Source organism: Salvelinus namaycush, chromosome 4 (genome assembly GCF_016432855.1).
Source record: "Salvelinus namaycush isolate Seneca chromosome 4, SaNama_1.0, whole genome shotgun sequence".
Taxonomy (NCBI): Eukaryota; Metazoa; Chordata; class Actinopteri; order Salmoniformes; family Salmonidae; genus Salvelinus; species Salvelinus namaycush.
Window position 1 is genome coordinate 20,788,577 of NC_052310.1, and position 72,089 is coordinate 20,860,665.

General features: G+C 42.7%; 2 protein-coding genes across 3 annotated transcripts in view; both read left to right on the forward strand.

The window, feature by feature from the left end:
- Positions 1–18,245: 18,245 nt before the first annotated feature.
- Positions 18,246–55,260, forward strand: LOC120046299 (signal transducer and activator of transcription 5B-like). Its single transcript, XM_038991388.1, has 19 exons — positions 18,246–18,462; positions 20,338–20,479; positions 21,455–21,611; positions 22,685–22,774; positions 22,982–23,162; positions 23,644–23,774; positions 24,878–25,029; positions 25,294–25,449; positions 30,335–30,514; positions 38,539–38,626; positions 40,145–40,267; positions 40,687–40,779; positions 41,019–41,225; positions 41,815–41,909; positions 42,488–42,630; positions 44,843–44,998; positions 45,090–45,141; positions 45,441–45,548; positions 52,400–55,260. Exons 2-19 carry the CDS (start codon positions 20,352–20,354, stop codon positions 52,524–52,526), a joined length of 2,367 nt encoding a protein of 788 aa, XP_038847316.1. The 5' UTR covers positions 18,246–18,462; positions 20,338–20,351; the 3' UTR covers positions 52,527–55,260.
- A 10,281-nt stretch (positions 55,261–65,541) lies between these two features.
- The window catches only part of ghdc (GH3 domain containing), a 23,994-nt gene continuing 17,446 nt past the window's right edge, over positions 65,542–72,089 (forward strand). The window contains exons 1-2 of one of the 2 annotated variants that reach the window (XM_038991390.1): positions 65,542–65,621; positions 66,541–66,840. In XM_038991390.1, coding sequence (XP_038847318.1) covers positions 66,552–66,840 — 289 coding nt within the window. In that variant the 5' untranslated portion in view covers positions 65,542–65,621; positions 66,541–66,551. Of the gene's footprint in view, positions 65,622–65,963; positions 66,236–66,540; positions 66,841–72,089 lie in introns of those variants that run through there. The other variant, XM_038991389.1, reaches the window with a different exon arrangement.

Sequence of the window (72,089 nt, forward strand, 5' to 3'; positions counted from 1 at the left end):
AGACCTGCTCCCTGCCTGTTTCATTACAATATTAATTTGGGGACAGGTCGAAAAGCATTAAACATTTATAGCAATTTAGCAAGCTAGCTTGCAGTTGCTAGCTAATTTGTCCTATTTAGCTAGCTTGCTGTTGCTACAGTAGCTAATTTGTCCTGGGACATAAATGTTGAGGAGTTATTTTACCTGAAATGCACAAGGTCCTCTACTCCGGCAATTAATCCACACATAAAACGGTCAACCGAATCGTTTCTAGTCATCTCTCCTCTATTTCTTCTTTGGTCTTTATATGGCGATTGGCATCTAACTTTCATAGTATTACCACGACTGACCGACCTCAGTTCATCTTTCAATCACCCACGTGTGTATAATCAATGAGGAGATGGGAGAGGCAGGACTTGCAGCGATCTCAGCGTCATAAATAGAACCGACTTCTATTGTAGCGCTTGGCCACGCAGACGCTCGTTGGCGCACTCAATGATTGAATAACATGTATGTGTACATTTTGCAGCGCACGCGACGCAAGCGGTGTGGTCAGCATGTTGTTGACCTCCATACAAAAACTCCTCGCTTAGTGAGCAAAAATTTTTTATCCACCTGCTGGAGAAGACAAATTTCTTTCGCCTCATCCTCTCTGGTTTAGCCTACTTCGGAGACCAGAAGAGGAACCGATTTGAATGATGGCCAAAGATTATTATCAGGTTTCTGCTTTCATCTGTGTGACAGGTGAGTATGTAAGTACAAAAACTAAACTGTTTATCTTAATGGCATAGAAGACATCCCATTCAGAGACTGGTTTAACCACTGGAATTCCGTTGTTCAGCCTGAGAAAAGCTTTGCAGGTTTGTTACTTCACTTGTGTCTGTGCTCAACTGCCACAGCTGTAAAAACTATATATTTACAACGTTTTTTGTGTGTTTTTTTTAATATAAATTCACTTCTGGATTACAATATGAATATTGGATTAGCTAGCTACTAGTCAGACCACATTAGTCAGTGGGCAGAACAAACAAGGAGGGTAGAGCCAAGCACGAGCTAGCGAGATCCTATTGGAGCGTTCTAGCGTGCATCTGCATATTTCTGTTGGGGAACTCCTCTTCTGTAAAGTGTGCATGTGCAGTAACTCAACTCGCCTTTGCACTCCTAAACAACGCGATTTAAAAAAAACTTTTGCAATGGGTAAAGTCTACAAAACTTAATCCATTCTGTTCATAACACATTCTAGTTTTGGGAAAATAGCTGTATTGAGATCAAATGTTTCATTGATGAGAACATTTGCAGAATGTTGGCCAAAATACATTCGTTCCATCTTCTCCCACTGCCGGCCAGTGGGTTTCCTCTCACTAACATGTTTGGCAGTGACTGGAAACGCCAAGTGGATGCTTCACATTGATACATCCGGTGAAATATCTGTCTCATTGTTCTATCGGTGACGATGAGATGGGTCCAATTTATGTCTGACGAAAACCCAACACTGCTTTCCACAGTAAGAACCTCATACCAACGGTCAAGCATGGTGGTGGTAGTGGGGTGGTTTGGGGATGCTTTACTGCCTCAGGACCTAGACGTCTTGCCTTAATAGAAGGAACCATTAATTCTGCTAAAATAGAGAACATCAGAAAGGAGGCAAATACTTTTTCACAGCACTGTATGTTACCCCTTGGCAGCGTTATCAGAAAGCCCAGCATTGATTTTCACGGGCAATAAAGATAACACGAGGTAAAAAAATCGAGGTGTTATTTTAGATTCTGAACTCAATTTCGAAGTACACGTTAGGAGTGTGACCAAAATAGCTTTTTAGCACCTGAGGAACGTTGCCACGGTGTGTCCGTTTCTCTCTTAGGCTGATCCAGAGAGACTCATCCAAGCAGGCTTGACTACTGTAATGCTCTCCTATCTGGTCTACCAAAGACATCCATTTGTCAACTGCAAAACATACATATACAGCAGCACGGGTACTGACCAAGACCATGCAGAGAGCACACATTACACCGGTTTTAAGGTCTCTGCACTGGCTGCCTGTGAGTTTTAGAATACATTTCAAGATTATTCTTTTATTTTATTTTTTCAATCCACGATTGTGCACCCCAATACATGTCAGATGTGCTTTTAAGTTATGTACCAAGTAGAATCCTCAGGTGCTCTGGCACAGGGTGCCTTTTATTCATTTAGTTATGGCATGTAGAGGCAGCCTTTAGTTATTATGCCCACAGCCTCTGGAATAGCCTGCCAGAGATCCTGAGGGGGGATGAAACTGTAGACATACTTAAAAGAGATATTAAAACACACCTTTTTTAGCTTTGCTTTTCCTTAGGGTGCCTTTTATTCATTTAGTTATTCTTTTTTTTTTTTATCCCTGTGTTTTTTGTGTAGTAAATATTTAAGTTGTTATGAATTTTTTTCGGTGAAGGACATTGCGTTGCATTCTGAAATGTGACTGAAATGTGCTGTATAAATAAAGCTTCATTTGAACTATCTAGCTAGGCGAGGGCGACGCCGTAGGCCTGGGAAATATGGCCAAATATCGCACATCTGAGCTATCTTTGTTGCAGGTGCATGGTAACAGTTGAGTAAGATGAGAAAGAATAAGAAACCTGCACACTGCTCTTTATTAAGCTTTTACGTATCGGCCTCAAAAGCTCTGATGAAGGCCTTGAGGCCGATATGTAAAAGCTTAGTAAAGAGCAGTGTGCGAGTTCCTTATATTTTCTCATGTTTTTGAATAATAAAAGTTCTAAACTTACTTTGAGTAGTGCGTGACCCAAGGGTGGCAACACATACAGTGGCAAGAAAAAGTATGTGAACCCTTTGTAATTACCTGGATTTCTGTATAAATTTGTCAGCAAATTTGAGTCACAACAATAGACAAACATAGTGTGCTTGAACTAATAACACACAAATTGTATTTTTCTTGTCTATATTGAATACATAATTTAACCATTCACAGTGTAGGTTGAAAAAAGTATGTGAACCCCTAGGCTAATGACTTCTCCAAAAGCTAATTGGAGTCAGGAGTCAGCTAACCTAGAGTCCAATCAATAAGATGAGATTGGAGATGTTGGTTAGAGCTGCCTTGCCCTATAAAAAACACTCACAAAATTTGAGTTTGCTTTTCACAAGAAGCATTGCCTGATGTGAACCATGCCTCGAACAAAAGAGATCACAGAAGACCTAAGATTAAGAATTGTTGACTTGCATAAAGCTGGAAAAGGTTACAAAAGTATCTCTAAAAGCCTTGATGATCATTCGTCCATGGTAAGACAAATTGTCTATAAATGGAGAAAGTTCAGCACTGTTGCTACTCTCCCTAGGAGTGGCCATCCTGCAAAGATGACTGCCAGAGCACTACGCAGAATGCTCAATGATGTTTAGAAGAATCCTAGAGTGTCAGCTAAAGACTTACAGAAATCTCTGGAACATGCTAACATCTCTGATGACGAGTCTACGATACATAAAACACTAAACAATAATGGTGTTCATGGGAGGACACCATGGATGAAGCCACTGCTGTCCAAAAAAGCATTGCTGCACGTCTGAAGTTTACAAAAGTGTACCTGGATGTTCCACAGCGCTACTGGCAAAATATTTTGTGGACAGATGAAACTACAGTTGAGTTGTTTGGAAGGAACACACACCACTATGTGTGGAGAGAAAAAAGGCTCAGCACACCAACATCAAAACCTCATCCCAACTGTAAAGTATGGTGGAGGGAACATCATGGTTTGGGGCTACTTTGCTGTCTCAGGGCCTGCACAGCTTGCTATCATCGACAGAAAAATTATTTCCCAGGATTATCAAGACATTTTGCAGGAGAATGTTAGGCTATCTGTCCTCAAATTGAAGCTCAACAGAAGTTGGTTGATGCAACAGGACAACGACCCAAAACACCGAAGTAAATCAACAACAGAATGGTTTCAACAGAAGAAAATACACCTTCTGGAGTGGCCCAGTCAGAGTCCTGACCTCAACCTGATTTTGAGATGCTGTGGCATGACCTTAAGAGAGGAGTTCACACCAGACATCCCAAGAATATTGCTGAACTGAAACAATTTTGTAAAGAGGAATGGTCCAAAATTCCTCCTGACTGTTGTGCAGGTCTGATCTGCAACTACAGAAAACGTTTGGTTGAGGTTATTGCTCCCAAAGGAGGGTCAACCAGTTATTAAATCCAAGAGGTCAACATACTTTTTCTTGCCACTGTATATTCTAAGTGATTTCAATGGGTCTTTCTCCATTCTAATTGTTTTATACTGTTTTATTCAACAACAACAAAAAAATGTCCTGTGCTCATTTGAGGTCATTTCCACACTGTCACGTAGGGCTGCACAATATGGGCAAACAATCTAGGCCTAATCTTATTGTTGTGATTTAGAGCAAAACACTTGGGTGAACTGCTGGAAATAGAATGATTATTCTAATTCTATAGTATATAATAGGGGGCACTTTGAATCGTGTTTGACATGACAATAAATGAAGATGCCAGGGAGGAGTTATTGTGACAGTTGTGTTTCCTAGGGGACCCTGTAATCTTATGCTACATTCAATGTTTTCTTTTAGCTACTTCATGTAGCTAACATTCTTGCTTTGTGTATTCCTCTTTGATTTAGAAGATACTGTAGCACAAATAACATGCAGATGTAGGTTTACACCATCACTGGTATTATCAGGCTGTATAGCTAGTTACGTTTGCTCAGACTCAGTACATTTATTAGCTAGATAACGATTAGAAGCTAAAAATATTTAGGCCCAACTTACTAAAAAAAAGACGAACTATTTGAAGATGTAAAACACAAACTAATCATGAAATTATAGAACGCTATTGGATTTATATTAATTAAGAAGCAAAGTGAAAACAGCATCTTGTCGTCAACATTGTTGCATGTGCTGCATTGACCATGCAGACACTCAACGCAAGTGACGGGGGCGGGGCTAGGTCTGTGTGGAAAGCAGCATGGAGAGAGATGACTCAAGTAGCGAAGTAAACTATAAAAATAGACATTCTACACCTCTACATGCTCTACATGCTTTGTAAGTAGGAAAACCTGCAAAATCGGCAGTGTATCAAATACTTGTTCTCCCCACTGTAGATCATCTAATGTCCAGATTCGATCAGCACGAAAAACTGGAAATCGGCCGGTAGGAATTATTTTATTTATTCAGTACAATTTATTTATTCAGTTTGATAGTTATTTGACCAAGATCGTTAGCTAGCTGGCTATCTTAAATGTATTATTTATTCACCTAACTAGTTTGTTAGCTACTTAGCGTCTCATCTGTATTGCCTTGTTTCCCAGACACATTTCTGTGATATTGCATTGACTGAATGGCATTTCATACCCGGAACATGTTATGATTTTCATAATATACATGTATAATAAATGTATGACATAATGTAGGGTATCTGACATATCTAACTCATTTTATTTAGACCCTGAGAGACTACCAACGAGCTGAAATAGATGTGCCTGTACCAGTTTTGGATGAGTTGGTTGTGCCTGTATCAGCGTCAGCAGTTGAGGATGAGTTGGTTGCAAGTTCATCACCACCATCAACAACGCTGAAGAACCGTGGAACACAGTGTAAATGGAACCTACACCGCTCAAAAGGTAGGCTATTTCATAATGTGATTATGGTCAATACAGTATTGTATCTCTGTTTATTATGGCAAGACATGGAATGTAAAGGAACATTAATATTCACATCGCAACTTGCTTATGAACATGGACTTGGGGTGGTCCATGTTCCTGCCAGTAGCGCATGCATGCTATTGCCAGCACAATATGAGTATTGTGAATGAACCGTTGCACCAAGCACGCAGGTTACTCATTATTCTGTCCTAGATGTGTCACAGTTTTTGTTTCTTCATTGATACTCACTTTTCCATCCTTCTCTCTAGCCCCCCATCAGCTGCACTGTGAGCAGAAGGGGAGCGCTAATATGAAGCAGGAGGACCCAGAGCCCACACCGTTTAAAGAGGAACAGGTCTCTGAAACCTCAGTGTTCTTGTTCACGCCTCCCAGCGTGAAAAGTGAATCTGATAATGATCAGGACCCATCTTAGGCTTCACATCTTTACCAAACCCAAAGTGAAGAAAACCGAGAGAGTGACTGTCTACCCAACAACACAAGTGCAGAGATCAAAACAGAAGTTGATGGAGAGGACTACGGAGTATAGGAACCAACCAGTGACTCTCAGCCCCTCTGCAGTAAACCCAAACTGTTCTGCAGTAAAGAGTGAAAACGGGGATTGTGTTGATGGGGTGGCAAGTGGAGGACTTATCTCAAAACTGAAGCCACTTGAATCAAAGCTTCTAAATGTATACCAATGGCAGGAAAACCAGTGAGCTGAAAGTGCCATTAGGACCTAACACACGGGAGAGACCATACGTGTTATGTTTGCCAAAAAGGCTTTTGGACAGCATACACTTTACAAGCAAATGGAATTATTCACACAGAGGAGAAATCGTTTCAATGCGAAGACTGTGGGAAATGTTTCAGCAGTAAGGGAAAACTGAAGAAACATGTTAAGATTCACACTGGGGAGGTGAGATACAAATCAGAGAGAAAATATACCTGTCCTGTATGCAGAAAAGGCATAAGCACAGCATTCGGGTTTAAAAATACATCAGAGAATTCACACAAGGGAGAAATAATTTCAGTGCCTTCTGTGTGGAAGTGTTACCCATCAGCAAATTATCTTAAAAAAAACACCAGCGCACTCAAACGTTGAGAGAAGACATTTCGGTGCAATGATTGCGGCAAGCACTACTGCTGCAAAAGCGCCCTGAACATGCATTTAAGGATACACACAGGGGACAAATTATGTTATTGCGCAGAATGTGGCAAATAAAGTGCATTCAAAAAGTATTCAGACCCTTTGACTTTTTCCACATTTTGTTACATTACAGCCTTATTCTAAAAATGTATAGTTTATTTTCTTAATCAATCTACACACAATAACCCACAATGACAAAGCAATAACTGTTTTTTGTTTTTTTTGCAATATAGTTTAATCAGATTATTGAAATTTTTTCAGGAGTTTTGCCGTGTTCCGTTCTCTGAGTTTGTTGACGATGGAGAGATTCGCGCCACTTGACAAGTGTGCTTGCTAAATCGAGAGGGAAAAAGGCCGTTCTAAATCCAAACAACGATTGTTCCCGACAAAGGACCCCTTGTACAACATTCTGATGAAAGATCAGCAAAAGTAGGACCCATTTTATGATGCTATTTCATATATCTGTCGAACATGTTGTACTAGTCGTTTGCGCCCAGCTTTTGGGTACTCTCTCGCTATACCTAAGCTGGATGTCGTAATGAAGTTATTTTTAGAATTCTAACACGGCGATTGCATTAAGAACTAGTGTATCTATCATTTCCTATACAACATGTATTTTTTAGTTATGTTTATGAATAGCTATTTGGTCAGAATATGTGTGTCAGAAAAAGTGTCAGAAAAATATCCGGACGTTGTGGGAAAAAGATGCTACGTTAGCACAATGTATAACCACTGATTTCAGCTCTAAATATGCACATTTTCGAACAAAACATAAGTGTATGTATAACCTGATGTTATAGGACTGTCATCTGATGAAGCTTATCAAGGTTAGTCAAAAATGATATATCTTGCTGGTTTATTCACTATCGCTAACGTGCCTATTGCTATCGCTAACGTGCCTTGATGAATGAATGCGGTAGTGTGGTAGGCTATTGTAGTAAGCTAATATAATGCTATATTGTGTTTTCGCTGTAAAAAAATCGGAAATATTGGCTGGATTCACAAGATGTTTGTCTTTAATTTGCTGTACACCATCGATTTTTCAGAAATGTTTTATGATGAGTATTTAGGTATTTGACGTTGGTGTCTGTAATTATTCTGGCTGCTTTCGGTGCAATTTCTGATTGTAGTTGCAATGTAAACTATGATTTATACCTGAAATATGCACATTTTTCGAACAAAACATAGATTTATTGAATAACATGTTATAAGACTGTCATCTGATGAAGTTGTTTGTTGGTTAGTTTGGTTGGTTCTTGGTTAGTTAGGTTGGCTTTGTGCATGCTACCTGTGCTGTGAAAAATGTCTGTCCTTTTTTGTATTTGGTGGTGAGCTAACATAAATATATGTGGTGTTTTCGCTGTAAAACATTTAAAAAATCGGACATGTTGACTGGATTCACAAGATGTGTATCTTTCATTTGCTGTATTGGACTTGTTAATGTGTGAAAGTTAAATATTTCTAAAAAATATCTTTTTAATTTCGCGCTCTGCCTTTTCAGTGGAATGTGGGAGGAGTTCCGCTGGCGGAACGCCAGAGCCAGACAGGTTTTAAGGTTATATTCAGCACGGTCACTATTCAACACTATTACAAAACGCGCTTCTCCGTACTTCCGCTCGGGCTGCAGCTGCAATGAACGAGTAGCCAAGTATCGATAGCCCTGCTTTTTATTGTTATTAGCAGCTCGTCGTGTCGATTTTAATATGAAGGAATATTTAACTTTCTCTGGTCATTGGAACAACATTAAGTTGTGCACGAGGCAAATGCGGTGCGACTCGAGTTTCGCCATCAGGTGGAAGACGGTGTCCCCTCTCTCTGGTCAGTCTCCCCGGAGGAAAGGAAGGAGAGAGCAGGGACCGTGAGAGGCGGTTGGGAAAAATCGTTTTGAACGGTCATCCAACTCGGAATTCCAAGTCGGAAACTCAGGCATCTTTCTATAGCTCCGACTTTTCGACCTGAAGATCACTGACGTCGTGATTTGACCTCGTTGACCATCAGATGCAGGTACCATCAGTCCAGTAAAATAAAAAAGCAAATAATTTCAATTCCTGCTCCACAGTCCCTCACAAGTGCTAAACCAACGGATTTATTTTTTATCAAAGCTAGAGTTTTGAAATATAATATGGTCTGATTAACAATATTGGCAGGCCAATCATATAGCCAATATGCTGTGATAATGTATTAGGCCACCTGCCCAAACCTCATTCCTACAAAACTGTTTGTGTGAAGTTAATGTAAGCAGTAGTTCTCAGCTTGCTTTTTGACTGCGAAAGTGATCTTGACTCAGAAAAGGTTGGTGATCACTGATGTAGAAGATGTAACATGCGTTTACCAAAAAACAAAACACGCAGAGATAAATTCGCTAAATTCATCGTTGAGGCTTGTGTCGATACTGATATGATAGAAAGAAAGGCAGCGCAGCAGTCTGATCTGCTTCCTCCATTCAAACTTAACATTAGAGTTATTCCACAATACTGACGACGGATCAGCTCCTAGAGAGAGATTTTAATGCTTACCCTATAATAATGCACTAAATCAAGATTTGGCACATAATTGCGCACGTTAGGCTAAACATCAGGAAATATATTGAGGCAAAACATTTCACAGTAGCCAAATGGCAAAATAAAACAACTGAATGAACATGAAATTGATTAACATATTATCGAACTATATAGGCCTATACCGTAGGTAGGCTATTTATCTTTTAATGCAGTCATCTCGGTTTTCATTTGAAGCGTGTTTTTATCCTTTGCTTGTTTGTAACAATTGAAAAGACACTGGCAACTTTTGTTGTAGTCAACTTCGTTGTGAAGTAATCACTGGTCATGGATAGAAGGATAAACACTGTGATTCTATGTTTAGCGGAGATCTTCTGTGTATAAAGTGACGTGGCCGGGCAAAAAAAATCATCTAACGACGCACTCCTTTGCCTTATATAATTTAGACCATCTCATATAACCCTCAGGATTTCATCCAGCTTCAACCGCCACACTTTGTGCTCCTGAAGCTACCATGCTAACTACTAGCCTATCAGCTAGTGATTTACTAATAGACAGTGATTTCACATTCACGTGTGTGTTTACTCACATTCTAATAACTTTTCTGGTGGGCTCAGCAGAACTATTTTAAAAATAATTAAGAATATCTATGCTATAATAATGTCATACCAAATATACTATTGCTTGCAATAGATGTTGTTCTATGACGAGGGAAAAAAGTGTTGTTTCATGTTCTTTGAGCAAATTTTTGTCAAATTTCCCAGATATCTTGTCCATTTCCTACTTGCATACATCCTGTAGTTAATCTTTCAGTTCAGACTGATTTCTTTACATGCTCAAAGGAGATGTGTGGATAGACAGTGATGCTGGGTAAAGCCTCAGATCCATGAGACACACAGAGAGACTGGAAACTCTACAGAGAGGGAAACGGGTAGAAGGTATTGAAAGACAAACGTTACTTTAAGTTTACGCACATTTCACTGGGAAAGAAGTCTATAGATTGCGATTTTAAGGTACATCTAAGTTAGTGATGTCACCTGGAGAAAAATGGATGTCATTCCCTGTGTGTGAGAACTGCTTCAGCTCAGCATCTCTCCTCCTCAACTCAACAACCTTCTGCTCCAGGAGTCCTTATGCCTGACTGGCTCTGATCAGCTCCTTCAACTCAATGCCTTCTCTCGACAGAGCGTATCAGCTCAGGAAAGATCCACTCTTCTCTACTGCTGGCTGTGCAGAGGTGGGGGGTCCATTTCAACCAGCCTATATTAATATAAATACATTCCCAAATATGTGAACACTTGTTTGTCGAACATCTCTTTCCAAAATCATGGGCATTAACATGGAGTTTGCCCCCCCCCCCCCCCCCCCCCCCCTTGCTGCTGTAACAGCCTCCACTCTTCTGGGAAGGCTTTCCAGTAGATGTCGGAACATTGCTGCAGGGACGTGCTTCCATTCAGCCACGAGCATCAGTGAGGTCGGGCACTGATGTTGGGCTGTTAGGCCTGGCTCGCAGTCGGCGTTCCAATTCATCCCAAAGGTGTTAGTGGGGTTGAGTTCAGTGCTCTGTGCAGGCCAGTCAAGTTCTTTCACACCGATCAACAAACCATTTCAGTGTGGACCTCGCTTTATGCACGGGGGCATTGTCATGCTGAAACCGGAAAGGGCCTTCCCCAAACTTTTGCCACAAAGTTGGAAGCACAGAATCGTCTAGAATGTAATTGTATGCTGTATCGTTAAGATTTCGCTCCACTGGAACGAAAGGGTCTAGCCCGAACCATGAAAAACAGCCCCAGACCATTTTTTTCTCCTCCACCAAACTTTACAGTTGGCACTATGCATTGGGGCAGGTAGCGTTACCCTGGCATTGGCCAAACCCAGATTTGTCCATCGGACTGCCAGATGGTGTAGCGTGATTCACCACTCTAGAGAACGCATTTCCACTGCTCCAGAGTCCAATGGCGCCGAGCTTTACACCACTCCAGCCAAAGCTTGGCATTGCGCATGGTAATCTTAGGCTTCTGTGCGGCTAGTCGACCATGGAAATCCATTTCATAAAGCTCCCGACGAACAGTTCTTGTGCTGACGTCGCTTCCAGAGGCAGTTTGGAACTCGGTAGCAACCGAGGACAGACTATTTTTACGTGCTTCACTCGGCGGTTCCGTTCTGTGAGATTATGTGGCCAACCACTTTGCGGCTGAGCCGTTGTTGCTCCTAGACCTTTCCACTTTACAATAACAGCACTTACATTTGACCGGGGCAGCTCTAGCAGGGCAGAACTTTGACTAATTGACTTTTTGGAAAGGTGGCATCCTATGATGGTGCCACATTGAAAGTCACTGAGCTGTTCAGGAAGGACATTCTACTGCCAATGTTTGTCTACGGAGATTGCATGGCGGTGTGCTCGATTTTATACACCTGTCAGCAATGGGTGTGGCTGAAAAAGCCGAATCCACTAATTTGAAGCGGTGTCCACATACTTTTGTATATACAGTGTATGTATGCTTATTTAATGTAAATATATACTGAACATAAATATAAACGCAACAATTTCAAAGATTTTACTGAGTTACAGTTCATATAAAGAAATCAGTCAATTGAAATAAATACATTTGGCCCTAATCTATGTATTTCACATGACAGGGCTGGGCTGCAGCCATGGGTGGGCCAGGGAGGGCATAGGCCCACCCATTTGGCAGCTAGGCCCAGCAACTGGGGAGCCAGGCCTCGCCAATCAGAATTCGTTTTTCTCCACAAAAGGGCTTTATTACAGACAGAAATACTCCTCAGCACCACCCCCCCCTCAGACGATCCCACAGGTGAAGAAGACGGATGTGGAGGTGCTGGGCTGGCATGGTTACACGCAGTGGTGTAAAGTATTTAAGTAAAAATACTGAACGTTATACTTTAGTAGTTTTTGGGGGTTACTATTTATATTTTTGACAAATTTCACTTCACTTCTTTTCTAAAGAAAATTATGTACTTTTTACTTACATTTTTCCTGACACCCAAAAGTATTCGTTACATTTTGAATGCTTAGCAGGACAGGGAAATGGTGTAATTCACACACTTATCAAAAGGACATTCCTGGTCAGCCCTACTTTCTCTGATCTGGCAGACTCACAAAACACATGCTTAATTTGTAAATTATATGTGAGTGTTGGAGTGTGCCCCTGGCTATCCATAAATTTAAAAAACAAAAAAATAGTGTCGTCTGGTTTTGCTTAATATAAGGAATTTATATTTCAGCAATTACATTTACTTTTAATACTTAACTATATTTTAAACCAAATACTTTTAGACTTTTACTCAAGTAGGATTTTACTGGGTGACTTTCACTTTTACTTGAGTCATTTTCTATTAAGGTATCTTTACTTTTACTCAAGTATGACAATTGGGTACTTTTTCCACCACTGGTTACACATGGTCTGCGGCTGTGAGGCCGGTTGGACGTACTGCCAAATTCTCTAAAACGACGTTGAAGGTAGCTTAAGGTAGAGAAATTAACATTCAATTCTCTGCCAACAGCTCTGGTGGACATTCTTGCAGGCAGCATGCCAATTGCACACTCCCTCAAAACTTGAGACATCTGTGGCATTGTGTTGTGTGACAAACTGCTCATTTTAAAGTGGCCTTTTATTCTCCCCAGCACAAGGTGGACCTGTGTAATGGTCATGCTGTTTAAGCAGCTTCTTGATAAGCCACACCTGTCAGTTGTGAATGGATTATCTATGCAAAGGAGAAATGGTCAAAAAACGTGTGCACAAAATTTGAGATTACATTTTATTTCAGAAACATGGGACCAACACTTTACATGTTGCATTTATATTTTTGTTCAGTATCCTATGAGGTTGGAATAATCCTGTGAAATTGTGAAACATTATGATAATCCCCTTTGGGGGTAAGAGCTGTTTGTTTTGGTGGGAGGGAGTTTTGGCCTGCCACCTAGGCCCACCCATGGTGTTTTTTTTATTTTACCATTTTAGTTGAAAACAGTCATAGTAAGTTAATTTATACCTTAAGTGGTCCTAAAATTTAAAATCAAAACAGCTAAATTATCCTTGGTATGACATCTTTAAACAATTCCATATGTTAGCTTAGTAGAAACCCCAAGAGATTTAAATAAAGAGGCCATACACACCAGTCAGGGTTTGGTAGGAGGAGCAGCTTGGAGTCCTCTCTTCTTCAGTTTCTCCACCAATTAAACAAAGTTAATGCTCCTGTTAAGAACAAGCCTTGGTATGAAAGTCTGTCTGCACTGGGGGTAGCTGTAGACTCCCCTGTCATCTTAAGGGCGTTGAGCCAGTAACCGAAAATTCACTGGTTCGAATCCCAGAGCCAGCAAGGTGGAAAATCTGCCGTTATGTCCTTGAGTAAGGCAGTTAAGCCCCAACCGCAACTGTTCCCCGGGCGCCAATGACGTGGACATTAAGGCAGCCCCCCCCCCACCCCTCGGTTTCAGCGAGGTTGGGTTAAATGTGGAAAGACACATTTCAGTTGAATGCATTCAGTTGCGCAACTGACTATTTCCCTTCCTGATCCAAGCAGCCCTGAATACAGCCCAGTAGATGTGTCCACAGGGAATTGTCACTAGATCCTTCAGTAGATCCAGACAGATCGAACAACTGATCAAATCCATGGCCTCTGCCATTTTGATGCACACACTAACAAATGTAGCTTGAGAACCAGAGATACAGCAAATGTCGTTTTCCGAGGAGCTTGTATCCTGTCGACGGTGGATTCCTGGCTCAGATGTCAGATACACTCTAAAAAGAGAAGGTTCCTGGAGTATCCTTTAGGGGTTATTCCAATTGAAAGTGTGGGGTAACCCCTATAATGGATCCTCGAAGAACCTTTTGAATAACGTTCTTAGAAGAACCCTTGTTGAACCCCTAATTTTTAGAGTGTGGCAGGTCTGTCCAGCAGAGGGCATGAGTGGTCTGTCACTGCCAGAGAGAGTGAACATTCTCACAGTGGTCTATGATGTTCAAGATCAATAGCTCTGGATCATCATTTCTCCCTATTCCGTAACAGCCAGTGAATGCAGAGAGAGAATACAGGTGAAACAAATAGAGCCCTCCCAACCTTCACTATAACTTTCTCTGTTTAATGGGACCGTGGCAGGGCCTTCGATGGGTTACAACGAGGTAAGAGGGAGGTCCAGAAAAAAACATCATCATGAACCATCATCATCAACAACTTTAGTTACACTGTCTAAAAACTTATGGAGGACTCTGTCCATAACCTACACAGCCACTTTACTGCTGATGGGGGTGTGGTTTATACACACCTCCCCTCACGTTACAGGCTCACTGAAGAGATTCAATTAAGCTGCCCGGGTTTTTAAAATTTAACTAGGCAAGTCAGTTAAGAACAAATTCTTATTTACAATGACGGCCTACCCTGGCCAAACCTGGACAACGCTGGGCCAATTGTGCGCCGCCCTATGGGACACCCAATCACAGCCAGATGTGATGCAGCCTGGGTTTGAACCAGGGACTACAGTAACGCCTCTTGTACTGACATGCAGTGCTGTAGACAACTGCGCCGCTCGGGTGAAAAGGGATTGCAGTGGGAAAGTTAATTTAGCATGGCCTGGTGTCCTCGGATTGGGGGAGTTTGTACATTTTAGTCCATTCCGTTGGTCATTAAGTGAAATCTCCACCCACTCACGGCACCGGACCATGCAAAACGAACTTGCCCATTCATTTTTATGCTGTATTCATAGCCAAGTGTTTCAAGCTGACCACCATTGTCCCAGTTTCCCAAGAACTCCAAGGTAACCTGCCTAAATGATTATCACCCTGTAGCACTCATATGTAATTATGAAGTGCTTTGAAAGGCTGGTCATGACACACATCATCATCCCAGACACCCTGGACCCACTTCAATTCGCATACCACTGCAACAGATCCAACAGATACTGCCCTCTCCCACCTGGACAAGAGGGGAAATAACTATGTGAGAATGCTGTTCATAGACTTCAGCTCAGCGTTCAACATCATAGTCCCCTCCAAGTTCATCACCAAGCTCGGGACCCTGAGACTGAACACCTCCCTCTGCAACTGGATCCTAGACTTTCTGACGGGCTAGCCCCAAGTGGGGAGGGTAGGCAACATCAACTCTGCCACACTGACTCTCAACACGAGGGCCCTTCAGGGGTGCGTGTTTTGTCCCCTCCTATACTCCCTGTTCACCCACGACTGCGTGGCCACACACGACTCCAACACCATCATAAAGTTTGCTGATGGGACAATGGTGGTAGGCCTGATCACCGATGGCGAGGTCAGAGGCTTGGCAGTGTGGTGCCTGGACAACAACCTCAACGTCAATAAGACCAAGGAGCTGATCATGAACTACAGAAGAAAGAGGGGAGAGCACGCCTCATTTACATCGACAGGGCTGTAGTGGAGCAGGTTGAGCTTCAAGTTCCTTGGCATCCACATCACTAAGGACCTAACATGGTCCACACACACCTGCACAGTCGTGAAGAGGGCATGACCTCGCCTCTTCCCCCTCAGGAGGCTGAAAAGATTTGGTATGGGCCCTCAGATCCTCAAAATGTTCCACAGCTGCACCATCGAGAGCATCTTGACTGGCTGCATTATCACTTCGTATGGCAAATGCGCCGTTCCGGACCGCAAAGCACTACAGAGGATGGTGCGGACGGCCCAGTACATCACAGGGGCTGAGCTCCCTGCAGGACTTCTATTTCAGGCGGTATCAGAGGAAGTCCCGAATAATTTACAAAGACCTCAGCCACCCAAGACATAGATGTCCGGCAAACGGTACCCGAGCAACAGCTCTCGGACCAACAGGCTCCGAGGCAGCTTCTACCCCCAAGCCATAAAACTGCTAAATAGCCATAAGACTGCTAAATAGATAAATGGTTACACAGATTATCTGCATTGACCCTAAATTGCACTGACTATGCATACTCAGAAGGCTATATGCACACACTATACACACACTCACATACACTGCATATGCACATACAAACACACACACACACACACACGCACACACACACACACACACACACACACACACACACACACACACACACACACACACAGTACCCTGCCCTGAACCTTAGTCCCTATTCTAGCCGGCACTTTAGACTGCTACACCGCCACTGCTAAATCGTGGACGCCAAAAAACATATATATATATATTGTTTATGATGTATAGATGTATGCTCCAAGAAGACCCCATTTGCTGTCCCCCTGGCGGAAGACCCCACCCCCTCTGCAAGAATACCTCATCTCCCGTTAACTCCCCCGCTGCTGAAAAAGAAACAAGGAAGGAAACACTGCCTCTATGATGGAGAATAAATAGTGCTTGTGAAATACCAACTTTGGCCTTATGGTTAGAGGAGGTGTCCCATTCATAGGGCCCATTCAATCTGGCCCGCAAGGTGGTGTATGTGCGGCCCTCTGGACCTCGGTGAAGACCGAATGCAGCCTGCGGGGGAAAATGAGTTTGACTCCCCTGGGTTAGTGTCTGCCCTGAGATTGGAAGGTTGAGTTCGATCCCCGGCTGAGTCATACCAAAGTCTGTAGAAATGGGACCCAATGCGTCTCAGCTTGGTACTCAGCATTAAGGAGATAGATTGGGGGTAAGGCCCTATGGGTTGTACACAGCTACTTCTTATAGTGAATAGAACCACAACACCTTCAGTGGCTTAATGCTTCTCTCCATGCAGTGGTGGAAAAAGTATGCAATTGCCATACTTGAGTAAAAGTAAAGATACCTTAATAGAAAATGACTCAAGTAAAAGTTAGTCACCCAGTAAAATACTACTTGAGTAAAAGTCTAAAAGTATTTGGTTTTAATGAAACATAAGTATCAAAAGTAAATGTAATTGCTAAAATATACTTAAGCATCAAAAGTATAAATAATTTCAAATTCCTTATATTAAGCAAAGCAGATGGCACAATTTTCTTTTTCTTTATTTATGGCTAACCAACACACAATATTTGACAAACCAAGCATTTGTGTTTAGTGAGTTTGCCAGATCAGAGGCAGTAGGGATGACAAGGGACGTTCTCTTGTTAAGTGTCTGATTTTCCTGTCCTGATAAGCATTCAAAATGTAACAAGTACTTTTGGGTGTCAGGGAAAATCTATGGGGTAAAAGGTGCATTATTTTCTTTAGAAATGTAGTAAATAGTAAAGTACAGATACCCCAAAAAACGACTGAAGTAGAATTTTAAAGTATTTTAACTTAAGTATTTTAAAGTTTACACCACTGTCCCCATGTGAGGGGGAACTGTAACGAAGTCAAGTGAAGAGTCTGGAGGCTATTCTAGTACGTATCGGTGTGCCGGCTCATTTGGCTACCAAACGGCTCTTCGTTCAAAATGCTTAAAAATCGACCTAGAACCATGAAAAAAATGCGAAACTACGTTTTTTTCGCGCACTGCAAACATCCGCGTGGACCAGATTGATGCGCTCTCCCCACTATTTATTGCTTCTGTAGTGAGGATTCATCCTCTGTAGATAATTATTATGTAACTTATCTGCAGAAAAACTTTGCTTTGAGCTCAAAAAGGAGTAGTAGCTGGATGCAAATCAGGGAGCCAACTGAATGGCTTTCACCGATGCGATTCGCTTCCCGACGTTCACCAAAAAGATCAGTTCATTCGCGAACGACTCATAATTTCCACGTAGGAGAAACCAGAGCTGCGTCTATAGGATCTGCTTCTGATGAAGCTGGACCAAGAATAAAAACAGATAACTCAACAAAGAATTGTCTAAGTTTTATTGGACTAGAGCGGATATACATTACAATATGTCCCCACCCTTACCCATGTATTTAGGGTCTACATTGTAGTTGGTATTAACTAGCTTATAAATGACGTTAGCATATTTTACCTAGCTATAAGACGGAGGTAGCGCTGCTATAACCAAAACGAGCATTCTCCCCGGAAGTGGGTGGTGCATGCCAATAGTTTTATGCTAACGTTAGTTACTTAGCTATATAGTAGCAGCAACAGCTGGTTGCTAGTTGATTTTCTTGCCAAGCAAATTGAAAACTGGCCATTACGATACCGGTAATGGTTCGATATGACAAACCGCAACATTCTGGGTAACATTAGCTAGCTAGGTAACGTTAAACACAAAACGTTTGAAGGGCTTAGTTTTGGTGTTTCCTGTGCCCTATGATCTAAATCAGATTTGCTGTCTGGAAATAGGTAAGCGACTGATTGCACTCATGTTTTTCTTTACATTTCGAAATATTTGTAAACTAACTTGACTAACGTTAGCTAGCCTGCAACCTAATGCACGATTTGCATTTTATTTCTAAGGTCCTAACTAACTATCTAGTTGGTTATATGTGTCGTCCAACTAACGTAATCAGATAGTTAGCTACAGTAGCTGCTATCAACATGCATGTTTGCACTGGCAAACAGGCTAGGTAACGTTAGCTAGTTTATGTACTTTAACAATACTCACTTAGCTAAATAGTTAGCTGGCTAACTGAGCTAGTTAGCTACCTAGCTTCGAATCAAATAAAAATATCACACATGCGCCGGATACAACGCGTGTAGACTTAACCGTGAAACGCTTGCCTTGAGCGCTTCCTAACGGTTCTAGCAGTAAAGTTAGTTAAAGCAAAGACACTAGTTACAGTAGGCAACTAAGTTAGTTGGCCAGATCACAAACTATCTTGTGCGTAGTTATAGCTAACTAAACTGTTTATCACAACAAAAGTAGAACTGTCAATCAGCTGGCTAAACCCGAAAGCGAAATCAAATGCTCGCAAAATGGACATTCCATGATGTGGTGCTATGAAGCTACATGTCCAACGCTGTCTCTCACACATTCGTATTATATTATACATCAGTGTCAGTACACTGTATAAATTGTAAACATGGCAAACACGCCATTCATACAGCTACCTATCAATACAAGTAATGTTTTATACATGCTAGTTACTGCTAGTTATTATACATGGAACGGTTTTTAGACTGGCCAAAAACCATTACTTGTGTTGATGGCTAGCTGCGTGTTAAAATAAAATTGTATTGATCACATGCAGATGTTATTGCGGGTGTAGCGAAATGCTTGTGCATGAATGTGCTGTTTGATTTTTATGAGACAACATGCGAACAATATTTTTCTGCTAAAGGGTTTGAAGGCTTCTTGTTGGGCTTAATGCATACTACCAACTAGTCTCAAGCTTTTGCATTCATGTCAGCAGTTTGTACGGCAACATACTGGACCGAGAATAGTGTTCCTTGACCATACATTTGAGTATGCAAATATGGTTTTGCAAACTTCGAGGAATGGCAGCATCCATATCCCATTTGACACTGCAAACCTGGAAAAAGATGTGTATCTTCTATCCATGCAAAAGCCTGGGCTGCATCGCTAGAGCCTACTCTGGCCTAAGACTACTAGCTATGTTGTCATTCCACTCCTAACCCAGTGCTGGCACCAAATTTGGAAAGGCGTGTTAGGAGTGGATTTAGGCTTAGTCAATGGCACAATTCCCATCACCTGTTAAACCAGTGCTTTGGCAATGGCTTGGCTGGAGTAAGGTTTTGCATGTCCTGATTTAATGAGGTTGTTGGTCAACAACATCCTGAGAGTCTAGTCTGGCAGCTGCTGGCCCTTCTCATTCTGCCGGTGACAGCCCGGGGCATAGAGTTTCTCCAGGATAGGACATAGCCTATTTATTTTATTGTCACCCCACACACACAATTTTAACTTTTCCCGTCTGTCTCCCCGTTACTCGTTACTTTTCCTTCACGCATCTCGGGACACTACCCTTTCCTCTACTCTCCCTCCCTCCTCACCTGTTTCCTCTGCTCTCCCTCTCATTTCTTTGTCCCATCTTTTCTTCTCTACCCACGCTCACCCTCCTTCCTCCTCTCCCCTTTCCTTCACTCACCCTATCTCCTCTGCTCTCCCTCTCCTCCACCCACTCTCCTCTGCTCTCCTCTACCAACTCTAACATTCTCTCATCCCTCTGCCTCTCCCCCCCCCACTCTCCCTCTTCTCTCCACTTCTCTGCATCTACCCCTCGCTCACCTCCTTCCTGTGTCTTTGTGTCCTCGGGGAAGGGGGCTGAAGGAGGATGGCGGTGTGGATCCAGGCCCAGCAGTTGCAGGGGGATGCGCTGCACCAGATGCAGTCTCTCTACGGACAGCACTTCCCCATAGAGGTGCGCCACTACCTGGCCCAGTGGATCGAGGGGCAGCTTTGGTGAGTTTACACCACTTTTCTCATGACTTTTATCCCATTTCCCCTCTTTTATTTATCCAGGTTAGTCTTATTGATCATATTGATGGCTGCAGTCCTAATGCTTGTCTTAATATAGGCTTCATTTTTTTTTTTATACAAATTGTGGACAAATCATGCACACACTCAAATGGGTGCTTAAATGTCCCACACACAGGTATTTTGCTTGTGCTTGTGCTTGAGACTCGAATTTGCATTGGCCTTGCATAACAAGGGCATGATATGCACTGCTCATGCAGAGTATCATTTTTCATTTGACATTGGATAAGCTTCAGCTGAATGACGCTTTGACTTAGCCACAAAACAGTTGTTGCAAAGTGCACTGACTGAGAAAAGGGTGAAACATGTATTGCATGCGGGTGTGTGCACAAGAGAGGTAGCAATGGCATTTGTTCGTTATTTTTTTGCTTATTCGTCCACTTGTTCTCTGTAGTCTTGAGTGGGTCTTGACAGTTTTAGTTCACTTCCGAACAGTGGAGAATTTAAGGTTAAACATTAGTGTGTGTGTGTGACTGTACAAGAAAAGGAGTCTGTCTTGTATGCACATTTGATTGTTGATGTTACATTATTTTAAAAAAAATGGTCTCTTTGGGACCTGGAAACCCAGAGAGAGAATATTAGGCTAAATGTGTGTGCGTGTTTCTAAGGAATTTAGTCTATTTGACAGGGACAGTAGCACATTTATCATTTTAAGTTTTCACATCAATGTGTATGTGCTGGAATTAGCTATGGAGCTAATTTACATCTGTAGTACTCGTGTGCATGTGAGAAAACAATGTTGTCGAAATGCACAGCAGGTTACACAGGAAAAAGAGAACCTGTGTGTGTTACATTGAGAGAGCTGGAGATAAAGGCATGGATAATGAGCATATAAACCCATGTCCCACAACTTAGTACTTCTGATGTTGTCTGTTTGACCCCCTGACCCGGGCAACCCAGGGATTCTGTGGAGCTGGAGAACCCCCAGGATGAGCTGAAGGCCAAGCGTCTGCTGGACAGCCTGGTGCAGGAGCTGCAGAGGAAGGCCGAGCACCAAGTGGGGGAGGACGGCTTCCTGCTCAAGATCAAACTGGGACACTACGCCAGCCAGCTCAAGGTAAGAAACCAACGGGGCCAGAGTGTACACCCCAAGTAGTAGTGGAACTCTGGTGTAACGCAGCTTGAATTACATGTCTTCTGGTTCTCCAGCACAGGAGAGAAGACTGGATGCCTAATCCCCTCACCCCCACCAAAAAAACGGACCTAGAAATATCTTGTAGCATCTCGAAGCGAACCTAACATCTCTGTTTTAGGTTGATGCGCCATTGAGCAGGTTCCATAGAAATGCCTGTCTGTAGTTATAACACTCTACCTCTATGGGAGAGACACCTACACTAGTTCGTGTTCATTAAGGGACGCAACATTTCGGCAATGAAAGATGAAAACAAGCTTCTCTAAATGGGCAGGTCTGGGTTTTCTTCCGTTTGGTGCCTAATTAAGCCCCAGCACTGTTACAGCGGGAGGTGGCTAATCCGGCATTGGCTCACACTGAATTTTTGGCACCTTGAAATGAAGCAGAAGATTAGGAAAATTCCAAAGGCGTTTCTCTGTAGCACTCTTTTAACTTCACAACGTGGTACAAAATGGTCACTGCTTCGAGGGTCAAGTGGCAGTGTTACAAACGCCTGACGCCAACACTGATGTTAGCCCACAAAACCCATTTCAGTTGATTGATCTGATTGAGTTAGCCTTGTTAGAGGATGTATGCAGTATGTTCTCACTCCCCTGGTGGTGCAGGGCTCCGTATTGGAACAGCAGCCAATGCTACTGGAGTGGCGTCGTGACGACAGTGGCCGTGTCCACTTCGTCATAGTGCAGCTGTTTCTTCATGTGTGTGTGTGTGTGGGAGATTCACAATTAGACAAAAGTCTGTCCTCTTTGATTCCTCCGTCCTCCTCTCCTCTGGAAACCGATAAGTGGTCGAGAAGGGTGTCAATTCGGTAGTAGGCGAACGGAGGAGTTTGCTCCCCTTCTCAATTACCTCCTTTAGCCAAGGATACTGAGGCGTATCCTCTGCGGAAGAGTATTGAAATCTTAAGCGTGTGCCCCTTTTTGTTTGTGTCTGCAGCTGTTTCTGTGTGCACACTTGCGTGTGTGTTTGTATGACAAATGCATCCTTTCCTTCCTCAGAGCACATATGACCGCTGTCCTCTTGAGCTGGTGCGCTGCATCAAGCACATCCTTCACTCGGAGCAGAGGCTGGTGCAGGAGGCCACCAACGTGAGACTTACGCACACACAGAGTTTATAGAGCTGAAATGACTCCTATTTTACAAGACAGCAAATCATATCAGTTGTACAAAATGCTTTGTTCTATGATGTCGCTCTCTGTTGAACGGGCCTCTGGCAGCCTTGACTATACTTCATCCTGCCGGAGCTCTGTCATCCAATTGGACGGCTCTCTCACGGCCTCTCTCCCCATTGGCAGGCCGTCGGGAGCGGCGGTGGGGGCGGGACCATGGACAGCCTGTCCCAGAGGCACCAGCAGATCAACCAGACGTTCGAGGAGCTGCGCGTGTCCACGCAGGAGACTGAGAACGAGCTGCGCAAGCTGCAGCACAACCAGGAGTATTTCATCATCCAGTACCAGGAGAACCTCCGCATCCAGGGTGAGACGCTGACTGCCTATATTACAGCAGCGCTTCTCAATGCATTCCTGGAGGGATTAACCCACTTGGGCACACTAGCAAAACGTTTCGCAACCAAAACAAGCATTTCTTGTTGGACAAGTTCAGGTAGTTCCTCCCCATTTCACTCCATTTTCTTCCATGTTGTGCCTAATGAATACGACCCAGATTCAACTAATCGACCGCGCCTCAGGGCCTTGATGAGCTGAATCATGTTAGAGTGGATCAGCCCTGTTAGTGGTTAGACTAAAAGCCTGCATACACCGTATAGTAGCTCTCCAGGTGGGTGTCTGTAACGGGGAAATTAGATGTATTTACCCATGCCACCACCTCCACTTCTCCCTCTCCTTTACTCCCTCTTCCTTCAACCTCTCTCCACTCCTCTACTCTTCTTCCTCCATTCATCCATCACCCCCCCCCCCCCACTTCAATCCTCCTCCTTCCCCCTTTCCCTCCTCTGTAGCCCAGTTGAGCAGTCTGTCGGCCGTGCCGGCAGAAGAGCGAACCCAGAGGGAGACCACCCTGCAGGCCAAGAGAGCCACCGTGGAGGCTTGGCTCACCAGGGAGGCCAACACACTGCAGAAATACAGACTGGTACGCTACTGAACATACATACACACACACACTGCAGAAACAGACTGGCAGATATACAGTGCATACACAAGCAACACATTCAATACTACTAGGTTGGGGCCAGAAGCATAAACATTTATTGCAATTAAGGGAGTTGGGGAATTAACGGATTTGTAAATTTGATGTTGTTTTGATTTCGTTACTACAAATAAGCTGACCTGGTTTAGATGTTAGTAAACCATGCCATTTTATTAGGCTACAGATGAAATAAGTTCTGATGGGGCCTCCCGAGTTGCACAGTGCTAAAGGCGTCACTACAGACCTGGGTTCGATCCCGGGCTGTATCACAACCGGCCGTGATCGGGAGTACCATAGGGCGGCGCACAATTTGGCCCAGCGTCGTCCGGGTTAAGGGAGGGTTTGGCCGGGGGGGGGGGGGCTTTACTTGGCTCATCGCGCTCTAGCGACTCCTTGTGGTGGGCCGGACGCCTGCAGGCTGACCTCTGTGTTTCCTCCGACAGATTGGTGCGGCTGGCTTCCAGGTTAAGCAGGCGATTGTTATGAAGCGCGGTTTGGTGGGTCATGTTTCGGAGGACGCATTGATCAAAATTGGGGAGATAAGGGTGGTAAAATACGAAACATATATAAAAATAAGTTCTAATGAACTACACAGGGTGGTGGAAGTGCATGGTTATGAGCTTGATGCTCCTTTCCAATAAATATTGAGGGTCTTATTCTGGTGACATGATCGATGCTTGGCTGCCGTTAGACAAACTCTTCTTGCTCTTATCCATAATAATCTCATGTAGACTAGCCTACCCACACTGTATCTGCCAGCTGTTGGCTAGAGTGAACGTACCAAGACCAGAGTACGCACATTTTTCTATTTAACGCAACAGTTTTTGTGACAAAACTATCGGTAGAGTTGGAAATGCGACGGAACATCACATTTTTATTCGGTACATGAAAACTTAAGCGATAAAGTACATTTTGTGTGCACTTGGTCATCTCGAGCTGACTGTTTTTTAATCCACAAAAAAACATACCTCTGGTGGGAACATGCACATATTTTCTTTATGCAGATTCTAGAATATTCGCATTGAAAATCTTTTTTGTGTGTATAGGACCTGGCGGAGAAGCACCAGAAGACTCTGGGCCAGCTGAGGAAGCAGCAGACGCTGATCCTGGATGAGGAGCTGATCCAGTGGAAGAGACGTCAGCAGCTGGCCGGCAACGGGGGACCCACCGAGGGGGGACTGGATGTCTTGCAGTCCTGGTGAGTCCCACCACACACACTCCTAGCTGTCCATTGTAGTCGATGCTGGCGACGCTCCTCTTGGTTTGCGGGGTAGGGGTGCTTTAGTGCTCCTGGCGCTGGTGTGCCACTTAGTCTCTCTCTCGCCACTCTCCTTTACAAATTGAACACATAAACAGCTTTCCCGTCCCTCACTCTGATTCTGTTTTTGTGTGTGTGTCTGCTCATCGCTGCTTATGTGTGTGTGTGTGTTCTTGGGGGGCTTGTTCTTTTTTCCCTTTCCAGGTGTGAAAAGCTAGCGGACCTGATCTGGCAGAACCGGCAGCAGATCCGGCGGGCCGAACACCTGACCCAGCAGCTACCGCTGCCTGGCCCAATGGAGGAGCTGCTCACCAAGCTCAACTCTGACATCACCGACATCATCTCCGCTCTCGTCACCAGGTAGGGGTGGGTGGGTGTCTGGGGGGGGTTTTTGTTTATTTAAGAAAATACAAAGTGTTGGTCCAGATTCTATATATACTGAACAAAAATATAAATGCAACAATTTTCAGAGATTTTACTGAGTTACATTCCATATAAGGAAATCAGTCAATTTAAATAAATGTATTTGTCCCTAATCTATGGATTTCACATGACAGGGAATATAGATATGGATTTGTTGGTCACATATACCTTAAATAAAGGTATGGACGTGGATAGGGTTGCAAAGGGTCAGAAACTTTCCATGGGAAGTTGAGCCCTGGAATTTGGGGAATTTTGCTTTAAAATGTTAAGTGAACCTTTTTTGGTGGGATACAAATTAGGCAATTTGAGGTCTTGTGGCATATTTTTGTTAAACTATCCCCAATTCAATGGAATTGCAACCTTCTGCATGCACAGTGCATTCTTCCATCACATGTACAGCTGATTCTCAAGTTCTTGCACAATAATGAGATGCTATTGAGCCCACACTACTACACTGTCTGAGCCAAGGACTACATGCTTTGATTACAATACTGGGTGGGGTGAATATATTTTATGACATATACATTATTATTTTGTTAACTAGTAAATAGTAGCCTACAGCAAAGTGTTTAAAGTAATTTCTAACTTGTTAACAATTTCTGCTAGTTAGTTTTTGCTACCATGTGGGTTTTATCTTGCTTGTGCCTGCTAACTGAGGGGTGTTAATTCACCTGTTTCCATACATGTTTAATTTTAAAACATTTATCTTACAAAGGAGTTGTTTAATCTAACATGTATTATTTTTTTATATTTTTTTTTACAAATGTTTTTCTAATCTTTACAGGATAATGCCACAGGCTCTATCTGATGGGTGGAGTCATTTCACTGTAACTAATGTAGAAGGAAAAGTTGTGTACATTTGCAAATACTGTGCCAAATCATATGTGAAGAATGCAACAAAGATGCAGAATCATCTGGCCAAGTGCATAATGTTCCCTCAGCGCTCACAACAAGCAAACTCTGACAAAAGTCCCTCTACTTCTATTCGAGGTGAAAATTATGAACCAGACACCTTATCGATAGCAACAGCTCATGGTCCTCCTGGAATCAGAAGTTTTTTTGACTCAATGGAGGAACGTAGTCAGATGCATACACAGCTCGAGCAAGACATTCAACTGGTTCACCGCTGCTCACAGGCAATGTGTATTGGAAGAGATTAATGAATGTTCTTCACCCAGCATACACCCCTCCAACCAGAAATGCTTTATCTACTCATTTGCTGGATGCGGAGTTCAAGTGAAGGTCAAGCAAATCATAGAGAAAGCAATCATCTCTGATGGGTGGTCAAATGTTCGTGGGCAAGGAATAATTAACTACACCTCCACCCCTCAACCAGTATTCTACAAGAGCACAGACACAAGGGACAACAGACACCGGTCTCTACATTGCAGATGAGCTGAAGGCAGTCATCAATGACCTTGGACCACAGAAGGTATTTGCACTGGTGACAGACAATGCTGCTAACATGAAGGCTGCTTGGTCTAAATTGGAGGAGTCCTACCCTCACATCACGCCCATTGGCTGTGCTGCTCATGCATTGAATCTGCTCCTCAAGGACATCATGGCACTGAAAACAATGGAGAGCCAAGGAAATGGTTAGGTATGTGAAGGGTCTTCAAGTTATAGCAGTAATCTACCTAACCAAGCAAAGTGAGAAGAATAAGAGCACCGCATTGAAGCTGCCCAGCAACACTCATTGGGGTGGTGTTGTCATCATGTTTGACAGTCTCCTGGAGGGGAAGGAGTCTCCAAGAAATAGCCAAATCACAGTCTGCCGATATGGACAGCCGCATCAAGAGGATCCTCCTGGATGATGTATTTTGGGAGAGAGTGGTAAGCAGCCTGATATTCCTGAAACCTATAGCAGTAGCCATTGCATAGATTGAGGGAGACAATGCCATTCTGTCTGATGTTCAGACTCTGCTTGCAGATGGAAGAGAAGAAATCTGTACTGCCCTGCCCACTTCACTGTTGCTCCAAGCAGAAGAAACTGCAGTTCTGAAATACATCAAAAAGCGTGAAGACTTCTGCCTGCAGCCCATACACGCCGCAGCGTACATGTTGGACCCCAAGTATGCTGGCAAGAGCATCCTGTCTGGTGCAGAGATCAACAAGGCCTATAGTGTCATCACTACCGTATCTCACCACCTTGGCCTGGATGAGGGCAAGGTTCTTGGCAGTCTGGCGAAGTACGCTTCCAAGCAAGGGCTTTGGGATGGAGATGCAATATAGCAGTTGTGCCAACATATCTCATCAGACACCTGGTGGAAGGGACTTTGTGGATCTGAGGCTCTTTCCCCTTTTGCCTCCATCTTCCAAATCCCACCAACATCAGCCGCCTCAGAGGGCAACTGGTCCTTGTTTGGGAACACACACCAAAGCACACAACTGGCTGACCAATACAAGAGTTGAAAAATTGGTGGCCATCTGGGCAAATTTGAGGTTTTTTGAGCCTGACAACGAGCCATCCACAACAAGGTTGGAAAGTGACAGTGAAGATGAGGCCTCAGAGTCTGATGTTAAAGAATTGGACATTAAGGAGGTCCAGGGAGAAGACATGAAGCGTGAGAGGAAGACAACCAAAGCATTAGTTTCTAGACTATCATTTTACAGATGTATGTTAAACATTTTTGGTAGATGCGATGGGTCATTCAATATTCCCTTTTGTTCAAAGAAATCATCCCATGTGAAGAGTCAACTAATTTAAAGTAAAATTCGTAACTAAATGTTTTTATTTCTATTGGAAGAATTTAATCATTTCCAATTATGTCTACTTATGATAAGGTAAAATATTTATGTTTCTGTATGGTAAATATATCCAGTGCAAAAAACATCTACATTTAAATGGTATTAATATTAATTTGCTTATATTCCCACGGAAAATTTCCACCTCACAATTCCACCTCACACCCCAAAATGTGCAACCCTAGACGTGGATCAGAAAACCAGTCAGTATCTGGTGTAACCACCATTTGCCTCGCACTTCTCCTTCGTAATGAGTTGATTTTGGACTGTGGAATGTTGTCCCACTCCTCTTCAATGGCTGTGCGAAGTTGCTGGATATTGGCGGAAACTGGAACATGCTGTCTTACTGAGCATCCCAAACATGCTCAATGGGTGACATGTCTGAGTATGCAGGCCACTGGGACATTTTCATCTATCAGGAATTGTGTACAGGTCCTTTCAACAGGTTTCATCTGCCCGGTACAGTTGAAACCGGGATGGATTCTCCAGTGTGTTAGTTGCCATCGAAGTTGAGCATTTGCCCATTGAAGTTGGCTATGATGCCGAACTGCAGTCAGGTCAAGACCATGGTGAGGATGACGAGCACGGAGATGAGCTTCCCCGAGACAGTTTCTGACTGTGTGCAGAAATTATTTGGTTGTGCAAACCCAGTTTCCTTAGCTGTGTCTGGCTGGTGTCAGACGATCCCGCAGTGGAAGAAGCCGGAGGTGGAGTTCCTGGGCTGGTATGGTTACACGTGTTGTGAGGCTGGTTGGACGTACAGCCAAATTCTCTGGTACAGAAAGGAACATTCAGTTCTCTGGCAACCGCTCTGGTGGACATTCCTGCAGTCAGCGTGCCAATTGCACGCTCCCTAAACTTGAGACGTCTGTGGCATTGTGTTGTGTGACAAACTGCTCATTTTTAAAGTGGCCTGTGTAATGATCATGTGTGTGATGATCATGCTGTTTAATTAGCTTATTGATAAGCCACACCTGTCAGGTGGATGGATTATCTTGGCAAAGGAGAAATGCTCACTAACAGGGATGTAAACACATTTCTGGGGCCTTTTTATTTCAGCTCATGAAACATGGGACCAACACTTTACATGTTTTATATCTTTGTTCAGTATATCATCATGAGTCATATAATGCCTGATAAGAGCACAATCAGGAAAACCAACACTTTGTATTTTCTTAAATTAAAACAAAAATAAAGTGCAATTATGGGTTTGAAATCAATATGTAAACATGGCTGACATTGCATAGGCCTATGCTATAAGGTTCTCTTACAAAGAGAGAAATATGCACTTGTGTGACTCATAAAGGGGGCGTGTCTGTAGCACATACTTCTCATTTCACCCTCTGGGGTAATGTGATGGGCTGTCACTGTTAAGAAACCCTGGAGGTCCATCCACCTGTAATTAGCACAACACCTGGTGTGTTGGCCAATTCATTGACAACTTCTGCTTTAGCTTGCTTATAGAGCGGGTACTGCTTGTTTGCTGAAGTCGGTGTGAGAGAGCGAAGTTCGTAACGTGGCACGAGCACTTTCACAAGGTGCTGAAACCCCCTATTCTTCTCAAGCACCGAGAATGGGCGCATATCCGCGGCTATAAACTTACCCATCGCTCTCGTAATTTTCTTAGGCCCGATCAGAATCGGCTGCGAAGGGCTGCTTGATTGCAGAGGGGAGGCGTAGTTATTTTTTGCTCTGGTGCAAGGAATACTGGGGTGATAGGCTCTAGTTGTTTTAGGTGAATAGCCAGAAGAGAGATTCTGCTCCGATTTTCCTTGAGGCATACAACAGTGTAGGCAGCCTATAGGCCTAGTGTGTTACATCTATTATGTATTCATTCAGGTTCACAGTGCGGCCCAAACTGAGATCCCAAAACGGTTTGGTATGAATACGTGTACTGTTACACCCCTACAATCTGTAGATCATGTCATTTTATCTTCTTTGTATGCAGCCTCTAATCTTTTAAATACGGTATTTACCCACTTTCTCTCACTCTCTTTTTCTACCCAACCATCTTTCCTCCCTTGCTACATCCATCCCTCACCCCCCCTCCTCCCTCAATCCCTCCCTCACCTATCAGTACGTTTATCATCGAGAAGCAGCCGCCCCAGGTGCTGAAGACCCAGACTAAGTTTGCGGCTACTGTGCGCCTACTGGTGGGCGGGAAGCTCAACGTGCACATGAACCCCCCGCAGGTCAAGGCAGTCATCGTCAGCGAGCAGCAGGCCAAGGCCCTTCTCAAGAATGAGAGCACCCGCAAGTGAGACGCCACACACACCCTCTGCCAGGCATACACACTTACAGACACACACAGGGCCATAGCCAGGGTCTGAGTTTTGGTGAGGTCCGGATGGGGGTGGGGAGAAATATTTGCATTTTTTTAAAGCTTATTTCCTGCAATTTTACACTTTGCCATGACTTATGCCATGTTAATATATCTGAGAGTGACAAGAAGTTGTGCTCTGCATGCCCGGTCTATAATTCAGCCATGATTACTACAAGTGTAGATAGCTGGCTAGCTAGACGACCTAGACTAATTTACCAATTACATTTTTTAAAGTGATTTGTTTAGAATCGCGCTGCAATGGATAGCTGCCGTTTTACGGTCTCCTGACCAATTCTGCTTTCTTTTTTTTTTTGCACTGATCTTAACTTTTTTTGTACATAATGTTTCCGCCATTGTTTCCTATGACCGAAAAGACCTGGACATCAGAACATTGATCGTTAACCTCGATTTGCATCACAGGAGGTTGGATTATTAGGAACACCTGCTTTTTCCTGTACACACTGACTAGGTGAATCCAGGTGAAAGCTGTCATACCTTTATGGATGTCGCCTCTTAAAAACCACTTCAGTCAGTGTAGACCAGTTAAAGAAGGATTTTTAAGCCTTGAGACATCGTTCATTTATGTGCCAATCAGAGGGTGAATGGGCAAGACAAAATATTTAAGTGCCTTTGAACGGGGTATGGTAGTAGGTGCCAGGTGCACCGTTTTGAGTGGTTAAGAACTCCAACGCTGCTGGGCTTTTCACACTCAATGAACCTGATTGTGTAAAATGTATGCTCAGTTTGTTGTGCACGGTATTGCGGTACCGCAAGCAACATTTTAGCAACAGACTTATGTGCTAGCTGTCTAGTCTGTTTTTTATAAATGTGCAATGAGCATAAAATAGATGCGTAAGGAATTGGCAAATCGTTCTCATTCTGAGAAATTGCATCTTATCCAGTTGGCCATTTGATTTCAACATCTAAACAAAGTGAACTATCTATCGTTCAAACAGTTGGAGACGGACAGGAGGGTGTATTCATAACAGTTCAACTGTTCTACCTTGTTAGCAAAGCAAATAGATCCAAGTTGGCTACACTTTAAATATAAAGATTAGCTGGCTACTCACTGGCACTGGGCTTGTGCTTGAGAGATTGTTTGAGACCTGTGTTAACTTTCTATAATGCCTGCTACCAGAGTTGGTCATTATTGTTAGATGTGCATTGTACATGGATGGTTCTGGTTAGATTTTTAACAAAAAGGGCATATTCATAGACATGAAAGCCAGATCAGTGAATATTGCAAAAAAGCAGGTTAAACTATTTTGATTAAATTAACTTATTTGTGGGTCTTATGGTTGAAGGATTATACACTGCTCAAAAAAATAAAGGGAACACTTAAACAACACAATGTAACTCCAAGTCAATCACACTTCTGTGAAATCAAACTGTCCACTTAGGAAGCAACACTGATTGACAATAAATTTCACATGCTGTTGTGCAAATGGAATAGACAAAAGGTGGAAATTATAGGCAATTAGCAAGACACCCCCAAAAAAGGAGTGATTCTGCAGGTGGTGACCACAGACCACTTCTCACTTCCTATGCTTCCTGGCTGATGTTTTGGTCACTTTTGAATGCTGGCGGTGCTCTCACTCTAGTGGTAGCATGAGACGGAGTCTACAACCCACACAAGTGGCTCAGGTAGTGCAGTTCATCCAGGATGGCACATCAATGCGAGCTGTGGCAAAAAGGTTTGCTGTGTCTGTCAGCGTAGTGTCCAGAGCATGGAGGCGCTACCAGGAGACAGGCCAGTACATCAGGAGACGTGGAGGAGGCCGTAGGAGGGCAACAACCCAGCAGCAGGACCGCTATCTCCGCCTTTGTGCAAGGAGGTGCACTGCCAGCGCCCTGCAAAATGACCTCCAGCAGGCCACAAATGTGCATGTGTCTGCTCAAACGGTCAGAAACAGACTCCGTGAGGGTGGTATGAGGGCCCGACGTCCACAGGTGGGGGTTGTGCTTACAGCCCAACACCGTGCAGGACGTTTGGCATTTGCCAGAGAACACCAAGATTGGCAAATTCGCCACTGGCGCCCTGTGCTCTTCACAGATGAAAGCAGGTTCACACTGAGCACATGAGCACATGTGACAGACGTAACAGAGTCTGGAGACGCTGTGGAGAACGTTCTGCTGCCTGCAACATCCTCCAGCATGACCGGTTTGGCGATGGGTCAGTCATGGTGTGGGGTGGCATTTCTTTGTGGGGCCGCACAGCCCTCCATGTGCTCGCCAGAGGTAGCCTGACTGCCATTAGGTACCCAGATGAGATCCTCAGACCCCTTGTGAGACCATATGCTGACACATGCACATTTGTGGCCTGCTGGAAGTCATTTTGCAGGGCTCTGGCAGTGCACCTCCTTGCACAAAGGCGGAGGTAGCGGTCCTGCTGCTGGGTTGTTGCCATCCTACGGCCTCCTCCACGTCTCCTGATGTACTGGCCTGTCTCCTGGTAGCGCCTCCATGCTCTGGACACTACGCTGACAGACACAGCAAACCTTTTTGCCACAGCTCGCATTGATGTGCCATCCTGGATGAACTGCACTACCTGAGCCACTTGTGTGGGTTGTAGACTCCGTCTCATGCTACCACTAGAGTGAGAGCACCGCCAGCATTCAAAAGTGACCAAAACATCAGCCAGGAAGCATAGGAAGTGAGAAGTGGTCTGTGGTCACCACCTGCAGAATCACTCCTTTTTTGGGGGTGTCTTGCTAATTGCCTATAATTTCCACCTTTTGTCTATTCCATTTGCACAACAGCATGTGAAATTTATTGTCAATCAGTGTTGCTTCCTAAGTGGACAGTTTGATTTCACAGAAGTGTGATTGACTTGGAGTTACATTGTGTTGTTTAAGTGTTCCCTTTATTTTTTTGAGCAGTGTATTTACTCTAGGTATAATTTTACAAGCCCTGAATTCATGAATCATTCCTGCATGTTTGAAATGCAGTGTATTGACCTTTTTTAAATTGTCCAACAAAAACAGCTGGTGTCTATTTACCACCACTAACCGATGCTGGCACTAAGACCACACTCAACGAGCTGTATAGGGCCAGAAGCAAACAGGAAAATGCTCATCCAGACGCGGCGCTCCTTTCTTCTAGCATGTCACCTGTGCAACTAGAGGATACAAAAGTCCATCGCCTTTACTCATTAGTCAGTGTGGAGCTGCTGGACGAATGACAAGTCAGTTTGTTTGTCTTGTGTGGGTAGTTAGCTAGCTGGCTATGCGATCATTTGAATGATACATAATACAGCACCCCCCCACCTGCCCTGGTTGGATGAACAATGTGGACTGCGGTGTGAGGGGTTGAGAGATGCCCGCCTCATAGGGGACTATTTCTGACTACTGCTGAGGTATGGTGGTCTTTCTGGCGCTTATAGCTACCAAAGCATCACCTAGATGGGTGCTACACTTAGGTAGTGGACTATCCAGCCTACCTACAGAGGAGGAGGAGGAGTCAACAAACAAGGTGCTTGATGAAGAGCTACAACCCTGTCTAAGTAACTGAATGATGCTGCTCCCTTGCTGTGCCATCGAAGCTCCTTCCGCTTAAGCTACTGCCAAGCCTTTCTGAATTGCCTTGCTGAACAACTTATCAGAAGTTGTGGAAGACCATCGCTCAAGACCTGCCAGATCTCTACATTTTGTTTTGTTTGTTTTTACAACGTCTTTGAGATTCTCTCTTGTAATGAAAAGCACTATATAAAATAACTGTATTATTACTCCACACACAGAATCGGATACAAAGTTCTCCCTCACCCTCCATTTGGCAAATCTGACCATAACTCTATCCTCCCGATTTCATGCTTACAAGCAAAAACTCACAGGAAGTACCAGTGACAAGCTCAATACGGAGGTTGTCCGATTTAAGCAGATGCTAAGCTACAGGACTGTTTTGCTAGCACAGACTTTAACATGTTCTGGGATTCAGCCAATGGAATTGGCATCATTAAGTAAGTGCATCGACGCCGTCGTCCCCACAGTGACCTTACGCACATATCTCAACCAGAAGCCAGGGATTACAGGCAACAGCCGCACTGAGCTAAAGGCTAGAGCTGCTGCTTTCAAGGAGCGGGATACTAATCCGGACACTTATAAGAAATCCCGCTACAACCTCCAAGCCATCAAACAGGCAAAGCATCACAACAGGACTAAGATCAAACCCTACTACGCCGGCTCTGATGCTCGTTGGATGTAGCAGTGCTTGCAAACTATCATGGATTACAAAGGGAAACACAGCCACGAGCTGCCCTGTGATGCGAGCCTACCAGACGAGCTAAATGCTTTCAAAGCTCGCTTCGAGGCAAGCGACACTGAATCATGCATGAGAGAGCCAGCTGTTCCAAATGACTGTGATCACGCTCTCCGTAGCATATGTAAGACTTTTAAACAGGTTAACATTTACAAGGTCGCAGGGCCAGGCGGAATATCAGGATGCGTACTCAGAGCATGCTCTGGAAAGTGTCTTCACTGACATTTACAACCTTTCTCTGACCCAGTCTGTAATACCTACATGTTTCAAGCAGACCACCCTATGCCCAACAACGCCAAGGTAACCTGCCTACATGACTATCGCCCCGTAGCACTCACATCTGTAGCCATGAAATGCTTTGAAGGCTGGTCATGGCTCACATCAAGGCCATCATCCCAGACACCCTGGACCCACTCCAATTCGCATACTTCCTCCACAGATGACACAATCTCTATTGCACTCCACACTGCCCACTCCCATCCTGACGAGCTCAGTGTTCAACATCTTAGTGCTCTCAACTCATCACTAAGCAAAGGACCCTGGGACTGAACACCTGACGGGCTGCCCCCGGGTGGTGAGGGTAGGCAACAACACATCCGACATGCTGACCCTCTAACACGGGGTGCATCAGGGGTGCGTGCTTAGTCCCCTCTTGCATCAGGGGTGCCAGGACAACTACCTCTCCCTCAATGTGAGCAAGACAAAGGAGCTGATCGTGGACTACAGGAAACGGAGGGCCGAGCACACCCCCGTTCACATCGACAGGGCTGTAGTGGAGTGGGTTGAGAGCTTCATGTTCCTCGGTGTCCACATCACTAAGGATCTATCATGGTCCACACACACCAAGACAGCCGTGAAGAAGGCACGACAACGCCTCTTACCCCTCAGGAGGCTGAAAAGATTTGGCATGGGCCCTCCAAAAGTTCTACAGCTGCACCATTGAGAGCATCTTGACTGGCTTCATCACCGCTTGGTATGGCAAATGCTTGGCATCCGACCGTAAGATGCTACAGACGGTACTCCAGGTGGTGTCAGAGGAAGGCCCTAGAAATTGTCAGACTCCAGCCACCCAAGTCAGACTGTTCTCACAGCAAGCGGTACCAATGCACCAAGTCTGGAACCAACAGAACCCTGAACAGTTTCTATCCAAAAGCCGTAAGACTACTAAATAGTTAGTCCGGGTAGTTATTTGCTTAGTTAAATGGTTATCTGCATTGACCATTTTGGAGGGACATTTTTTGACTCAAAACCGTAGCAGCAGCAGATGTGATATCTATCAAATCCAATTTTTTGTCACGTGCTGAATACTACAGGTGTAGAACTTACCGTAAAATGCTTACTTACAAGCCCTTAACCACTGTATTTGTAGTAATATGTACATGCAGTTGAAGTCGGAAGTTTACATACACCTTAGCCAAATACTACATTTAAACTCAGTTTTTCACAATTCCTGACATTTAATTCTAGTAAAAATTCCCTGTCTTAGGTCAGTTAGGTTCACCACTTTATTTTAAGACTGTGAAATGTCAGAATAATAGTGGATAGAATGATTTATTTCGGCTTTTATTTCTTTCATCACATTACCAGTGGGTCAGAAGTTTACATACACTCAATTAGTATTTGGTAGCATTGCCTCTTAAATTGTTTAACTTGGGTCAAACGTTTTGGGTAGCCTTCCACCAGCTTCCCACAATAAGTTGGGTGAATTTTGGCCCATTCCTCCTGACAGAGCTGGTGTATCTGAGTTAGGTTTGTAGGCGTCCTTGCTCGCACACGCTTTTTCAGTTCTTCCCACAAATGTTCTATAGGATTGAGGTCAGGGTTTTGTGATGGCCACTCCAATACCTTGACTTTGTTGTCCTTAAGCCATTTTGCCACAACTTTGGAAGTATGCTTAGGGTCATTGTCTATTTGGAAGACCCATTTGCGACCAAGCTTTAACTTCCCGACTGATGTCTTGCGATGTTGCTTCAATATATCCACATAATTTCCCTTCCTCATGATGCCATCTATTTTGTGAAGTTTCCAGTCCCTTCTGCAGCAAAGCACCCCCACAACATGATGCTGCCACCCCCGTGCTTCACGGTGTTCATGGTGTTCATGGTGTTCTTTGGTTTGCAAGCCTCACCCTTTTTCCTCCAAACATAACGATGGTAAATATGGCCAAACAGTTATATTTTTGTTTCATCAGACCAGAGGACATTTCTCCAGAAAGTACGATCTTTGTCCCCATGTGCAGTTGCAAATCGTAGCCTGGCTTTTTTATGGCGGTTTTGGAGCAGTGGCTGCTTCCTTGCTGAGCGGCCTTTCAGGTTATGTCGATATAGGACTCGTTTTACTGTGGATATAGATACTTTTGTACCGGTTTCCTCCAGCATCTTTACAAGGTCCTTTGCTATTGATTTGCACTTCTCACACCAAAGTATGTTCATCTCTAGGAGACAGAACGCGTCTCCTTCCTGAGCGGTATGATGGCTGCGTGGTCCCATGGTGTTTATACTTGCATACTATTGTTTGTACAGATGAACGTGGTACCTTCAGGCGTTTGGAAATTGCTCCCAAGGATGAACCAGACTTGTGGAGGCCTACAATTTATTTTCTGAGGTCTTGGCTGATTTTTTTCTTTCTTTCCATGATGTCAAGCAAAGAGATACTGAGTTTGAAGGTAGGCCTTAAAATACATCCACAGGTACACCTCCAATTGACTGAAATGATGTCAATTAGCCTATCCGAAGCTTCTAAAGCTGTGACATAATTTTCTGGAATTTTCCAAGCTGTTTAAAAGGCACAGTCAATGTATGTAAACTTCTGTATGTAAACGACCCATTGGAATTGTGATACAGTAAATTATAAGTGAAATAATCTGTCTGTAAACAATTGTTGAAAAAATTACTTGTCATGCACAAAGTTGATGTCCTAACCGACTTGCCAAAACTATAGTTTGTAAACAAGACATTTGTAGAGTGGTTGAAAAACGAGTTTTAATGACTCCAACCTAAGTGGATGTAAACTTCTGACTTCAACTGTATCTACCTGAGTTACCTTGTACCCCTGCACATCGACTCGATACTGGTACCCGTGTGTATATAGCCAAGTTATACTTAGTCACTGTGTATTAATTAATACTTTTTTTTATTGTGTTATTACTTTACTATTATTTCTATATTTTCTTTCTTTCTGCATTATCAGGAAGGGCTTGGAGGAAACGGGTACAAAAGTATCTATAAGCATTTCACTGTTAGTCTGCACCTGTTTACGAATGTGACGTAGAAGATTTGATATAGGAGGAAAACTGTTAATGCACAACTAAGTTTGCACCTTGTGTATTCAAACTTTCAACAGTAAGTTAAAGCCCTGATTTGAGTTTCTAAAAAAATTTTTTTTTTTTTTTTACTTAGGTCCGGACCACGGTGTCTTCATTGTTGGCTACGGCCCGACACACACACACACACACACACAAAATGTGAAACTTCTACTCAGTCCAATTCTAGGGCCACTACTGTCACCCGCAACCAAAAGTTGACAAATATACACATTTGTACACAAACACACACACACACACAAAATGTGAAACTTCTACTCAGTCCAATTCTAGGGCCACTACTGTCACCCGCAACCAAAAGTTGACAAATATACACATTTGTACACAAACACACACACGCACACAACAGTTTGACATATTTATTTCTCTGTCTGTGTTGCAGTGACAGCAGTGGAGAAATTCTCAACAACAACTGTGTGATGGAATACCACCGGACCACAGGAACCCTGAGTGCTCACTTCAGGAACATGGTGAGTTAGGATAAATAAGCACCGACGCGCAGTTTTTTTTATGTCAAACATGTACGCGTGTATTAACCCTTTACACCGTTGGGAATTGGCCAGAAGAAATATGAAAAGCCTATGCATAAGCTTGGTAGCAATTGAAAGGGAACAATTTGGAGATTACGGGAGCATTATTAGACCAAAGTTGAGGATACAACAGTTCACCTGACACAAGACTGAATCCAAACATTACAGAGTTGATCTTATGTGCATTTTACATTTACTGTACTTTTTGCTGCATTTGTTGATAACGAAATCTGAAAATACATTCGGTAACATGATGAGAATATACCTGCAAAGTGTGGGGTAGGTGCAACATAAGACCAAAAAAATGACAAGAAGAGCTCCCCTATGTGCTGTTGAGGAGCTAGAGCGAGCACACTTGTAGTTTTGTTTGGAACACAGCCCTGCATCACACAATTACTGTTTACGGTATATCCAAAAACGGGCCGTTTTATAAATCGGGATCTGAGGTGGGCATCATTTGAAAGCTTGTTTTATTGCCAACATGACCAGCTAAGTTCTAAAAATATGATCTTAGTGTTTGGGCTTTCACAGGGCAATTCGGGTAGAAATGAGTCGTGTGTGTTCCGCAGCTCATTTTCTTGACAACGGACAAACCGGTTCATTCTGTTCAGAACAACACAGGGTTGTGATGCCATGTCATCTTGTAACTGTACATCAGACACGGTGATCATAAACGTTGGAACTGTATGTATTATGTTATGGGAAAGGGGAAGTACACATTTGGACTCAGGTGCTTGGCTTGCTTGTATGACATCACAAGCAGTGTTTAATATAATCCTCAATGTCTCATCTTTCACAATACATAGTCCTCTTAATTTAGTGTTTCCATCTCTCAAGACAACAAATGTGCAAAGGTTGTCCAATTTAGCGGGAGGGATGTGGGCAAGTTCTTGTTGCGAGCGGTGCTCAAGTTCAGAACAGCTGTCAGTCAAAACCCATAAAGTGCTTTGAATCGCAGAGCCTAAGTTTTATTGTACAGCCAGCCCGTTCCAATTTAGGGGCTTATCAGTGCCCAAATCGGCCATTTTCAACCTATAAACGGGTACGAGTGTAAAGGGTTGATACGCATGTGTGAATTGGAAATGTGTTTTTTTGCATATCCCAACTCCCCCTGAGAAACCCTCGGAGAGTGGGGTCACGGCCTGGGTCTGCCATTATCAACGGCGACCCTGGAGCTATTAGGTTTAAGTGCTTTGTTCAAGGGCATGTCGACAGATTTTTCACCTTGTCAGCTTGGATTCGTTACTGGCCCAACACTAACCGCTAGGTTAGAATGATTTATACTTACATCAGTAATGTAATTGTATTTATATTGTAATTGGCATTTTACTCCAAAACCTTTTGTGGTTTTGCTAAAGTGTGATATGTACATGTGGTCAAAATGTTAGCGTTTGTAGCATTTTTGTTGTTGTGGTCGATAAGCAGAGATTGTGTTGTGGTCTCTCCTGTGCTGTGTAGTCCCTGAAGCGGATCAAACGGTCGGACCGTCGCGGGGCAGAGTCGGTCACAGAGGAGAAGTTCACTGTCATGTTTGAGTCTCAGTTCAGCGTGGGGGGCAACGAGCTGGTCTTCCACGTCAAGGTTACAGGAAAATCCACTTCTAGAAACACCAGAGCCCAGTTTGTCAAAACATTTCATCCAGATCAAAATAATCCTGTGTTGTGTTAAATTCTGTGTAGTCTGTGGTTGATGCCGTTTTTAAGACAAAGAGATGCGTATCTCTAACATACCTCATCATAATGCTATTACAAAGATCATGTTATATGATACCATGATATTTGGTTGAAATATTGTCCGCGTCCTTCAATGAAAGAGGAACACAATTGAATGGAGCAACAGGATTAAGACAACACAGGATCATTTTGATCAGATTTGATGTCTTCCATTTCATTGACATCCATTCTGTAGGGAACTTTGAGTAGGATGACTTAAATTAGTCTAATTAATCAATTAATGCAGTCAGTGTAACTTTTTTTTATTTTTTTTTATTCCCCCCCTAGACATTATCTCTCCCCGTGGTGGTGATAGTACACGGTAGTCAAGACAACAATGCCACGGCAACGGTCCTGTGGGACAACGCTTTTGCAGAGCCGGTGAGTTTATTGGCCTTTACTGGAAGACACTTTGCATTACACCCCTTTTGCACGTCCCTTATCTGCCGCTGTAGTTTATCTAAGAGTTGAAAAAGCTCGGAACAACTCCTGTATATATCATTCTTATCTCTTTTTCTCTCTTTCCCTGATTTCACTCCCCCCTTTTTTGCTGTTCCAACCCTCTTTTCCTCTCCCTCATACACACACTCTGCTTCCCGCCTCCATCCCCCCTCCCCCAGGGCAGGGTGCCGTTCATCGTTCCTGACAAGGTGCTGTGGACGCAGCTGTGTGAAGCCCTAGACATGAAATACAAGGCAGAGATGCACAGTGCCCGCGGCCTCTGCGACGACAACCTGGTCTTCCTGGCCCAGAAGGCATTCAGCAGCGCCAGCATAAACCCAGAAGACTACCGCAACATGACCATGTCCTGGGCCCAGTTCAACCGGGTACGACCGTTTTTGATTAGACTTTTAGATTGTTTTAGCACTGCACTGACTACTACTACCGCAACATGACCATGTCTTTGTCCCGGTTCAACCAGGTATGACCGTTTTTTTTCCTAACGACTACTTTTTACTGACTACCTCCACAACCTGACCATGTCCTGGCCCCAGTTCAAACAAGTTTGACCATTTCACCGCTGACTACTACTGCGACATGACCACTGGAATAGGGATGTTTCCACACAGACTTAAAGCTGGAATCCACAATGACGAAACGGCCACGTCCGTTTGCGGTATTACAACAAAAGTCATTTTACTGCAAACAAGTTTTTTTTCCCCCTCTTGGTCTTCATTGCACACACGATTTTAAAGATCACTATGTATTGTGATTTAGTTGACCATTCTCAACAACGCTCCTCAGCTCGGCAACAATAACAGTGGTGGTGGGGGGCGGCCAGGGACGCCGTTTCACCCTACTGCGGATTCCATCTTTAAGACTTTAACAGCAATACCTGTGTGGAAATAGTATTTGTAATAGAAAGAAAACCAATGGTATTGTGAACCCAGGTTTGATTATCTATGCTATCCACAGGAGAGTTTGCCGGGGAGGAACTTCACTTTCTGGCAGTGGTTTGACGGAGTCATGGAGCTCATGAAGAAACACCTGAAGCCCCACTGGAATGACGGGTGAGAGAGGAGTGCTTCAATTCAGAGCTTTTCCATTAGTGGCTGTGTGGCCAAATTCTCTGGACGCTTCTTCCCTATAGCTTAACAACCGTACATTTTGCGCCCGTGCGGGATTATCTACTTTACACAACAACAACAAAAAGTACGTACCTCCTGCTCGCTTTGCTACCGCTTTCCCCTTCTTCCTGTTCTCACTCACCCCGCACATGATCGGCCGTCTTTGTCTGGTGTACAAACTTTAACTGTAGAGTGCCTTTCTCTGTTGTAAGATGTCTGAATTAAAACGACAATCGAATTTACCGCCCACACACATTGTAACATCTGTGGGACGGGGCGGTTCAATTCGCTCGTGCAGCCTCAGCTTTGTCCATTAACCCTGTTATTAGACAATTGTTGATGAAAGGAAGGAGTTGAATAAGCAGCCTTTTGACCGTGCTCTTATTGTGAAAATACATCTTTAGAATTGTGCAATGAAATAGGGCAACGTGTGTGTGCTTTTAAAAAAAAAAAATTGTGCTTGCGTGCACGTTAACTTTCATACTGTGTATGTGCGAGTACTGCGTGTTTGTGTTACGCAGGGCGATCTTGGGCTTTGTGAACAAACAGCAGGCCCAGGACATGCTGATGTCTAAGCCCAACGGGACCTTCCTGCTCCGCTTCAGTGACTCTGAGATCGGGGGCATCACCATCGCCTGGGTGGCAGAGAACCCTAACAAAGCAGGTACTGTACTCTACTAACCACCTAGGAGTAAGCAGAGTGTTTTCGGACCAAAACATGAGCCCATGCATGGTTGTCCACATCGTGTGATGGAGTGTAGGTAATTGAGGCAGGATGAACGTTGTTGCCGATTTATTCAGTTGGTTGACAAACGGCTAACATAACGTAGATGCATATGATCTTAATATGTGACTTGATGTAAACATTTTTAGCTGTAAAACTGTTGGAGCAATATGTAGAAATGGTTCCACCATTTCCTGGTTTCTAAAATGTTCACCAGATTCTTAGTTTGACAAAATAAGCGGTTCCTGAACTTTTCCCTTCCAGGGACCACCAAATTACCTTCAGAAGCTCTTGAGGAACCACCATTTGCATAGTCAGATTTTTGTATAATTTTTGTTTTTACATAAAACATCTTGTCGGTCAAATTTGGGCAAGTTTAGCTGTGAATGTAACAAATTAAAGGCTTATTGTTATAAACAATTTGCGTTGTGAAAACCACCTGCAGTAACCAGGTTGAAAACCACTGTAGAGAATCATTCTACCATCAAAACCGTTTTGAAATATGTTTCAATAACGAAAAATATACAGTACCAGTCAAGTTTGGACACACCTACTCATTCAAGGGTTTTTCTTTATTTGACCATTTTCCAAGTTGTAGAATAATAGTGAAGACATTAAAACTATGAAATAACACATATGGAATCATGTAGTAACCAAAAAAGTGTTCATCAAATCAAAATATATTTTAGTTTTTTCAAAGTAGCCACCCTTAGCCTTGTGTAGCGCTTTCCACACTCTTGGCATTCTCTCAACCAGCTTCACCTGGAATGCTTTTCCGACAGTCTTGAAGTTCTCACAAATGCTGAGCACTTGTTGGCTGCTTTTCCTTCACTCTGCAGTCCAACTCATTCCAAACCATCTCGATTGGGTAGTGGTTGGGTGATTGTGGAGGCCAGTTCATCTGATGCAGCACTCATCACTCTCCTTCTTGGTCAAATAGCCCTTACACAGCCTGGAGGTGTGTTGGGCCATTGTCCTGTTGAAAAACAAATGATAGTCCCACTAAGCGCAAACCAGATGGGATGGCGTATTGCTGCAGAATGCTGTGGTAGCCATGCTGGTTAAGTGTGCCTTGAATTCTAAATAAATCACTGTCACCAGCAAAGCACCCCCACACTATCACACCACCACCTCCATGCTTCACGGTGGCAACTACACATGCAGAGATCATCCGTTCACCAACTCTGCGTATCACAAAGATACAAAGGCAATTGAAACCAAAAATCTCAAATTTGTAGTCATCAGACCAAAGGACAGATTTCCACCGGTCTAATGTCCATTGCTCGTGTTTATTGGCCCAAGCATGTCTCCTTCTTATTGGTGTCCTTTAGTAGTGGTTTCTTTGCAGCAGTTTGACCATGAAGGCCTGATTCACACAGTCTTCCCTGAAGAGTTGATGTTGAGATGTCTGTTACTTGAACTCTGTGAAGCATTTATTTGGGCTGCAATTTCTGAGGCTGGTATCTCTAATGAACTTATCCTCTGCAGCAGAGGTTACTCTGGGTCTTCCTTTCCTGTGGTGGTCGTCATGAGAGCCAGTTTCATCATAGCGCTTGATGGTTTTTGCGACTGCACTTGAAGAAACTTTCAAAGTTCTTGAAATTTTCCATGTTGACTGACCATGTCTTAAGTAATGATGTACTGTCGTTTCTCTTTGATTATTTGAGTTGTTCTTGCCATAATATGGACTTAGTCGTATTTGTTAAAAGACCATCTACTGTTTACCACCCCTACCTTGTCACAACACAACTGATTGGCTCAAACGCATTAAGAAGGAAAGAAATTCCACAAATGAACTTTTAACATGGCACCCCTGTTAATTGAAATGCAATCCAGGTGACTACCACATGAAGCTGGTTGAGAGAATGCCAAGTGTGCAAAACTGTCAAGGCAAAGGGTGGCTACTTAGAAGAATCTCAAATATTAAATATATTTTGATTTAACACTTTTGGTTACTACATGAATCCATATGTGTTATTTCATAGTGTTGATGTCTTCACTGTCTGGTCGTACACAAAGCTACTTAATGGACTTTTTAGATGTTCTCTGTCGCCTTAGTCCAGGTCTCTCCCTCAAAGAAATTTGATGTCAATTTAGCCAGATTAGGCTCATTGAGGTTGAAAGGATATTCTTCTATGATCTTGTTCTCCAGGGGAGAGGCTGGTGTGGAACCTCATGCCGTACACCACCAAAGACTTTTCCATCCGCTCACTAGCCGATCGCATCAGTGACCTCAACCACCTCATGTTCCTCTATCCCGACCGGCCCAAGGACGAGGTGTTCTCCAAGTACTACACCCCTCCCCTCTGTACGTACCCTCCTCCTCATCCTTCACCTTAACTTAATTTATTTAAGAAACAAAAATAATCTCAAATTTGTCTGTTCTCATTTTCTCTCAGCAAAAGCAGTGGATGGCTACGTCAAACCACAGATCAAGCAGGTTGTGCCAGAGTACGTATACTGTCATGCATATAACCATTTTTTTACTATTTCTAAACCCACACACTGAACTGATAATACCCAATTCCAAATCTGGCGCAAGCCTCTACCCTATTATATGGCGATTTGTAATTGGGCAATTGTGTGTGAATTACTTTTCTTTGTTTTTCTTTTGGTTTTTGATAAAGACTCATGAAGCATTTCTAAGTTATATTCTTCAATAATCAATGGGTAAATACCCAAAATGTAAACGGCTTCCCAAATCCCAGACTGTAGCTTTAATGTGATTGTGCTTCCTGTCCTCCCTGTAGATTCACTACTCCCAACCCTGAGCCGTCCAGTGGGAACCCCACCTACATGGACCAGGCACCCTCCCCGTCAGTGGCTCACCCCATCAACTTTGCAATTTTCCCTCCCATGTAAGTACACTACAGATGGGAATGTATCAATGTACAGCAGTGACAAGTCATTAGATGACATGCAGTTCCCTCTAAGCTGCGTGCGTGCCCGGCTGCCCACCTCCCCCCACGACTGTCGCGCAGAAGAAATACCAGCCCACGCAGAGATGCGCAAGATTACTCTGTTAGTTTACACTATATATTTATATCAGCGTTTCCCTCTAATATGGGACTTGTGATTTGAATCAACATATCACCAACCCTTTGAAAGCAACAAAACAAATCTAACTTTGCAAGATTGGGTCAGGGATTTTGTTGTAGGTAGAGCGCACTAGAGGAGAATTCTGGCAGGTAGCCTACGAGTGGTATTTTCCCGTATCCCACCGTCGCAGTGGGTGTGCTTATCAGATCAGTGCAGAGTCGAGTGTGCACATTTGTTGATATTTGCAAGTTATTAGCCCATAAATCTATAGATGTATATCTGTAGATATATGATTAGGTATGTATAATTAAAAACTACAAATTATGTTTTTAAGTAGGAATTGGTTTGAAGCCGAAGAATAAAATAAATTCACATGAGCACCCAATGCGTATTTCACTCATGCGCTACCAAGGTTTTCCAGCACACAGCTTTGACATTAGCTATGTTGGTCTATTTTACTTCCAACCATGTGTATGCAGGTTGCTTAGGATTCAAACATTCTCAAACAGCCTAATTCATACTCTTCAGCGGCATAATGGACTTTACAGTGACCTGCTATTAAAATAATGTTTATCATTAGACTATAGTGTGCTACAAAACCTTGGCAGCGCATGGGTGAAGTACGCATGTTAATTTTCTTTATTTTTCGGCTTCCGACCAATGCCTACTTATCATTTAAAGCTTTGTTTTTAATTTCCTTGCTTTTTACACCGCAAGTTGTTTATGCAACATTATTATACAACATTTATAATACAGCACAACACAGCAATACTGTAAAGTAAAAAAACATTGACAAATGTCAACAGAAATAATGTAGTTAATTATAATTAGTATTAGAAATAATTAGTATTGCTTTAGTATTAACAGCTGATTTTCCAGAGGGAAGCGAAAAAACAGAAACCTTTATGGACTAAACTGGGAAACATTTCCCTGATCTCTTATCTCTTAACAAAACAATCGAGCACCTGGAAAATACACAAATAATCAACATGTAGCCTACCCATTAACTATTTACATTATTGACTGTCAAATTAGTTGGCTCGGAGAGCAAGGCATGTGGTGGCACCAACTGCTCTGTGTTCTGCACCAGCAGAGGGCCTGTGCTACTTCTCCCCCTGACATCCTAGTCATCCACCTCGGTGGAAACGACTTGGGATGCACCCAAGCAGGCGGCAGATGTGCAGATTTAGAGGTGGTCATCAGATTGTTTCCCGGTACAAGTACGTGGGCAAGATCACTGGGGAAGCCAAGCCAGGGGCTTATTACAACCTGTGTTGTGATAAATGCGTTGTTTGCTCTAACCTGTGAATTCATATGCCACTGGGATATATAGGCCTCAGGCCAAGACCATAAGAAGACAAGTCACACAATGGCAGAATAAATTCAGCTACATGTTTGTTTCATCACAAAGCCAGAAAGCAACATTTGTCTGGTGTAGTCCACAAAGAACATTGCATGTAACAAACAGTTACTTGACTTAACACATGGTCAAGCAAGTTCATTTTAATAAATCCTCTACAGGATCGGTATCCCTCCCGCGGGACAGTTGAGCTAACGTAGGCTGAGGTTGTAAGTAACAAGAACATTTCCAAGGACATAGACATATCTGATATGGGCAGAAAGCTTAAATTCTTGTTAACTTCTCTGATCTACGGATACCGAATACGGGTTCACTTTCCTAAACAACCGCTGAATTGCAGGGCGCTAAATTCAAAAATATTCCTTAAAATATTTATAATCATGCAATCACAAGTGAAATATACCAAAGCTGACATGGAATTGTTTTAAGATGGTCAAACTGTGGATCATTTAGCTATTTGATATAGAATTTTAGGAACCCTTTAGGTATAAAACATATTTTGAGGGGATAAAATATAGAATTAGGCTTTTAGCCCATAGAAACACATTGAATAACACATTCATAAATGGCAAAAAAAAGGTTTTGGAGTGTTTGTCCTATATCTAGGAGATATGAGAGCTCAGGATATTATTATTTTTAAACATATTTAACCTCTTTTTGGGTAGGCACAACTGCCTCCATACTTCCATAAATGTTTTATAACCAGTACCGGTTACCTTCAGACAAGTCCCGTGACACTTGTGGGAGTCGTAGAGCAAAACATGAGTCTCCCCTTTCCATGGACATTTACATTTAAGTCATTTAGCAGACGCTCTTATCCAGAGCGACTTACAAATTGGAAAGTTCATACATATTCATCCTGGTCCCCCCGTGGGAATTGAACCCTGGTCCCCCCGTGGGAATTGAACCCACAACCCTGGCGTTGCAAGCGCCATGCTCTACCAACTGAGCCACACGGGACCAGTGGAAGGAGTGGTCATAGTAGTTTTCTTGGCTAAACCTTTCGGACGCTACAGATGTTTTCTTCTGAAGACCGATTTTCGGGATGTCTCATGGTCTGATAAACGCCTCCGTTGCTCGGCCACCTTCCACTGCAGAGGCGGAAGGCCCGCCATAGGCAGATGGGGTGGGTTGAGACGCAGCCCATGCAAAAACATATCTCAAGCTTAAATTGACGCATTTTGATGGGGATTTTTATTTATTTTACACCGGTGTGTAAATCGACTCCAGGTGTTTTAAAGAGACCTCTAATAATAGAAAATAAGCACACACCGTGCTTGCGTGTGCGCCCCGGTCAGTCTCTGTGTGTGTTGGGACTGGGAGGGGGTGTCAAATCTATACACGAAAGAGAAATGTCGATCTCTCCTCCGAGAGGAGAACTCAGGACCTTTAGATCCCAGGGCAGTGACGTTAACCACTACACTACAAACCCTGACATGAAAGCATTATCTTGACACTATTTAAATGTAAAGTCTGGTGGTGACAGGAAGCTTTCATTGCACAGTGTTTTGTTGTTCGTTCACTCTGTACTGATTTTAAAACATTTATTTCTCTGGCTTGGTTAAAAAAAACTGTCTAAAACAGTTGCTGTATTGAAACCGGTAACATAGTTAACCAAGTTGGCAAGCCCAATGTTTTATACAGTACATTTTAGTACGTTACAGCCTTATTCTAAAATTGATCAAATAAAAAATCCTCATCAATCTACATACAATACTCCATAATGACAAAGTGAAAACAGGTTTTTAGAAATGTTTGCAAATGTATTTTTTTTTTTAAACGGTGACTTCCCGAGTGACTCAGCATTCTAAGGCACTGATCAGTGCAAGACGCGTCACTACAGATCCCGGGCTGTGTCGGAGCTGGCCGCAAACAGGAAACCCATGAGGCGGCGGCAGAACAATTGGCCCAGCGTCGTCCGGGTTAGGGGAGGGTTTGGCCGGCTGGGATGTCCTTGTCCTCTAGCAACTCCTGGCGGCCGGGCTCATGCATGCTGGCTTCAGTTGCCAGCTGTAGGGTGTTTCCTTCCACACATTGGTGCGGCTGGCTTCCGGGTTAAGCGAGCAGTGTGTCAAGAAGCAGTGCAACTTGGCGGGGTCTTGTTTCGGAGGACGCATGGTTCTCGACCTTCACCTCTCCCGAGTCCCCATGGGAGTTGCAGCGATGGGACAAGACTAACTACCAATTTGGATATCACGAAAAGGGGGTAAAAAGTACATAATTTAATTATTAATATATATATTTTTAAATAAACATTATTTACATAAGTATTCAGACCCTTTGCTATGAGACTCAAAATGTAGCTCCTGTTTCCATTGATCATCCTTGATGTTTCTACAACTTGATAGGAGTCCACCTGTGGTAAATTCAATTGATTGGACATGATTTGGAAAGTCACACACCTGTCTATATAAGGTCCCACAGTTGACAGTGCATGTCAGAGCAAAAACCAAGCCATGAGGTTGAAGGACTTGTCCATAGAGCTCCGAGACAAGATTGTGTCGAGGTACAGATCTGGGGAAGGGTACCAAAAAAATTGCTGCGAAATTGAATGTCCCAAAGAACACAGTGGCTTCCAACATTCTTAAATTGAAGAAGTTTGGAACCACCAAGAGACTTTGTGACGCTGGCCGCCGAGCCAAACTGAGAAATCGGGGGGGGGGGGGGCGGCATTGGTCAGGGAGGTGACCAAGAACCCGATGGTCACACTGATAGAGCTCCAGTGTTCCTCTGTGGAGATGGTTGTCCGTCTGGAACTTTGTCCCATCTCCGCAGCACTCCACCCATCAGGCCTTTATGGTAGAGTGGCCAGACAGAAGCCACCCCTCAGTAAAAGGCACATGACAGCCTGCTTGGAGTTTGCCAAAAGGCACCTAAAGGACTCTCAGACCATGAGAAACAAGATTATCTGGTTTGATGAAACCAAGATTGAAGTCTTTGGCCTGAATGCCAAGCGTCACGTCTGGAGAAAACCAGGCACCATCACTACGGTGAAGCATGGTGGCGGCAGCATCATGCTGTGGGGATGTTTTTCAGCGGCAGGGACTGGGAGACTAGTTAGGATTGAGGCAAATATGAACGGTGCAAAGTACAGAGAGATCCTTGATGAAAACCTGCTCCAGAGCACTCAGGACTTCAGACTGGGGCGAAGGTTCACCTTTCAACAGGACAACGACCCTAAGCACACAGCCAAGACAACGCAGGAGTGGCTTCGGGACAAGTCTCAATGTCCTTGAGGGCCAGAGCCTGGACTTGAACCCAATCGAACATCTCTGGAGAGACCTGAAAATAGCTGTGCAGCGACTCTCCCCATTCAACCTGACAGAGCTTGAGGGGATCTGCAGAGAAGAATGGGAGAAACTCCCCAAATACAGGGGTGCCAAGCTTGTAGCGTCATACTCAAGGCTGTAATCACTACCAAAGGTGCTTCAACAAAGTACTGAGTAATGGGCTTGAATATTTATGTAAATGTGATATTTCAGTTTTTCGCTTTGGCATTATGGGGTATTGTGTGTAGCTTGATGAAGGGTAAAAAACAATTGAATCCATTTTAGAATAAGGCTGTAATGTAACAAAATGTGGAAAAAGTCTAAATGTTTGAATGCTTTCCGAATGCACTGTAAATAGCTATTTCCATGTGCAAATGTTATGGAATGCATTTGCTCCATTTGGTTTTACTGGTAGACCACTCTGCTAGGCCTACATTATGCTCAAATAGCCACAGTAGCCTATTTGGCCACTATATTAAACTAACCTCCGTGTTTACGGTAAACACACGCTGGAAGTTTCTCACAATGTTGAAGTTTCTGCTCACAAGACCTGAAATTGACTTTGAGACGATTATTGTAAATGTATTATTTAACAATTTGGATGATTTTATATCTATATTTGGCTCCAAGTATCAATTTATAATTTTTTTCTAATGCAAAAAATATATAATATATATATATACACACACACACCCACACATTACCAGTCAAAAGTTTGGACACACCTACTCACTCAAGGGTTTTTCTTTATTTGTACCATTTTCTACACTGTAGAATAATAGTGAAGACATCGGCTATGAAATAACACATATGGAATCATGTAGTAACCCAAAAAGTGTTAAACAAATCAAAATATATTTTAGGTTCTTCAAAGTAGCCACCCTTTGCCTTGACAGCTTTGCACACGCTTGGCATTCTCTCAACCAGTTTCACCTGGAATGCTTTTCCAACAGTCTTGAAGGAGTTCCCACACATGCTGAGCACTTATTGGCTGTTTTTCCTTCACTTTGCGGTCCAACTCATCCCAAACATCTCAGTTGGGTTGAAATGGGGTGATTGTGGAGGCCAGGTCATCAGAAGCTGGTTGAGAGAATTCCAAGTGTGCAAAGCTGTCAAGGCAACGGGTGGCTACTTTGAAGCATTACACAGAAACGCCAATATAAACCGTTATATTCTCTCTTGAAATCGGAAAAAGTCAGATGGGAATCAAAATCCCTACCCTTGGCTTTCAAGGCTAGCACACTACAAACTGTACCAGAAGCCCAGTCAATGCTTGCTTAGTCACGAGTTTCTTAATATGTTCGTTTTCGGAAGGTTGCAACCTACAAAGCATTGCAGATTGAAATGCCCTTAAAAGAGCTGACTTGATTTCTAGGGCTGGGAATTGCCAGGGACTTAACAATAAAATATTATCACGGTACTGCGGTGCCGATACGTTTTTATGGATTCTATATGTATCACGATTCTATATGTATTGTGATTCGATACTGCAATTTTTGCGAGTCGATATTCCAAACATTGCTTACTATATGTCTGCTGCAGAGGGACAATAGAGAGCCATGACAAAACAAGTGTTGATCAGTCTTGGAGATACAGTAATGGGTTAAACTTGTTGGCTCACCTTTTTAAAAAAAGAGAACGAGATCTAATGATGAGAAATACTGCCTAGCAAATCAATACTTGGAGTCACAGTATCTATATAAAACCTGAAAACAATTATATTGCGACACAATACTACCCTCAAATTCAACTCTGGACTTCAAATTGCATTTTTTCATTGTTCCTCTCTAATCAGGGACTGATTTTAGATGTGGGACACCAGGTGGGTGCAATTAATTATCAGGGAGAACAGAAAACCATCAGGCTTCGGACCTCGTAGGGTAAGAGTTCAATACCACAGCCCTACTATATAGATTATTTCCCCCATCACTAATGATTCCTTTTCTCTACATGTCCGGCTTTTGGTACAGATATTCTATCAGATATCGCACAACGTTATGCCTTACTGATTGCGGTCTGTATGTCTCCCTTCCCACCCCAGCAGAAGTGACCCCATGATGGACGCAGATGGAGAGTTTGACCTGGAAGACACCATGGATGTGGCCCGACACGTGGAGGAGCTTCTGCGGCGGCCCATGGCCAACCAGTGGGACGGCCAACAGTCCTGAACTTTCACCTTTTGACCCCTGACCCTGCACTCCAACAAGAGCAAGCACCCAGAAAACATCCAATGGTTTTGGTTCCATTGGTTTCTATTGTCTATTTTTGTCAATTCTCAAAGGTGAAATGTAATATTTGACAGTTCTTGGATTCTTCTCTGATCTTCTTGACGTGGCAATTGATTATTTAAAAGAAATAACTAATTGTACTTGAAGAAAAAGCACAGTAGAAAAGGTTTGTTTGGAAGTAAGTACTGAGAAAAATGTAGAAATGTGTGTTACTACAATATACAGCAATATTTTTACAAAAATGTTTAGCTATGCTGCTTATGGCCATATTCTGAAAATGTTTAAAGAGCAGGAAGGCCTGCACACTGTTTTTATGCTCCCAATTCACAGCTTTATTGACCACGTTTCGATCCGAACAAGATCTTGGTCAGGTCAAACAGAGTGCTCACATCCGAAAATGTACACATTTCCCCTCACATGACCATGACTCATGGTGGGTGTGGAAACAATTCAATTAATTTTTTCTCCTAGTTAATCAGAGGTACATGTGGTCATAAAGGATTATATCCATACAAATAGGGCTGAGTTAACCTAGGCAACATTAATTAAAGATTACGTTGGCATATGACCATTACGCACAGGAGGTGCGGTGGCCGTAGATATAATTACAGTGGCCTATTTCAAAAACCAACTTGTGTACCTCTAATAATTTAGATCTCAATGAGATGAGATGGGCACATGTAGTAGTCTTAGAATATATAATATGTACAAAATGACCAAGTGGAGACCTGGCCGGCAAGACAAATCGACGTAACATATTTATGTAAAAAATAGTCTATCAAACTCTTTGTTCATAGCTTTAGGAGACATGGTGGACAAACGGTGAATCCAATGCAATTCTCTTCTCAGTAATAGATTAACAGTACCCCCCCTCCCCAGTAGCCTTAACATGTTCAATAGCCGTGTATCTCAGAGAGCTGTTGTGACGAGCCTCCGCGAAACGTGTAGCCACAGTTTCTCTGATCAAGAGTCCTGATATTTCTCTTGTGTTCTATGTTTTCAGAGCTCATTTTGTTTTTCCTACATGGCATAGACCACAAATGCACTTGATCAGGTATACCATATATTTTTTTTGTATAACACGTGATACATTTAATATTAATGGCCTTGCCTGTGATGGGTTGACTGAAAGTTGTGCGTTTGTTCTTAAAGTTACACTGGGTACATCGGCCACATCTGTATTTACTGTCCGGCACGTTATCTAGGAAGGTGCTACGTGGCATCGGTGGAAGGGATGGTTTGGGAGTGAGGCTAGGTCATGTTTTTCTAACAGTCCTGTGCGTCGTACAGCCAATCCTCTGGGTAACGGCAGGAAGTCTAGTGGTTAGAGCGTTGGGCCAGTAACCAAAAGGTTTCCTCGATCGAATCTCCGCGCCGACGAGCTAAAAAAACTGTCGTTATGCTCCTGAGCAAGGCGGGTTACGCTGTTCCCCGGGCTCCGAAGACGTGGATGTCGATTTTAAGTGCGATTTTTTAATGCGGTAGACATGTTTCAGTTGAAGGCATTCAGTTGTACAATTGACTAGGTGTCCCCCTTTCCCTGTTTGACGCGTTCATCCAGATCGTGCACTTGATTGTACTACAGATCATGGGTGATAGGGAGGCTCTTTCTCAGGGAAAGGTACCTTTACTCTTCAGGTTGGTACCGTCAAAGTACACGGCATTTCTTGAAATGCTCAGTGCTGCATTTGTTTCTGTTGGTTTGGAATGTAACAATTAAGTGATTTGAATCTTGCGTCTCTACACCGTTAAATTCAACATCAACGTAACAAAATTGGCATTCAGAATTAATTAAAATGTTTGAAGTGAATTCCACCATTGAGTATTTGAAATACGATAGTGCAGTATTTTGACCTTTTGCATCCTCAAAATGGGGCCCTTGGTTTGAAACGCCATGTGCTCTGTACATTCTGCCTCACATTACATGCATAATACATGTACAGTATCTTCTGCCTTTGAATGCCAAGTTTACTAGCCTTAATTCAAACTCTTGCTTATTACACTGAACTAGTTTCACTTAGTGTATCAGTTTATTTTTCTAAACAAATTAACTGGTAACTTAACTATTGAATTGCTACTCAAATTCATTAGACTACATTAGAAACTCAGCGATAACCAATGACCTGCTCTCTTTTTTTCTTGATTAATTTAGTATGAATTAAAAACAAAAAATTTACCTTTTGCCCAGATCATACCTTGTTGTTTAAGACGTTAACGTTAAGTGTTACCCATTCGCTGAAAATATCAATTTTGAATGGGCTGTGTGATCATGTATTGATATTGTTTTTTAACTGTATGCAATCATGTTCTTTGTTACCTATATTTGCAGGCACGCCACCCCTGTTCCTGACACTTAGCTACCCACCCTTTTATCTCAAGTACCACATACAGCTACTACCTTATTTGCCTATTCAGAAGTACTTGCGCAGTGTCGTAGCTTCTCTTTCTGTGCCTTAAGACACTGACCACAATTGTGAAGTGGCAACACCAATGTCCAGGCAAGAGATTGTATTACCACATCCCTTTTAGTATGCTCTTCCTCGCCTTTACAGCACCGCGTTTTGCAGGGCATGGGCAACGTTGTGGAGGGTAGATTTTTTTATTTTTTTTATAAATACAGTGCCTTCAAAAGTATTCATCCCCCTTGGTGTTTTTCCTATTTTGTTGCATTACAACCTGTATTTTAAATGGATATTTATTTGAATTTCATGTAATGGACATACACAAAATAGTCCAAATTGGTGAAGTGAAATATTTAAAAATAACTTTTTTTTAGTGACGCATCCATATATATATATATATATTTGCTATGAAGCCCCGAAATAAAATCTGATGCAACCAATTACCTTCAGAAGTCACATAATTAGTTAGATTGCACATATGTGGACTTTATTTAAGTGTCACATGATCTCGGTGTGTGTATATATACACCTGTTCTGAAAGGCCCCAGAGTCTGCAACACTACTAAGCAAGGGGCACCAGCAAGCAAGTGGCACCATGAAAACCAAAGAGCTCTCCAAACAGGTCAAGGACAAAGTTGTGGAGAAGTACAGATCAGGGATCGGTTATAAAAAAATTCATTAACTTTGAACATCCCAAAGAGCACCATTAAATCCATTATTAAAAAATTGAAAGAATATGGCACTACAACAAACCTGCCAAGAGAGGTCCACCCACCAAAACTCACAGACCATGCAAGGAGGGCATTAATCAGAGAGGCAACAAAGATAACCCTGAAGGAGCTGCAAAGCTCCACAGCGGAGATTGGAGTATCTGTCCATTGGACCACTTTAAGCCGTACACTCCACAGAGCTGGGCTTTACGTGAGAGTGGCCAGAAAAATCAGCAAACGTTTGGTGTTAGCCAAAAGGCATGTGGGAGACTGCAAACATATGGAAGAAGGTACTCTGGTCAGATGAGACTAAAATTGAGCTTTTTGGCCATCAAGAAAAACGCTATGTCTGGCGCAAACCCAACACCTCTCTTCACCCCTAGAACACCATCCCCACAGTGAAGCATGGTGGTGGCGGCATCATGCTGTGGGGATGTTTTTCATCGGCAGGGACTAGGAAACAGGTCAGAATTGAAGGAATAATGGATGGTGCTAAATACAGGGAAATTATTGAGGGAAACCTGTTTCAGTCGTCCATAGATTTGAGACTGGGACAGATGTCCACCTTCCAGCAGTACAATGACCCTGAGCATACGCTAAAGCAACACTCAAGTGGTTTAATGGGAAACATTTAAATGTATTGGAATGGCCTAGTCAAAGCCCAGACCTCAATCCAATTGAGAATATGTGGTATGACTTAAAGATTGCTGTACACCAGCGGAACCCATCCAACTTTAAGGGGCTGGAGCAGTTTTGCCTAGAAAAATGGGCAAAAATCCCAGTGGCTAGATGTGCCAAGCTTATAGAGACATAACAGAAGAGACTTGCAGCTGTAGTTGCTACAAAAGGTGGCTCTGCAAAGTATTGATTGGGGGGTGAATAGTTATGCTCGCTTAAGTTTTCTGTTTTTTTGTCTTATTTCTTGTTTCACAATAATAATAAAAATTGCATCTTCAAGGTGGTAGGCATGTTGTGTAAATCAAATGATACAAACCCCCCAAAAATCTATTTTAATTCCAGGTTGTAAGGGAACAAATAGGAAAAATGCCAAGGGGGGGGTGAATACTTTTGCAAGCCACTGTATGTTATGAAGAACACCCGAGCCTCTCTGACATGTTAGAATTAAGCAATAAGGCTCGGAGGGGGGTTGTATATGGCCAATATACCACAGCTAAGTGCTGTTCCTCAGTACGACGCAATGCGGAGTGCCTGGATACAGCCCTTAGCCTTGGTATATTGGCCATATACCACAAATCCCTGAGGTGCCTTATTGCTTTTATAAACTGGTTGCCAATGTAATTAGAGAACTAAAAATGTTTTTTTCATACCCGTGGTATACGGTCTAATATACCACGGCTGTATGCTATCAGCATTCAGGGCTCGAACCACCCATTTTATAATAAGGAATCACATGAACTCTGTTGACATTTCTGTCTGTGAAGTTCCGTGTTTGCCTACTGAACATAGCCCAGGTTTAAACCCGTATTACCCTCCCCATCGATCATAATTCACTACTATGTGGCTAGTCTCAGGAAAATATACTTTGATGTAGGGTTCATCCCAGAGAATTTGAGGTGACCACACCTTAGGCAGAGAATAAATAGTGCCTACCTGTCTAAATTTACTGCATATATTCAGAGCTAGCTATTTTCTTGTGCTGTTTTACCACCATAATGCTATTTTACTACCAATATGTGGCATGCAAATGTGTATGTGAATTAAAGTTTACTAACAAATGTAAAATGGGCAGAGTGTATATGAGCTTTTCCACTCACGACACCATTTGTTTTGCTGCTTTGCTTAAGTCTATTTTCTCAGCATTAGTTTTTTTTCTTGTACAAGTCGAGACGTATATGGGAAAGTACTGTACAAATTGTCCTTTTTATTTGTAATTCACCTGTATTTCTTAACTGTGTGGGTTTTAGTCTTGAATATCTGGGTTGTATTACTCAAAGCAGAACCAAGAAGTCAGAAAGCTAACTTTGATTAACAAAGAAATAACTATTTTCTGGTTAATGTAAATTTCACTATGGGTTCTTGAAAATCATTGCCATTATACCATACCTTTTGGGGAAAAAGGTATTTGTGCAACCAGAGATTAAATACTTTCAATGGAGAAACATTATTTTTAAGTCTATGCTTAATCTGTTTCTTGGAAACCGGCCCATAGAGTATTTCCAGGTGCATGGAATAAACTGTATACAGTATAAAATGAAAAACTCCCAGCACATAATTTTGAATACTCCACAAACAAGATATACCTTAAAATTCAGTTGATGAACATTGATCCTGCTTTGTGAAATGGATTTTAAACTGTCCTGTAATTTTATCTTCTTGTGTTTGCTTATAAATATAGTATAGTGCCCTGAGTTTTTCCCATGTAACAAGACCAGGAAAAATTCTGGGCCCTACATTGAAGTTGGGCAGGGGGGAAGGAGCCGGAAATAAACGTTTTATAAATAATTTTAAATCAAGTTTGAGTGACAATTTTGTGTGTGTGTGTGTGTGAATATAATCATTTTTTTAAGTAAGGGATGTAGGTAACTAAACTCAACGAGGGAGTTGAGCGGCGACTAGTGTCGTCGGACTGGATCTCGGTCACATGAAATTAAGTGATCAAAAACTGATTTCACCACCCAAAGAATAGCCATTAATTACACAGAACAGTGTTGTGTGTAATTGCAGGCTATTCTTTGGGTACTGAAATCAGTATTTTCTTTATATAAACTGAGCTCTAGTCCGCCTACACTAGTCGCCGCTCAACTTCATTGTAAATCATGGAGTTGAATCAGCTATAAGGCACAATGCAAAGCAACCAGATCAACTCGTATAACCCTTTTCGTAAGTGCAAGTGAAACTATGATTCTGAACTGAGCAGGCCTGCGGTGCACTGTTCTGTAAACCACATTGTGTATGCATTTATGTCAAATGTATTTGTTGTGAGAGCAAAATTGCAAGATTGTTGTAGTACTTTTATTGCATCAAATGGTGGTTTTATGCAACAGAATAAGGGGTTATTAGAGCGCTCATCTGTGTGTGTTCTACTGAGGATGGGCCTCTGTGAGATTTACGATGCGTAACAGTGATAACTCATACTCTGGAATGCAGTAATGTTTCTTTTCTATAGGGTACCAGGGAGCGATGACCCCAGGGCTAGACCCTGGTCTGTACACAAAGAGAACTGTTTTTACAGCAGATACTGTCTGCTGTGAGTTATAAGTATCTTTCATACAAATCTTAACCTTGTGACCCATTCCATACATCTCCTGTTCATCATGTTAACTGAAAGGGGTGTATCTTGGCTATAAAATACCTTTTGTACTTTGGTCTCGGGCTCTTAAAGAAACATCTCAGGGTGATTCGTCGAGCAGCCATCATTATCGTAGAGCACTCAATCGATTCACTTTATATGTGCGTTGTATTGACCTGCTCCCTTATTAATAAGTAAATAAAGATTTAGTTAAAGTGTAACTCTGACTTGTGTGATAAGTTTGTCTCCTCCTCGATAAGTCTGTCTCCTCGTTTGATAGTAAAGAAATTAACCACCACTTTCTGTACTGGTTTTCATGGATAATGGGACTTTGGTATAGTCTTTATAATGCAGGGAACATGGCACAGTCCAGAGGTTGAAGTATGTCACTGCTATAATGAATTGTTTTCTTGTATCTGAAACAACCATACTAAAATATTCTGAGACACTTTATACCTATATAACCATATAACCCTTATGTCTATGTAACTACATTAACACCTTACTATGTAATGAAATGGTACATGAGTTTGTGTCTGCGAGAATGTTTGGTGACGCAGGTTGTCTGCTCCACAGTGACAGCCTTCGTCTCTAAAGATTTCCTTTCAGTTCCTTTTTTTGTTGCAGTTAACATTCACACAGATGGAAGCGTTCCATTTCTGCTTTCCATAGTATCATTTCTTCTCAGTGTTTATTTTTTTTTCATTTTGAGTGTGTTACTCTTATTTTAAAATTGACAATGGTGTCCTGGCAGGGACAATGTCAACAAACAGTAAATGTGATCTTTCTGAACAGATGAGTTTGAACTCCCCACCGAAGACTGTGGAGATTCTCATGGCCAGTATATCATCCTCCCCTGAAACCTCTCCCCCAAATCCAGTGCTGTTGCCATAACAATTGTGGTGTAAGACGACAGGGTATTTTCCTGTATAAGAATGGCCAGGTGACAGTGGGCTATGGGGGAAGAAGGATTCTGAATACCTAGGAGCTGGAGGCGGTAAACGTGTCTCTGAGGCTGAGAAACACGAAAGATTTCAACATAGCAGTGTACATAGAAGAACACCGTGATGTTAATGACAAAGATGAAGAGAGTTCAGGAGACAGTTGGAGGAGAAGGGCAGACATGAAGTATAGGAATGTGGAGGTGAAGGATAGAGAGATGGAGACAGAACTTTAAAGAGCTCATTGAAGCTCACTTAGTGTTGGAGAGTGGTCCAAAGTGGGGCTGGCCAGAGGACACTGGTAGGAGTGTTGGGCTGGGTCAGGAGGAACTCCTGAAGTTGGCTTCTCCACAATTGTAATGTGCTCTAACTGGTTAAAGTGCCTACTGAAATTATTCACACCCTTGCTGCGCAAGACAGCCCATGGTCTATGCATGCCACATTTCAGCTTTACACTGTAAAGGGGTTACGGTGAAATGTAAAGTAACTTTACTGGCAGCTGTTTTGATTTTGAGTTTGGCAGGCGTCTTAAGGAGTACAGAAGTACCTCATCCACTGATGGCGGCGCTCTGGTGCCATATGGCTTGAACCCCGCCATGGCTGCTTTCAGCTGTATTTGTTATTTAACTGATATGAAGTAGTAAGTAAATCTTATCATGAAACTCAGGTGACTGATTGGAGTGGCAGCAGGTCTTATACCTGGTTGGCATTGCAGTTATTTTGATCCTTCTTGCCCTGTAGACAATGTAAGTCTAGAAGCCTTTGAAGTTGAACCAAAGGGTTAGTTAACCTATTGGGGCTGTACTTGTGAACTTTTGATTGGACCACACTGAGCAGATAATTACATCCGGTAACAAATTCCGTCTAGTTGGACTTGATCCAACACTTTTGCACTAAAGCATCCGTACCACAAGTCCACCAGCATTTTCTGATACTCAGATTAACAGCATCACAAGCAAAAATGTGTCTGGACAGTTAGTTCACAGTGATAAGATGCGTAGTTCTTGACAGTTCACACCACTTGCGACGACTGTCATTTTTTCTTTGACATGTGGACGTACATTGTGTTGAGAAGGTAGGTGCAGTCATCACCTTAAAAATGAAGATTAAGAATGAATTTCAGAAGGAGCTAGGCCTATGACCTCCTTCAGCCTTCTTCACACTGCTACTAGGGTTTAATATTGTCTTAGCATGTGAGGCTGCATGGATGTGTACACTTGCCTACATGTAAGTTATGCCTAAAACGTTTTGTGCTTTTTTTATAATCATTAACCAAATATTTAGGAAGAGGTCATCATTTCATGGACTCTGAAGGAAGACACCGCATGGAAAAAGTGGTAAGCAAGTTAGGTAAAATAAATTGATTTTCAAAGTCAAATGAATGTATAGGTTTCATGATGCTTGTGTCTAAACCAAAGAAGATTGTTTTATACATCAGTTGGTGTCTATAAGCTACAATATGACGAGATCCTAAACCTAGCATAAAAGTGATCCTTGTTGTTGTGTGGGCTAATAGTCCAAATGTTTGCCTTGGAGTAAGTTGAGGCAATGGCCACCATATGTTTTATGTATGTTTTACGCATATGAACTCAAGATAGTATATTGAACAAAAATATAAACACAACGTGCAACAATTTCAACGATTTTACTGAGTTACCGTTCATATAAGGAAATCTGTGGTTGTAGAGGGTGCAACAGGTCAGTAACTCAGGAGTAAATGTCAGTTGGCTTTCCATAGCCAAGCATTCAGAGTTCGAGACAGCAGGTGCGGTAGAAAGAGAGAGTCGAAAACAGCAGGTCCGGAGCAAGATAGCAAGCACGTCCTGTGAACAGTTCAGGATTCCCTAGCCACAGGCAGAACGGTTGAAGCTGAAGCAACAGCAAGACCAGGTGGACTGGGGTGGGCCAGGACTCGTCAGGGCAGGTTGTTCTGAGGCATGATCCTAGGGCTCAGGTCCTCCAGGAGGGGAGGGAGAGAGAATTAGAGGGAGCCTACTTAAATTCACAAAGGACACCAGATAAGACAGGAGAATTACACCAGATATAACAGACTGACCCTAGCCCCCCGGCACATAGACTATTGCAGCATAGATACTGAGACGGGTGGGTCGGGGGACACTGTGGCACCGTCCGACGATACCCCCAGATAGGGCCAACCAGGCAGGATATAACCCCACCCACTCCGCAAAAGCACAGCCCTCACACCACTAAAGGGATATTAACAGACCACCAACTTACTACCCTGAGACAAGGCTGAGTATAGCCCACGGAGATCTCCTCCACCGCACGAGCCCGAGGTGGCACAAAACCGAACAGGAAGATCACGTCTGTGACTCGACCCACTCATGTGATGCACCCCTCCTAGGGACGGCATGGAAGAGCACTAGTAAGCCAGTGACTCAGCACCCATAATAGGGTCAGAGGCAGAGAATCCCAGTGGAGAGAGGGGAGCCGGCCAGGCAGGGACAGCAAGGGCGGTTCGTTGCTTCAGTGCCTTGCCGTTCACCTTCGATCCCCTGGGCCAAACAATGCTGCTAGCTTTCGTGGCAATAAAGCTGTGTTTTTTATATTTCGGGTCCGATACAGACCCAACCCAATTTGGATCCGATTCTCCCTCATCTCTGACATATTTTGGTAGGATCTGGCAGTGGCGACCCATCATTCAAGGCAGCTGTTTTGAGCCCCACCTGTTAAGCCTGTTTTCAGGCAAGGTAGACAAGCAGTTATCATCATGAATCACATCTACAATCTACTGGCAAATCCTTTTTAATCCTTGTCATATGAAGATAAATTATAGATAAAATGTACCGCTGCTCATCGGCCATTGGACATAAACATTACACAACAAGTCGAGAAATCGCAAATTCAACAATGAGTGGTTTGGAAGGAATCAGTGGCTAACTGCAAGTGTTGCAAAGCAATCACTATTTTGCTTCCCCGTGCCTGCTATTCGGTGGAGAGGGTGTGTGGTTCAAGTCTGGGTTTAAGGATTTAAAACATCTGTCTGAAAGAGTCTCTTTTCCAAGCTTAAAAGGATCAACATTCAGCACCAACACCATAGGCCAGAAAAGGTTAAATACATTGCTCAAGCTGTTAATCCAGCATGACTTCTGCTGCGTTCAGGAAACTTGGAACTGGGAAATCTCAGACTTCAGTGAGTTCAAGACAATTGGGAACTCCGACTGGGAAACTACAAGCTCCGACTGGGAAAATAGGTTTTGAAAAGTCGGGAACTCGTGCCTCTTTCTAGAGCTCCGACCTGAAGATCACCAACGTCATGATTCAACCTTGTTTTTTTCCGAGTTCCCAGTTGTCTTGAAAGCACCATAAATCCAGAGAATGCCAGATTTTGATAGAAAAGTTTGATGACAAAGTTTGCCCACAAGCAGGACCACCTTCCTGTTCAAGGGAGCACAGCACAACAACAGTGAGTCCAAAAATGTATTGTATGCTGCTGCATAAATGATGTAATATGCCAGGGAGATATGTATACTGTAGCTAAGAAAGTAATACAAAGTGTATGTTATGTAGTAAGCTGTTAGTAGTCCATGTGTCTCACCCTAATAATTTGATCCCCAGAACTTAGCCTACTGTTCTGACTTGGTGGTGCACATTTAGCCTATAGCCTGTTTTAGAGAAATGTCATCATCGAATATTGTAAGAGCTTTCTTTGTCTGCTTATATGCCCCCTTTTTTATCCTACGGTTCTGACTTGGTTTACAGGGAGAATACTGTAAGAACGGCCCATGTTCTGAATTATGTCATTGTACATTTTAAAAGTGCTGAACAAATAGTTATATTGACCATGTCCATCTTAGCTCGCTCGTTAATGTTTTCATCGAAATTACGGATTGCCTCTTATCCGCTCATCGTTCCCTTATGACATAGCTTGTACATCTCAATTGTTATATTATTATATTGCTCAATTGCTTATATAGGTCTATCTCATTAGTATCTTATTCATCATTTTAGGCAATGTTGGAATTATTTTATTGTTTTGCTTACTTTGTCTACTATAATTAGCTCATGTGCTTTTCTTGACAAGGAGGAGATACTACATAATGTTGTTGGGTTTGTAACCATGTTTGTCAGTGACAGTCTCTTCCCATTCAAATATTTGTTTTCAACAAAAAGTTCAGTAATAAACCCATGTAATTCCAGTTGATATTGCAAGGGTTGTTGTGTTTGCACAATGCGCTATCTGTGCCTCGGTATATTGTACATAAAAGTGGATCCTCATGATTGTATTTTCCTTCCTTTTTAGACCACATAGGCCTAATAAAATACTTCAAATGGTAGGCTAACTGCGTCTCTCTCTCTCTCTTTCTCTGTGTGGTGGTTTAAAGAACAGTAAAGTTAAGGCCTCAACATCTTGCTGAGTTTATCTGAACTAACATCTCTCTGAATTTCTGTCGGTGTCCATTTTTAAAGTGCTGAACGAATAGGGCTACCTCGTCACAGCTAGTTTGCTTGTACTTGCTTTTACTTAGCGCTAAGTGTTAATTAATGCTATAAGAATAAACATTATGAACATTTACTGAACATAAATGTAATAATGTTTGTGTATGGTTCAAAAGTCAAAACTAATTTTGGCGTTCGTTATTATTGAAGGAGAAAGAAGTTCTTATCCACAAGGACTCAGAAGTAACCACATTTGTTTAAGCAAGTCAGCCATGTCAGCTATGGTTTTATAAAAAGCAGGAAATGTGGCTGAATGAACTGTTTCGCTGCCAGACAAGGCTCCGCTGATAGCCAGGTGTAGCGGTGGTAAGGATTCACTCCATGGTGCTGAAAGGAAAGCTCTGCTGTTGGGCCAGCTTTATGTAGGCCCTAACAGTTTGTGGGCACTGTTATAGTGCAATTAATGCTGGCATGCATCTAAAAAAATATATGTTGATTGCACCACCAAGATTTACATGCTAAAATTGCCACTGGGATCTGGTATACCTCAGATCTAAATCGGATTGGTATTGATTTTGAGGGAAAAATGACTGGGTGCTGTCGGTCTCGGATGGGTATTTTACATATCCAATTATGTTCGGATTTCAATTTAGGGATCCGAAAAGACCTCTACCTCCAATTCCTATAATATTGTACGACCACTAATCCATTTGTAATGTAATGTAATATAACGTAACATATCATACTAAATGGGGGGGGATCAAATTTACATCTCAAATGCTAGGCATTGCCCTGAGGCCAAGTTTCCTGCTGACACCATGGAGGAGGAGAATGTCAGGGCCCAGAAGTTCCTGCTGTGACTGCTGGGCTGGGGTCTGATGTCTCTCCAGGTGCCTCTGTCTCCTCATTTAACATTCAAACAGCCATGTTCTTGACACCTAAAATCCAACCAACACAAATACTGCAAGCACTCGTTGAAAAGCAGCCTTAAGTAGTAAGACAGAGTAAGTGGAGAGACATTTGCTGCTGTTCAAATGTGGATTGGATTGGACTGTGACTGAAGGAGTGGAATTGTCTATGTTTGTATTTGCATGTCGTTTTCTCCGCCTTTTACCCGCAATGGATTGTTTTATTTTCTCGTTCACTACCCAGTACAGTAGGTGGCGGCAATACAGTTTATATGTTGTAGTCTGCCAATAAACTTCAAAGAAGAAGAAGAAGAATCAGCAGAGAGGAAGAGGCGAAGCGAGAGGGGTATACTCCGCCCAAAATTCGTCTGCACAAATAAGACCATGAAGTGAGGAATTTTTGTATGGAGGTCAACAAAAAATGTAATTACTAATTTGCTATGTGAGGCTTATTTGATCGAATATAAGTGTCGTAAATGTTAGGTTGTGTAATATTCATATGTGTAAACATATGTTGCGAATGCACTGATATACGTGGACGACCGTGGCATTTCGGCAACTTAAAAAAAACTACTTTATATTGCAGTTGTGCCTGACATGCGTATCTGCCCTCTCATTGACTAGAATCACAGATAGTTTAGTTATACAAATATTTGCTAGAATGGTCCCATGTGATCTCGCCTCCCTTCTATCTTTGACGAAATGTCCATTGTTAGTGGCCACTCGACCATCTTGTCTATATAATAGAACATCTTTGGTGACCGGTCGAAACAAGGAAGTGAAATTCTTGCTTTAAAACATCTTGCAAAGTGAAGAATCCTCATGTTTTAAACTTAGTTAACGGACTGGACAATGCTTTTCCATTCGTTAAAGTTAACAAATTGACCGTTTTAACGTGAACGAAAACCTTTTATCTTATTTTGAAATGTTTTATGAGTTGATCAGTTCGATGGCTATATTAGTGCGCTCGAAATTGATTTGTTGTGCATTAGTCATTACAATTCTCTCCATTATTATAGCCACTGGACAAAGTCTTGGTAAGCTACATTATGAATATTTGAAGTGAACCATTGCTTTGACTACTGAACTAATAGCCTAGCGGTGATGTATGTGCGCTTCCATGGTGATAGCCCTTTTAAATATTGGTTCATTAAACTTCCCGTTCTTGGTGAAAAATAACTTCTTAGTCTATGTTCAGAAACAACTTAATCGAATATGAACAGCCTATTGCTATTTCTGACGAATGTAGATTGATCATGTTTATCGACTGATTGTTATGGATGTATGTAGACCAACAGCGCTCTCTCGTGACCGATTCTGTGCTTTCCACCTTGTGTAACAGAGCTCCTCGGGATGCTGCGTCCTTTGCCCAGTGTGCTTGGAGTCCTGTCTTTGGGTGGAATGGCGCTGCTTTGGAGGGACATAAGCTCGAAAGTGAAAGGAGAGAACCGGACTTTGAGCAGTCTGCTAAGCCAGTATTTTGCCGTGAAGGTTGTGGGTTGGCTGGGTAAGCGGCAAAGAGGGAAACTGGAAGCCGATACTCTGAATATACGGCAAGTTCAAGAGGAAACTCTTCTAAAGCGCCTGCGCAAGAACGCGGACACATGTTATGGAAAGCAGTATGATTTTAGCTCAATTAAAGGTAAACATTCCACGTATTTATAAGACACTTGCATAATAAGACACATTTGTTCACTTGCACAATATAGCCACCAATGACCATGCACGTTCTGCTCTCAGCATATTCGACCTCAGCAAAAGCTTGTGATGTAAGGTCATTATGCCAGTGATGTAACTTTTTGCTAAGTGATTGACTGCCTCTATGTTCTGATGACATGCTTGCGATAACTCACATCACATTTCCTCAAATTGCAATAAATTGTATGACGTAGGCTAGCCCAAGAATGTACTCTTTTAAAAGTAGTGTAGATGAGCCTACCATTACTAAAGCCTTTTCAGACTGTAAATCGGATTCAGTCTTTTACCATTACGTCTTGATGTTACCAAATTAAAATATTGAAACCAACCTGGCCAGATAGTACGATTTCCATCAGTTCTGCCATCAACCAACCTGGCCAGATGGCAGAATTGATGCAAATCATACTATCTGGCCAGGTTGGTTGACGGCAGAACTGATGCAAAACGTACTATCAACCAACCTGGCCAGGTAGTATGATTTGCGTCAGTTCTGCAGTCACATTCTGCGATTGGTTTGCGAGACTGGTCAGCCGATTTAGGCTACGTCAACTGCAGCAGTGTATTTGATCTGTGCCAGCAGCTCAGAGAAGGCTGCATTTGCACCGCAATTCTGGGTATTCCTGCATCTGCCGGAACCCCTCTTTATACTTCTATTGGTCTATTTTTAACTTAGGACAGGTGTGAGGCAGGGGCGTTCAAGTACAGTAGGTGGCGTTAATGCACAACGTTGGATGCCAGCTGCGGATGAACCCCTCAGATGAAGAGGTGGGGCAACGGATACTGTCCATCGGTGTATGGCTAGCTAGCTGCCACCGTCCCTTCTTCAATGGTGTTCATCTGTGGCATCCAACATTACATTATTGTGCATTAACGCCACCTACTGTACTGGAGCACCCCAGCATCCCGCCTGTCCTAACTTAAAAATATACCCCGCCTGTCGGGCACTGTTTTCCCGCAGTTCTGTTAACTTCTTGATGCACAGATCCCGATTACGGGATCATTTTCGTGAACAACCGCTGAATTGCAGAGCGCCAAATTCAAAAATAATACTAAAAATATTTATAATCATGGAATCACAAGTGAAATATACCAAAACACAGCTTAGCTTGTTGTTAATCCACCTATCGTGTCAGATTTTGAAAATATGCTTTACAGCGAAAGCAATCCAAGCGTTTGTGAGTGTATCAATCAATGCTAGAACAGCTAGCCTTAAATTAGCTTGGTCACAAAAGTCAGAAAAGCAATAAAATTAATCGCTTACCTTTGATAATCTTCGGATGTTTGTACTCACGAGACTCACAGATACACAATAAATGTTATTTTTGTTCGATAAAGATTAGTTTTATAACAAAAAAACGCCATTTGGGTTGCGCGTTATGTTCAGAAAACCACAGGCTCGTTCCGGTCCTGAAAGGCAGAAGAAAATTCCAAAAAGTATCAGATTCAAAAATAATACTAAAAATATTTATAATCATGCAATCACAAGTGAAATATACCAAAACACAACTTAGCTTGTTGTTAATCCACCTATCGTGTCAGATTTTGAAAATATGCTTTACAGCGAAAGCAATCCAAGCGTTTGTGAGTTTATCAATCACTAGACAAAACAGTAAGAACAGCTAGCCTTAAATTAGCTTGGTCACAAAAGTCAGAAAAGCAATAAAATTAATCGCTTACCTTTGATAATCTTCGGATGTTTGTACTCACGAGACTCACAGTTACACAATAAATGTTCTTTTTGTTCGATAAATATTAGTTTTATAACCAAAAACCGCCATTTGGTTTGCGCGTTATGTTCAGAAAACCACAGCCTCATTCCGTTCCTGAAAGGCAGACAAATTCCAAAAAGTATCCGTAATGTTCGTAGAAACATGTTAACGTTTTTTATAATCAATCCTCAGGTTGTTTTTAACATACATAATCGATAATATTTCAACCGGACGGTAACCTATTCAATAAAAGAGAGAAAGAAAATGTCGAGCTACCCCTCTCACGCGCAGGAACTAATCAAAGGACACCTGACTCGTTTTGAAAAATCTCGCTAATTTTTCAAAATAAAAGCCTGAAACTATGTCTAAAGCCTGGTCACAGCCTGAGGAAGCCATTGGAAAAGGAATCTGGTTGATACCCCTTTAAATGGAAGAGGGGCAGGCAATGAAACAGGGATAAAAAAAATAAAAAAGCACCTCCGGGTTCAGTTTTGTTATACTCACAGACAATATTTTGACAGTTTTGGAAACTTTGGAGTGTTTTCTATCCTAATCTGTAAATTATATGCATATTCTACGATCTGGGTCTGAGAAATAGTCCGTTTACCTTGGGAACGTTATTTAAAAAATAAAATACAAATTCTGCCCCCTAGCTGAAAGAAGTTAACAACGGTGAGAGAAGGTGTTTGGCAGGCTATAGCAAAGGACACTGTGTTAGCTTAGCCAGCTAGTCCTAAGGAGGACTCCAGTTCACAGCAGGCAGGTGGTGGGACTGACTCCGTTTGTTAGCTAGCTAACTATCAAACTAGTTAGCACACAGTGTTGCACCAGCCTCCCGTCTGTTGTGCTAGCGGGAGGTGGGGGTGACTGGTAGGGTTGCACATTTTGGGGAATACTCAGAGGTGGAAACTTTCCGTGGGAATATATGGGAATTAATGGAAATAAATGCACATGAATATTAATACATAAACATTTTACCTTATCATATGTAGACATAATTGGAAATTATTCAATCCTTCCAATAGAATTAAAAACATTTAGTTACAAATTGAACTTTAATTAAATGAGTTGACTCTTCACATGGGATGATTTCACTGAACAACAAAAGAAAGGGAATATTGAATGATCCCCAATTATCCATCGCATCTCCCAATAACGTTTTCAACGTACATCTGTAAAATGATAGTCTAGAAACTAATGCTTTGGTTGTCTTCCTCTCAGGCTATCATGTCTTCTCCCTGGACCTCCTCAATGTCCAATTCTTGAACATCAGACTCTGAGGCCTAATCTTCACAGTCACGTTCCTACCTTGTTGAGGATAGCTTGTTGTCAGGCGCAAAAAGACTCAAATTTGCTCGGATGGCCACCAATTTTTCTACCCTTGTATTGGTCAGCCAGTTGCGTGCTTTGGTGTGTGTTCCCAAACAAGGACCAGTTGCCCTCTGAGGCGGCTGATGTTGGTGGGATTTGGAAGATGGTGGAGGCAACAGGGGAAATAGCCTCAGATCCACAAAGTCCCTTCCACCAGGTGGCTGATGAGATATGTTGGCACAACTGCCATATTGCATCTCCATCCCAAAGCCCTTGCTTGGAAGCGTACTTTGCCAGACTGCCAAGAACCTTGCCCTCATCCAGACCGAGGTGGCGAGACACGGTAGTGATGACACCATAGGCCTTGTTGATCTCTGCACCAGACAGGATGCTATTGCCAGCATACTTGGAGTCCAACATGTACACTGAAGCGTGTATGGGCTGCAGACAAGTCTTCACGCTTTTTGATGTATTTCAGAACTGCAGTTTCTTCTGCTTGGAGCAACAGTGAAGTGGGCAGGGCCGTACGGATTTCTTCTCTTACATCTGCAAGCAGAGTCTGAACATCAGACAGAATGGCATTGTCTCCCTCAATCCGTGCAATTGCTACTGCTATAGGTTTCAGGAGTTTCAGGCTGCTTACCACTCTCTCCCAAAATACATCATCCAGGAGGATCCTCTTGATGTGGCTGTCCATATCGGCAGACTGTGATTTGGCCATTTCTTGGAGACTCCTTCCCCTCCAGGAGACTGTCAAACATGACGACAACACCACCCCAACAGGTGTTGCTGGGCAGCTTCAATGTGCTGCTCTTATTCTTCTCACTTGCTTGGTGAGGTAGATTGCTGCTATAACTTGATGACTCTTCACATACCTAACCATTTCCTTGGCTCTCTTGTAGGTTATCCATTGTTTTCAGTGCCATGATGTCCTTGAGGAGCAGATTCAATGCATGGGCAGCACAGCCATTCGGTGTGATGTTAGGGTAGGACTCCTCCACAAGCCGCAATTTCACCCTTCTTGGATCGACTTGCAACACCAGCCACATTACACAATAAAGGCAAAAAGGTTCTGACACTGCTACAACTTTGTCGGAGCCTTTAATTTGCAGACTTAGACCATGTCACAGTGAACGAGCCAAGACGTCTGACAATTGTTTACAACCTAAGAATTTGTCTACGAGGAAATTTGGTCTGGGAAGGCAAAATCGTGGCATAAGTAGGCTAAAATTGTACAACCTGCAAAGATGTTTGTTTTTCCAGAGGTAGACTGTTTTGGCTGCCAGAGCCATTCAAATACTCCATCTAAACGTTAATGGATTCTCGATTGCTATACGATTCTAGAAATAAAGCCCTTTTTATATCACATCAAAATGAAATAATTTCACAAATGCAAAATATACTCTGTGTAGACTGTTTTAACCCGCTTTATCACAGTTTCAGGCGACAGTATTTTTCAGTTACAACACATTTCGGGCGGCCTTCTTCTGTTACACACAGGTGTTCGGAGCATGCTAGATGTTAATGCTAGATAACTAATTAGCATAAGTGGTCGCCTCGGTCTTCCGTTTGTCTTCCATAAACACGTGCTGCAACGTGGAGCTAACCCTAAAGGCAAAGACTGTGCTAAAGGTGTGTAGTAATTTAACCTTTATTATTAATTTTCGTTGATATGGAAGATACCTTCATCAATAGGCATTAAAGGTACACTACCGTTCAAGTTTGGGGTCACTTAGAAATGTCCTTGTTTTTGAAAGAAAAGCAATCTTTTTTGTCCATTTAAAATAACCTTAAATTGATCGGAAATACAGTGTAGACATTGTTAATGTTGTAAATGACTATTGTAGCTGGAAACGGCAGATTCTTTATGGAATATCTACATAGGCGTACAGAGGCCCATTATCAGCAACCATCACTCCTGTGTTCCAATGGCACATTGTGTTAGCTAATCCAGTTTATCATTTTAAAAGGCTAATTGATCATTAGAAAACCCTTTTGCAATTATGTTAGCACAGCTGAAAACTGTTGTTTTGATTAAAGAAGCAATAAAACGGACTTTCTTTAGACTAGTTCAGTATCTGGAGCATCAGCATTTGTGGATTCAATTACAGGCTCAAAATGGCCAGAAACAAACAAAACTTTATTTTGAAACTCGTCAGTATCCTTGTTCTGA

Bases quoted from the DNA above. Each gene is read 5' to 3' on its own strand.
- LOC120046299 (XM_038991388.1), top strand. From the start codon at position 20,352: ATGGCGGTGTGGATCCAGGCCCAGCAGTTGCAGGGGGATGCGCTGCAC. The intron at 22,775-22,981 runs GTGAGACTTACG...CCCCATTGGCAG, and splicing joins TGGTGCAGGAGGCCACCAAC to GCCGTCGGGAGCGGCGGTGG. The intron at 25,450-30,334 runs GTAGGGGTGGGT...CTCACCTATCAG, and splicing joins ATCTCCGCTCTCGTCACCAG to TACGTTTATCATCGAGAAGC.